The following is a 72,089-nucleotide window of genomic DNA, read 5'->3' as shown; positions in this document are numbered from 1 at the left end:
CTTTTAAAGGCATGATTCTTTTCCTACCAACTCATGCATGAATTCCATAAAAATCCTCATTCCAAGAATGTTAGAAAGTAATGACTCTTAAAGTTTTTGTGATGCTAAAGATGAATAATTTTTTTTATGATAACCATGATGATAATTATGAGGGATTTATTTATCAAAGCTCCAAGGCATACGGATTTCATGATATTATGAGATGATTTTATTCATAGAGATTTCCAAGTACATGAGCTTTATATTATTATGAGGTGATTGAACTTACTTTGCAATTTCTTAATTTCCTTCATTGTTGGTAATCTCACCTTATGACCCTTGTTCCTTCAAGGTGGGATAAATGATGATGATTGATCCATAATATAATCGGAGGCTACCGAACTTACGTCACTCCGATATAGTTGTGGATTTTGATTAGGCTCTCACACATGCTTTATATATATGTATGTATTTTCTCACACCGCGACGCGTTATAGTCGGTCGGGCATGGTACGTAGATGTGCACACCACTGCAGTGGGCATGTTATGATATTGCCCCAGACGCGGGCTAATGATGATAACACCGAGCTTTAATGGCCTGGCATGGTACTATATATATGTATAAAAATATTTTTTTTAAAAAAGGCTAAGCATGCATGACACCGCCTTATGAGGCATCCAGATGTGCAGGTTATCTCTCATATTCCACGTTACCTTTCATATCTATATTATGTTGTTATTCATGCTTTACATACTCAGTACATTATTCGTACTGACGTCACTTCTTGTGGACTCTGCGCTCATGCCCGTAGGTAGGCAGGGAGACGGATCAGACCCGTAGGTGTTCTATCAGCGAATTCTCAGGAGCACTCCACTTACTTCGGAGCTGCAGTCTATTTGGTATTGTCCTTATGATCATTTGTATTCTATGTAGAGGCTCGTAGACGTGTGTGTACAGTTAGATGTTTTATAGCTCCACCGGTTCATATTGTTGTATAATATATTGGTGGCCTTGTCGGCCTTATTTTGAGCTCTTAATACTTTACTATTAGCCTTGCAGGCTTTATGATATACGTTATGTTGTGGCGACCTTATCGGTCCGTATATGAACATATGTGTTGAATGATGGGATATTCCCATGTTGGGCTTTTTTTGCATGCAGTGTTCTTTGAGTTATGGTTTATAATGTTTAAAGTAACGGATAAGTTAAGTGGTTCCCGGCCTATGGGTCGGGGCCCGTCATACTCTTGGTAGGTGTGATAATAAGATAGGGGCCGTGGATAAGTACGGGGTAGAGTTTGTGACCTTCTAGTTCTTGGGTGATGCCAAGCTTTGGTGGAGGGATTATGTGGAGTGTAGGCCAGCTGGGTCTCCTCCGTTGACTTGGGTTCCGTTTTACTCTGTGTTTCTGGACAAGTACGTTCCGCGTACTCTGAGGGATCGAAAGAAGGATGATTTCTCTACTATCGATAAAGGGACTCGTAAGTTGCTGTGTATGAGTCTTGTTTCCACTCCCTCTACTGTTATGCTCTTCAGTTACTGTCCACTGAAGGAGAGAGGATACGACAGTTCGTGAAGGGGTTGAACACCGGACTGCAGTTATCGTCTCTTTAGCTTGCAGCCACTGGGGCTTCATTTCAAGGGATAGTGGAGCATGTTCGTATCATTGAGGGGATTAGGTAGTAGAGTTATACAAGGCGGGTTGAGAAGAAGGCCCGTAAGGCTGGGATATTCAGCAACTCCTTCTTGAGGGATCAGAGTTCGCTGGTATATTCAGGGCGTCCGGTTCAGTCCGCGATGCAGGTGTCAGTTGGGGGCCCATCAGGGGAAAATTATCAGGCTGTCGGTCAGCATGGAGGCTACACTGCTTCATCAGCTTCTGTTCAGTGGCCTAAGCTGGATCGTACTTGCTTCGAGTGTGGTGAGATAGGGCATATTAAGAGGTATTGCCCCAGACTTAGACAGAGTGGGTAGGGGACTCAGTATTAGACTCCCTGAGCTCCATTTGCCCCAGATCGAGGGGGTAAGGATCGCGCACCGGCAGGGCGGGGCAGCCACACTGCAAGTAGGAGTAGTGCCCAGCCTAACCGAGGCGGTCCTCAGGCAGGTAGAGGCGGATAGCAGCCCGGTAGGGGCGGGGCTCAGACTGGTAATGGTAATCGCGGTGGTGTACAGGTGACAGAGGGGCACGTTCATTTGTACGCTTTCCCAGGTAGACCCGAGGCTGAGGCCTCCGATGCAGTTATCACATGTACTATCTCCGTTTATGACCGTATGGCTTCTGTTTATTTGATCCGGGTTCTACTTTTTCCTATGTATCTACCTATTTTGTTGTGGTTCTGGATATGATATGTGATACCCCTAACACCCCTATTTATATATCTACTCCTGTTGGGGATTCTGTAGTAGTGGATAGCGTCTACCCTTCGTGTATAATTTCTTTTATGGGGTATAGTACTAGGGTAGATTTGATGATCTTAGACATGATAGACTTTGATGTTATTTTGGATATGAGTTGGTTGTCTCAGCATTATGCTATACTTGATTGCCATTCCTAGACTGTTACACTAGCCATGCCCGGAGCACCTAGACTCGAGTGGAAGGGTAACCTTAGTCCCCTCGCTAAGAAAGTAATATCCTTTGTTCGTCCTAGAAAGCTAGTAGAGAAGGGTTGTCTAGCTTATCTGGCACATATCCGTGACACCAGTGCAGATACTTCATCTCTTGATTAGGTTCCAGTGGTACGCGAGTTTGCGGATGTGTTTCCCGTGGACTTGCCTGGCATGCCACCGAATCGTGACGTTGACTTCAGGATTGATTTAGACCCAGGGACTCGTCCTATCTCTATTCCACCTTATAGGATGGCACCAGCAGAACTCAGGGAACTAAAAGAGCAGTTGCAAGATCATCTGAGTAAGGCATTTATTCGCCAAAGTGCCTCTCCGTAGGGTGCTCCTGTATTGTTTGTTAAGAAGAAGGATGGGTCGATGCGTATGTGCATTGATTACCATCAGCTGAATAAGGTAACTGTTTGAAATAAGTATCCCATTCCCCGTATTGATGACTTATTTGATCAGTTACAGGGAGCTTCTGTGTTCTCCAAAATCGATTTAAGATCAGGGTACCATTAGTTGAAGATTCGGGCAGTAGATGTTCCTAAAACTGCTTATCAAACTAGGTATGGGCACTATGAGTTCTTAGTTATGTCTTTCGGGCTTACAAACACCCCAGCTGCGTTCATGGATTTGATGAACTGTGTGTGTAAGCCCTATTTAGACTCGTTCGTAATAGCATTCATTGGGTCGTGACACTTATCATGTGCTATTAGGGTATTTTAGTTAGCTTAAAAGAGAGACCTATTTGTATGCTAGTATTGTTCTGGATTTAGTTGGTGTTGTATATTAGTGTAACTTAGTAGTTTCTTCTAGTTTAATTCAGTAGTTAAATAATATGAATGTGTGCCAGTTTAATTTGGTCTTCTAAAACATGTTGGCGATGTTATGTTTAGTTTAATTTGCATTAAGTACACTTAGGGGTGTTAGTCTTGGTTTGGTTGTTAAGCATGTTTCAAGTATCACACATATCTTAACATGTCTTGATTAAAATTGTGCCTATATCAGCAGGCTTAGTTTGTCCATCCTGCTTATAACAGTTTGGGTATACTTAGCTAAGAAGTTATTTAATTTTTGCTTAAACAAAGTATGTTCAGTCTAACTTAGTTCATTCTAATCTATTGATGTGGTCTGGATAAGCATATTGTGTTAGCTCAAGCATGGTGTTTGGTGTAAAGTCAATCATGTCTATATGAAAGTTTAGCTTGGTTTGTACAACATATTTGTGTTACCTTGATTTGTCTACTTTAAGCATGAAATTCAGCCTGTTTAATTGAACATATTTTGCCTAACTTGTTTCTTTGGTTTAAATTGCTTACAAGTTGGTCCTTACAAGTATGTCCATGTCAGATTAGATCAGTCAAACATGAAGGTTAGTTCATTTGAATGCCCTTAGGTGTTAATTAACTAAGTTAGATGTTTATCTAGTCTCTTTTGTGTTAAGCTAATCTATTCAGCTATGCATGTTTATGGGATAGATCAGTTTGTTAATGTGAACCTGTTTTTACATAAAGTCAAGGCATTTGAATTGGTAACAATGGCATGGTCAAGACACGGTTATGCTTGAAATCTTGTTGCCTTAACCCAGTCTCTGCTTCCTTGTTTATCTGAGTATGTAGTTTGATCTTGGATTGTGTTAGATGTAGTTCTTAGTTTGGTTAAAATGGGACAATGACCCTACAAATGATTTTTTTGAGTGCAATGGTATTAAAAGTCTAAGCCAGTTGAAATCATGTCCTTGTTTTGCTAAAGTTAAACCTTGATCAAAATGTGCAAACCTTTGCTTTTGTAATATTATTGGTTAATAAGATGCTGATTTGAAGTCATACTTTGACCTAGAAATCTGCTAAGTGTGTTGACCTGGTTAATTCCTATATGTATTTGATCACTTGATTAACTATTCTGCTTACTTATATGAGAGATTGGTTAGCTCTAATCTGAATGCACCTTAAGCATATATGCAAATCTTTGTGTTTTGACATCATGATTGACATATAAATTGATATGTATCCTTGAAACCTTTCCTGTACTTGTCTAATGTTTATTTTTGGGAACCTGTCTAGGTATCTTGATCATTTTGAGTTTAGTTCTATGTTTCTTAAAATGTATGTGTGGTCTGATACATACTCATGCTTAGAACAATTGATGATTATTTGTCTCTATGTTTGTCCATGCCTACATAGTTGTTAGGTAAGTCTGTTGTTTATTTGCCTACGGATGTATGGTGAGTATTCCGCTAACCTATCAATCACAGTTTAATATACAAGCACATTTTGAATTAGTTCAAAGATCAGATGTGTTTTAAAGGGGTATGAGATGAAAGTAGCTTAGACCCAACATGATATCCTTTAAGATACCTGTTGTATGCCTATTAGAGTGATGAAGTTCAAATGGTTACATGAATGTGTTAAGCTCAATTTCATAAACTATGTACATGAAACTTGGTGTGCCTGCCTCAAACTATGCCAAATGTGCAATGATTAATAAGTTACTTATGTTTAGGTGTGATTAGTCCTTTTCTGCATCTGTTGGGAGGTCCCTATTTGCTTAAAGAGTATTTTCAGTCAATATCACTACTTTGTTTGGTCCTGCTTTAGTCTGTAGGATTTGTTCTCTATAAAATAGCATCATCTTATAGTATGATGACCCTGAATGTGAAAAGTAGTCTAAACTTGCATATAGGGATTAGATTTTGAAATTTTCCTATTTGTCCTTTAAAGTAAATTGATGATATATGGTATTTGTACCATTGCATAACTATTAAACCTCTTTTATGTGTGCTTACTTAAAAAATGTCTTCCTGAAAGTTGGTCAAGTATTGATGTTATGTATAGAGTGTGTATACTGGTTCTGTGTCTGTGTAACTATGGATTATTTCTTACCTTGTATTGGCTGTGTGATAAATTTATTCAACTTGATATAGCCAAATTTGTTGGATATATACATAGATAGCTTGCTAGGGATTTTTTGTCATCACCATTGGATATACACCTCTTCTCCTGTATACCGTGATCTTAAAACATAAATGGAGAGGCAAAATAACACTTAGGGATTAAGCTTAAGCCCTCCCTGGTGTCTGCCATGCCTGGGGTTCCTGGAAACCCCTTGGATGTTGTGCAACATCAGGAACAAGAGGGTGAAAGCTTTCCTTTTTATGTTGTTTTAATGTCTCCATGGGTGTGTATATCCATGGTATATTGGCTGATAATTGTGTATATTTACTTGTGTGGCATTGCTTATTTTGTTTGAGAGAATGATTCTGTGGGCCTGTTTTTCCGTATTTCAATTTTGGGTTTGCTTCTGTGTTGTTTCAATTTTTGTGGGCTTTAAGATTATAAGCTGACAATTATTCATTTTGGGCCTTCTTCTTTGTTGTTTTCAATCCATGTGGGTGTGTATGTTTAGTTGAGTTTCTATTTCATCAATTGTAGTGTATTGTTAGAATTATATGGCCTATAGGTATTTATTACATCAAATTTCCATTAAGTCTTAGTTTCTTTTTTTTTTAGATGTTGTCTAATCCATAATCCCCTTTTTTTCTTTGTTGCATGAAACAACCTTGTTTGGGTCGTATCCTTGCATGAAACTTGTTGGGCCAGAGGCACAACTACCCCCTTTTTTATTCGAGTCCGATTGAGAGAAATGGAAGCTAATATGTTGAAGGCTCATTCATGGGTGAAAATGACATTGATGGGCTTGGATAGGCCCATCAGTCGAAATTTGCCTTACACCACTCCTACATATTGGAACGGGAGAATAACCTATATATACATAAGAATAGAGTATATTTACAAGACATGACAATACTTTTCAGTTTACAAAATATACCAATAGATTTCTTATAAAACATGTACGAAAATTTGTATATGAAAACTGTATAAAATGTGTGTATCTCGCTCAAATCTTAAAATTTTCGCTCAGAATTTTGTGTATGAAATATGTATATCTCGTTTGAGGCTTAAAAATTTCTCTCAATTTTGTGTATGATTATTGTATGAAATATATATATCTCGCTCAAGGTTTAGAATTCTCATATTTTGCGCGTATGAAAACTGTATAGAAACCATATGAAATATGTATATAACTACATAAAATTTGTAAAAAGTTCGTGTTAGGTTTTTTGAAATTTAATACAACTACAACAATATTGTATACAACTTTCATACAATATTCATATGCAAATTTATTTGCTAAATCAACTATTTTAATCATGGTCAACAATTTACACCTATCTTCCTTCTGTCTTTGCCAGACACCAACCCACCCCTTTCCCTTCCATCGATAAAATAATAGAAGATTGAATTTTTTTAACACCAAGTCAGAACTCAAATCAGAAGTAGAGGGTTCCTCTGATGGTATATTCGGCGAAGATTTTGAAGTGTATGGAGAAATTTCATGCTAAAGATGCTTCCATGGCAGACCCATATGTATTGAAGAAGGAAACTTGATGGCTTCGTTCTCTCAATATTTTTTCTAAATTTACATTTTTTCATATCTACGCTTTTTCAAATCGTGTTTGTTTAGATCTGTCATCAGAGTTTTGTTTAGATCTGCCATCGGAGCGTGGCCTGAACTCGCCATAAAAAAACATCGGAGAAGGGGAGAAGGGGAAGAGAAAGGTGGGGCGGTGGAGTTCTCGGAGGAAACGGAGAATGGGGAGAAGGGGAAAGGAATGGTAGGGTGGCTCTGTTGCGGATGAAACAGAGAATGGGGAAAAAGAAAAGGAAATGGTGGATTTTTTTGTTTTTAGATCTGTTATGTTTTATAATTAAGTTGGTATATTTTGTAAATAAAAAAAAATATTCGTATGTTTTGTAATATAGAGTCTTAAATAGTATTATTAGGTCATTTCCCCTATTGGAACCCCTTATGGATGTTAAAACTTAGGACAATATTTAGAGTTTTAGGAAAGTCGCCTAGACACTTTTTCCAAAATGCGAATGACTTGAATCTTTTGCATGAAATGGAGCCTAACTCAATTTTAGTTAAGTTTAAAACTGGGCTGATGTTTGAATAAGGGCAAAAAATAATTTTAAAATGGATTCAAGCGGTAAAGGGATTTGGCCCTTCCGCCCCTTGTTGTGAAAATTATTGTCTTGAAGTAGTTGGAATGTTTTTGGGCCTTAAGCTCACTAGCGAAACTGGACTGCTTACAAAAAAATAAAATCTAGGAGGTAGCCTAATATTGTCTAAAATGGTGGAATTGTTTCATTTTGTAAAAAATGTTCTGAACACTTTGAGAAAATCTGGGTTTTGGTAAGCTCAAAGTCTTGGTCCTATTTGGGATAAAAACGTACCGTGTTTACTTTGACTTAAAAGGATTTGGAGATTGTTTGGATCAAGGTTTGTGAATTGAGGATAAAAGAAACATTTGGGCCTGGAAGCCCAACACTAAGTCTAGATCGCTTGAATTTCTTACTTGGATATATTTTCTGAAAAAAGACTTTGGGCCTGGAAGCCCAATATTACATGGATTGATAAGTGGAAATATTTTGGACCAAAATTGAGATGATGGAATCTGGACGTGGAACACGGTTTGACCTTATGGGCTTTAAGAAAAATGATAAAATTTGGACTTTTCCTTTATATATATATATAGGAGAATACTCCATATTTTCTTATAAAAAATAAAACTCATAAGAACTAAACTCATTTTATTAGGACTAGAATAGTAGCGACTCTATTCGGGAGAAATCCCGAATGTGTCTTAGTCTGGCAATAAAGTGATTTGAACACTTACGTGGATTTTCAAACCCAAAAACCCTTTTATAAGGGGACTTTTTGCCGAGTTTTTTTTTAAATTATGATATGAACAAGAATGACATTTTGCGAAAGCTAAACACTATTATACAAATAAATATGGTTAAATACACATTGAAGCTCGTAGGTCAACCGTATTCTACGGATCTTTAATACTAGGGTGAGTAAAACATTTCCTAGGAAGATCACGAGAACCCTTACCTTACCTCAAACTTTGGTCCAAAGGATTTTTAATTATTTTGAAAAAATCTTTAAACCCGGTTTTCCTAGTTTTCCATAATAAATTAGGTGGTGACTCTAAAAAAAATACTAGAATCCAATTAGAGCACCAACAACCTCGTAGTAACTTTTATGCCTTACCCGCGTAAAAACGAACCGTAATACTCCATGCATGAGTTCAATCAAGAAACTAGAAAGAACAAGAAACGAAGAAAGTAGGAGGAAGAAGAAGAAGAAGTTAAGGAAGATGAGAGAGTATTATTCAATCAATGTAAATATTGTAATTAAGCTTACAAATGATATGAGATACACTCATATATATACACACACGGATTAGCTTCCATCAACCAATAAGAGAGGAAGTTAACCAACTACCTTACTTAACTTCACTAACTAACTTTTAACTAATAAATGGAAAGTGCATATTTACAGAATTTCCCTTAAGCTTCTAACTACTATTTTCTTCAACAATGTTTAACAGTGATGCTATTTCCTTTGGGTAGTATGTTAGGATTTTTTCATGTAATGCTCAACCCATTCATGATATTTAAGTATGTGAAAGTGAATGTCACCTCACGTCTAAAAACATTAAGGGAAGTTAAATCTTTGTCATTGCTGAAGACACGAGAGAGCATGAGACAATGAGCAATCTTCATGGAACACTAGTAATTTTCCATCGCAACAATGTTCGCGAATGAACCTTTCTTCAACATCTCTATTTGTTTAGGAGCCGAGAATTTATTAATCAGATCCTTGAGACGGTGATCCCCTTTTTCAGTACCAATTGACATTAAACGAATCTCCAAACTCATAATATCTCCTATTTTTGTAGGTGATTTTACTGGCATTGAAGGAGCTTGATTTTTTTTTAGGTGTTTTAGCTGATTTGGGTTCCATCTGTTTCAACAAAAATTACTTCCCAAATGAAAATCAAATTCTAAACAAAGATTCTAAAACTTCATAACTAAACTTTTGAACAAAACTTGAAATTAATATCTGAACTTTTAAAAATTTAGAAGCTAAATCAATTAAAACCTTAAATTTGGCCATAAGTGTCTGAAGTTGAAAAAAAATTGATCATGCATGTCTGAGATACGGAACAATGTGTTTTAAGAAATTACACGCCAAATAAAAGTAAAACATGATTTCAGGCATATGCGTTTGAAGTTTCAAAAACATAAACATCATCTTCAGACACGGGTGCTTGAAGTAGTAAAACAATGTGTTTCATAGATTTGCATATCACTTCAAAAATAAAACTTGACTATAGGCATAAACATCTAATGCTCCACAAAATATAAAGCTCAATTTTGAATACGAGGTTTGAAATATTAAACAATTTGAAAATGCATCAATAATTACATTTGAACCTCAAAAAATCAATGCGCAAACTCTATATGATGTACCTTTTCATTTCAAAATACTTGTACATCATCAAAAACTTAACAGTGAGGTAAAGAGGTTACAAATTATTTCACTGTTAATCAACAAAAAATGATTTTGAACTAAACCTATATACAATAATAAATTAATAGAAATAATTTTAAAAAAATAATCACCAATGAAAATTTCATGATCACATACATGTTTTATATTAGAAGAAACAAAACATAACCTATTCCTTCAAACACGATACTGACTTTGTAGGAGAAGAAGCAGTAAACTAACAATTCTCAGAAAATTGATTGAAAAACAAACAAAATTTGACTGCAAAAATCTTTAGTAATTAAGAACGAAAACCTCAACGCAAAAGCATGAACAATGAATTAGATTTCAAGTGAAAACACATATTTTGAAGAGTAAAAAGCAAAAAAAAAAAAAAAAAACATCTTTTTAAACGCTATTAGGTTTACGACTAAACCTAGAAATCGATCACTGATCCAATTTGAGTACCTCTACAGGATAGACCTCAACAGAAAACTGAAAAGTAGCGGCACCAAGTGATTGAGTTCAGTAGCTCCTAATATAAAGGGAGGTAGACTACTCAAGAATTTTCTATTTTATTTGTTGAAATTGAATTTGAATCTTCTATTAATAGAAGAAGGAATCACTGAAATCTTGTTTCGTCTTCACTGGAAACTTGAGTAAGGAGTGTGAAACGGATATTTTTACAAATTTTCAGTGGTATCAGTTAAATGGAGTAGGGTGCTCCATGAAATTTTTACATCAATATTATGTATGTGTTATTTAGTGTAAGTCTCGGAAGGTGGGTCTTGGCTGTTAGGATTGGAAAAGTCTTCTATTCATAACCGGAACAGAATTATAATAGGAGGAGCAACACTCACACTCAACTATTACAAAAAACCAATCCTAAACTGAATACCTATATCTCACTCAAGTGTTTTCTTTACTGTTTTTCTCTCTTGCTCTTGGTGATGCTACAAATGATAGAAGGCTTCCCTATTTATAGGGATAAAATGAACCTATTGATGTCATTTGTGACTCAAGCAAGCACTTGACAATTTGCCAAATACAAGGAAGATGTTTTCTTCCTTAAAACAAGGAATATGTTTTCTTCCTCAAAACAAGGGAAATTTTTTCTTCCTTGTTTTCTTCCTTAAAATGAGGGAGATGTTTCCTTCCTCAAATTATGGGATGGACCCAACAAATCTCCCCCTCCAGTCTCAAACACCTGAAGGAGAGTACACTGGCTTTTAGTTTGAGTGTATGCCGATAAGTTCTTTGCACAATTCAAACTTGTCTCTCGGTACCACCTTGGTCAGCATGTCTGCAGGGTTGTCGTTTGTGTTGATCTTAGAGAGCTTCAGTTCATGTTGCTCGACTGCTTCTCTGAGCCAGTGGTATCGAACGTCAATATGTTTTGTGCGTGAGTGGTACCTCGAGTTTTTGCTGAGATTCATAGCGCTTTGACTATCACAATGAATTGTGTATTCTTCTTGTCGGAAACCCAGTTCTTGAAGGAAACGTTTCAGCCACATAAGCTCCTTCCCAGCTTCAACTGCGGTAATGTATTCGACTTCTGTGGTTGATAGTGCTACACACTTTTGTAACTTGGATTGCCATGACACAGCTCCCCCTGCAAATGTGAATATATAACTCGAAGTTGATTTCCTGCTATCATAATCTCCTGCCATATCAGCATCAGTGTAACCTTCCAAAATCGGCTTAGCTCCCCCATAGCACAAACATAGTCTGGATGTACCCTTCAGGTACTGTAGTATCCACTTGACAGCTTCCCAATGTTTTCTTCCTGGATTTGATAAGTATTTTCTCACAACACCGACAACATGAGCAATGTCTGGCCTTGTGCACACCATTGCATACATCAAACTTCCAAATGCTGAAGAGTAGGGCACTGCTTTCATCTTCTTCTTTTCTTCTTCGGAAGAAGGACAACTTTCTTTGCTCAACTTGAAGTTATTTGCTAGTGGAGTACCAACAGGCTTGGTATTTTTCGTGTTGAACCTTTTGATCACGCGTTCAACGTATTCCTCTTGTGACAAGAACAACTTCTTTGCCTTTCGATCACGAATGATTTTCATGCCCAAGATATGTTGTGCAGGGCCTAAGTCTTTCATATCAAAGAACTTAGACAAATATTTCTTCAAGTTGTTGATCATAGTTGCATCCTGTCCTACTATTAGCATATCATCCACATAGAGCAGAAGGATGATAAATTTTCCATCGGGGAACTTCTTCAAGTACACACAATGATCTGCAGTTGTTCTTTTGTATTGATGTTTCAGCATGAATGAGTCGAACTTTTTGTACCATTGCCTTGGGGCTTGTTTGAGACCGTAGAAACTCTTCCTTAACTTGCAAACGAGATGCTCTTTCTTTGGGATTCGGAAACCATCGGGCTGCTCCATGTATATTTCTTCCTCCAAATCACCATGTAGAAAAACTGTTTTCACGTCCATCTGCTCAAGTTCAAGATCCATACTTGCCACCAATCCGAGAACCACTCGGATAGACATCATCTTCACAACCGGCGAAAAAATCTCATCAAAGTCGATTCCTTCCTTCTGTTGGAAACCTTTGACTACGAGCCTTGCCTTGTACTTCACGATATTTCCGCTAGCATCTTTCTTGAGCTTGAAGACCCATTTGTTCTTCAAGGCCTTCTTTCCCGGAGGAAGTTTCACCAACTCATATGTTTGATTCTTTTGTCAAGAATTCATTTCTTCCTCCATGGCCTGTCGCCAATTGGATTTTTCACGATGAGATTGAGCTTCTTGAAAGCTCTCTGGCTCCCTCTCGCTGGTAAGAAGGATCCATTCTGTTGGCGAGTATGACCTTTGAGGGATTAACCCTCGTGCAGAACGTCGAACTTGATTCTTTCCAGTTGCGTCTTGGGGTGAATGCTCCCCCTGCTCAAGAATTTCTTCGTTTTGATCATCATCAACATCTGCCGGATCAATGTTTTCTTGTTCATCATGGACATTATCATGAAGTTCCTCGTTGTTGAGAGGAATGTGTGGTGATTTAGGGACATCATCTGGAGCATGATAACTTCGTTGCTTGTTGACTGTTGGAGCACACTCATGAAACTGGTTTTCATGGAACACGACGTCTCTACTTCGAATCACTTTCTTCATTTCGGGATCCCACAGCCTGTATCCGAACTCTTGATCTCCATAGCCGATAAAGATACACGGAGTTGATCTGAGATCAAGCTTCTGCCTCAACTCCTTGGATACATGCACAAATGCCTTGCACCCGAACACTTTCAAGTGAGAATATGAAATATCTTTCCCAGACCATATCTTTTCTGGAACTTCAAAGTTCAATGGGACTGAAGGTGACCTGTTTATAAGATAACAAGCTGTCAGAACAGCTTCGCCCCAAAATGGCTTTGGCAGTTTAGCCATACTGAGCATGCATCGGACTTTCTCAACAATAGTGCGGTTCATTCTTTTAGCTACACCGTTATGTTGTGGTGTTCGTGGCACCGTTTTCTCATGTCTGATCCCATGTTCAGCACAATATGCAAAAAACTCCCGGGAAGTGTACTCGCCTCCATTGTCGGATCGGAGGCATTTCAGCTTCTTTCCAGTCTCCCTTTCTACCATAGCATGGAATGTCTTGAAACGACCGAATACTTGATCCTTCGATTTGAGACAATAAGCCCAAACCTTCCGTGATGCGTCGTCGATGAATGTCACGAAGTATTTGCTACCACCAAGAGATTCTTCTTCAATGGGTCCACACACGTCAGAGTGGACAAGGCTCAGCAACTCAGAACGATTCTTTCTGGTGGAACTGAAAGAAACTTTATGTTGTTTCCCGAATAAACAGTGATCACAGGGATCCAAATTTACGTCTTTATCTATTGAGATGGCTTCTTTCTTTGCAAGAGTCGTCAATCCCTTCAGACTCATGTGGCCCAATCGTCTATGCCACAAGTTTGGCGATGTCTCTTCTTTAACTGCATTGAGACTCGGTCGATACAACTTTACATTGGTTTTGTAAAGAGTACCACAAATATGTCCTCTAGCAATAACCATAGAGCCTTTGGACAGCTTCCACGTACCATCCTTGAACAGATTTCCATACCCCTGTCGATCCAGAGCTACTCCTGAGATCAGATTCAATCTCAGATCCGGAACATGACGAACCTCTTTCAACACAAGTGAGCTTCCATTGCTGGTTTTTATGTGCACATCACCAATGCCAACAATGCTCGAGAAACTGGTGTTTCCCATCTTCACAACGCCGTGGTCTCCAGATTTATAAGTACTGAACAAATTCCGGTGTGGAGTGGCATGGAATGATGCAGCAGTATCAATCACCCACTCAATATCATTTGTGCCCACGTGTAGGCATGCTTCCTCTCCGCATGTAACAAGTGCAATGTCTGGTGACACGGTGACCATGGTCTCACCATCTTCCTTGCTCGAACTCTGGTTAGTTTGAGGCTGCTCCCGTTTAAGCTTTCGACACTCCACCTTCTTGTGGCCATAATTGTCACAATAGTTACAATAGCCCTCGAACCAAGTGTTGGTATCGACGGACTTTCCCCGATCTCGTGATCTCCCTCGAACTTGAGATCTTCCTCTACTTTGACCTCGATCTTTACCTTTGCCTTGGCCTCTTCCTCTACCTCCGCTTCTACCCCCGTTGCATCCACTATTTTCAGAAACAATGGCATATGATTGATCTACCCCGGCTTCTTTTCTTCGCGATTCCTCGTTTATTAAGGCGTCCGTGACCATCTGCATGGTCACCTTACCATTGGGGGCGGAATTACTGAGAGTGACGACAAGAGTCTCCCAGCTATCAGGTAGAGAACTAAGGAGCAAGATTGCTTGCTCCTCATCTTTGAGAACCCATTCGGCTGCACTTAGCTGGTTCACGAGATCTTGGAACTGACTTGTGTGTTCTGTGACAGAGGTACCGCTACGTAGCTTGGGATTTACCAATCGCCTCATCAACAATGTTTTATTTCGAGCCGTTTTTGCTTGGTACATGCTCCCATGCTTTTCCCAAAGTTTGTAAGCACTTGTTTCCTGCGCGACATGATGGAATACACTATGGTCAATCCACTGTCGAATTTGTGCGACCGTTTTCCTATTCATTCTTGCCCATTCTTCGTCTGTCTTCTTGTCAGGTTTGGCACCTTTAGTTTCGAGTGGCTCGGCTAAATCCTTCAAATTTAACAAGTCCTCCATACGAGGTTTCCACATGTTATAATTTGAGGATTTTAGCGGAATCATGGTATCCGATGATGATTTCTCCATGATAAAGTGCACCTAATCTGCTTGTACTGGACTGTCGAAGCAGAATTAGGCAAAACGGGACTCACGGTTGAATCCAGAATGGTCGAAAACTTAGGGAACCGGTCTGACCAATCTGAAAACCGGACAAAAACAGAGTGAACCGGGCTGCACTAATTCAAACCGAACCGGGCCGGTTTAATCACTGGCTGGTTGAAAGAGTCAACAAAAGGATGATGTGGCAATTGGACTTTGACCAGATCTGGTTCTGGTCAAACGGGTTGGTCTGGACAAAACGGGTTGGTCGGATCGGGTTTCTCCGGTCGTCTTCTCCGGCGAGCTGGTGGCCGGAAGGTGGCGGAGCAGCGGCGACGATGGTGGACAAGGAAACTTTGACTGGTCTTTTGGAGGTCTTCCGGTGGTCGAAAAATTCCGAAAAATATATATTCGGAATCCTCGGAACGAGATCTTTCTAATGGTATACTCAGAGCACAATTTTGGGACAAAACATTTTTGACTGAAAATTTTACGAAACTTTAAAAGATTGGCCTGCAAGATTAACCAAGCTCTTGATACCACTTGTTAGGATTAGAAAAGTCTTCTATTCATAACCGGAACAGAATTACAATAGGAGAAGCAACTCTCACACTCAACTATTACAAAAAACCAATCCTAAACTGAATACCTATATCTCACTCAAGTGTTTTCCTTACTGTTTTTCTCTCTTGCTCTTGGTGATGCTACAAATGATAGAAGGCTTCCCTATTTATAGGGATGAAATGAACCTATTGATGTCATTTGTGACTCAAGCAAGCACTTGACAATTTGCCAAATACAAGGAAGATGTTTTCTTCCTTAAAACAAGGAATATGTTTTCTTCCTCAAAACAAGGGAAATGTTTTCTTCCTTAAAATGAGGGAGATGTTTCTTTCCTCAAATTATGGGATGGACCCAACATTGGCCAACTATTACCTTCTATTTAATATATGTGTTATATCATCAAAATCACTATAAGCAATTGCATAAAATAAGATTTAATGAGTATTGATGTGTTCTCGCTTTTAAATTTAAACAAGACTCAACGTATTTCCCTCAAATAATCATCAGATTCTAAGGAGTACTAGAATTGTTCGGGCTTTACAGAGTTGTAACAATAGAATATCTTACTTTTCTTCCAAAATAATATTTTTCTATTTTGAATTATATTCTATAGTAAGTGAACAATTTACTTTAAGAAAAAAAAGGGATTTTTATTTATATGTACCAGCGAAACAAAAAATATAATTTACATTTATATAATTTAATCTTTTGTTTCATGGTCCCTTTTTATTTCACTGCCCTTATATCAGCTAAATCCAAAGAATGTTCCCCTAACTTTATTTTGGGTTCTCTAAACAACGATATTTTAGGGGTAGTATCGTTAAGATCTACCTCAATACAAGTACTAAATTAGAGGATGCATCGTTAAGATTTTCCTCCTCCTGTATTGCATTTCCTTTCAGTCTTTTCTTTTATAAAATCCGTGGTTTCAGCAAAAAGAAAAAAGAAAAAAAAAACTAAATCCAAAGAAAAATCAAAATCTTTCAACTTTAATTCTCTCTCATCCATAGCAATTTCAGAACCCAAGACTCCTATCACTTGTTCTTGTACTCTAATCTTGTTCCTTGTGTCCTAAATTTTTTTCATTCCCAATTCTTATAACTATTATGATGGCTCAATAATATAGAGTAGGAGAATAAATATGTAACAACAACAATAAAAGAAAACTCAAATCCGAAATAAAAAGAGAGAATTTCTAACCATCAAAAAACAAAACAAAAAGGAAATTAGATCCCATTAGAGATGAAGAAACAATAATTAATTTCTTTACAGATTCAATGTATAAATAGTGTATAAGTAGAGTATAATAGTGTATAAATGTGCGTATACATCTTTTATACATAAATATATAATGTATATACACTACGTATATGTGCATTCACAGTGTATATATATCCCTAAATCATGCAAGTTTTAGTAAGTAAAACAATAATGCACAAATTTACTATGAAAACAATCTAATAGCCAAGATATTACAATTCAAACTATAGTGTTATGAAGTCAGAGTTCTAATCTTAAAAAAAACTCTTGATCAATATAATTTAGTTGGATTCCTCTTCATTTGTTATATATGTATGTGTGTATATACACACATTTGTGTCCCCTTGCTTCTTACCCTATCTAAATAGTTAAAATTCATAAATACCTTCTCAACAATCATATATAACAAGCCATATCAAAAGTTGATTAAGCTATACGAATAAACTCATAACATTATTTATGTTCATTATTTTAATAAATTATAATAAAATTTTCAATAAGTTAAAATTTGAACATAAGTTTCATATGTCATAAATAAACTCAAATCATCAATTTGCCAAAACAATAACAATTTTAACACATCCATTTTGCAAAAATAATGGTGGTATGTCATTGTTTTCAAGCTTCTCCATTAACAACACCTAATTATTTTCATGCTTTTCAACCATCATGAATATATTGTCTCATGTAACGCAAAACAAAACCAATTCAAATTTGGTATCAATGGATAAAAATATCTTATAATCTCAGAGAAGAAGAAGAAGAAGAAGAAGAAGAAGAAGAAGAAGAAGAAGAAGCAGAAGGACTAGAAGAAAAAGGAGGAGAAGGAGCAGAAGGGGGAGAAGAAAGAGCAGAAGAAGGGGGAGAAGAAGGAGGAGAAGGAAAAGAAAAAGCAGAAGAAGAAGGAGGAGGAGAAGGAGAAGGATGAGGAGGAGAAGAAGGAGGAGAAGGATGAGGAGGAGAAGAAGGAGAACACCTAATTATTTTCATGTTTTTCACCCATCATGAATATATTGTCTCATGTAAAGAGAAACAAAACCAATTCAAATTTGGTATCAATAGATAAAAATATCTGATAATCTCAAATCTCAGAGGAGGAGAAGAAGAAGCAGAAGAAGAAGAAGAAGAAGAAGAAGAAGAAGAAGAAGAAGAAGAAGAAGAAGAAGAAGAAGAAGAAGCAGAAGCAGAAGAAGCAGAAGGAGGAGAAGGAGCAGAAGGGGGAGAAGAAAGAGGAGAAGAAGGGGGAGAAGAAGGAGGAGAAGGAAAAGAAAAAGCAGAAGAAGAAGGATGAGGAGGAGAAGAAGGAGGAGAAGGATTAGGAGGAGAAGAAGGAGAACACCAAATTATTTTCATGTTTTTCACCCATCATGAATATATTGTCTCATGTAAAGAGAAACAAAACCAATTCAAATTTGGTATCAATAGATAAAAATATCTGATAATCTCAAATCTCAGAGGAGGAGAAGAAGAAGAAGAAGAAGAAGAAGAAGAAGAAGAAGAAGAAGAAGAAGAAGAAGAAGAAGAAGAAGAAGAAGAAGCAGAAGCAGAGAGCAGAAGGAGGAGAAGGAGCAGAGGGGGAAAAGAAAGAGGAGAAGAAGGAGGGGAAGAAGGAGGAGAAGGAAAAGAAAAAGCAGAAGAAGAAGGAGGAGGAGAAGGAGAAGGAGAAGAAGGAGAAAGAGGAGGAGAAGAAGCAGATGGAGAAGCAGGAGCAAAAGGAGGAGGAGGAGAAGAAGAAGAAGAAGAAGAAGAAGGGAGGCGAGGAGGAGGAGGAGGAGGAGAAGAAGGAGGAGGAGGAGGAGGAGGAGGAGGAGAAGGAGGAGGAGAATGAGAAGAAGGAAGAGGAGGAGAAGGAGCAGAGGGAGGAGAAGAAAAAAAAGAAGAATGGGGGGAGAAAAGGAGGAGGCGAAGAGAAGAGGAGGAGGAGGAGGAGAAGAAGAGAGAAGAAGAAGAAAGAAGAAGAAGAAGGAAGAAGAAGAAGAAGAAGAAAGAAGAAGAAGAAGAAGAGGAAGAAGGAAAAAGAAGAAGAAAGGAAAGAAGAAAGAAGAAGAAGAAAGAGAAGAATGGGGGAGAAGGAAGAGGAGAAGAGGAGGGAGGATGAGAAGAAAGAGAAAGGAAGAAGGAAGAGAAGAAGAGAAGAAGAAGAAGAAGAAGAAGAATGGGGGAGAAGGAAGAGGAGAAGAGGAGGAGGAGGAGAAGAAGAAGACGAAGAAGAAGAATGGGGGAAAAGAGAAGAAATGGGAGGAGAAGAGAAAAGGAGGAGGAGGAGGGAGGGAAGAGGGGGAGGAGGAGAGAGAAGAGAGAGAGAAGGAGAAGAGGAAGGAGGAAGAACGAAGGAGGGAGGAGGGGGATGAAATAAGAGCAAGGGGAGGAAGAAAGAAAGCAAGAGAAAGGAGGAGAAGGGGGAGGAGGAATAAGGAAGCAAAGAAGGAAAAAAGAAAGAAAAGGAAGAAGCAAGCAAGCAGCAGCAGCAGCAGCAAAGCAGATGGAAGAAGGAGGAAGATAAGGAAGAAGAGAAGAAAAGAAGGAGGAAGAGGAAGGAAGGAGGAAGGAGGAAGAAGAAGAAGGAGAAGAAGAGAAGAGGGAACAGGAAGAGAAGAAGAATGGGTAGATAAAGAAGAAAGAAGAAGGAGGAAGAAGAGGAGAAGAAGAGAAGAAGAGCAGCAAGCAGAGCAGCAGCAGAGCAAAGGAGGAGGGAGGAGCAGAAGCAGGAGGAGAAGAAGAAGGAGAATGAGAAGAAGAAGACAAGAAGGGAAGGAGGAGAAGAAGGAGAAAGAGAAGGAGAAGGAGAAGAAGAAGGAGAAGGTGAAGAAGAAGCAGAAGGAGGAGAAGCAGAAGAAGCAGAAGAAGAAGCAGCAGAAGAAGGAGGAGTAGAAGCAGAAGGAGGAGGAGGAGGAGAAGGAGAAGGAGGAGGAGGAGGAGAAGAAGAAGAAGAAGAAGAAGAAGAAGAAGAAGAAGAAGAAGAAGAAGAAGAAGAAGAAGAAGAAGAAGAAGAAGAAGAAGAAGAAGAAGAAGAAGAAGAAGAAGAGCATCCTTTTATCTAAAGTTTATTAATAGTGAGCACAAATTAAATAGTATATTAAAAATAGATACAAGTTAAATGACAGTGTCCAAATAAACATACTGTGAAGTTTTTACATTTTTTTGCATGGATTTCCCTTCAAAGGCGCGGTTCTTTAATTTTTGCCCTTTGCTTAAAAAAGTGGCTGAAAATATCCCAAGGTTCTGGGTTCGAACTCCCGCACGGTAAAAAAGAAAATCGCAATGCAAGGTTTTCATGAAAATTTTACCTTACAAGGCATAATTTGCCTTCAAAGTCTACCATAAGGCAGAGTTTGCCTAGTTATGAATTTTTTTTTACTCTGTAGAAATTCTATAAAAGTTCTGCCTTAAGGCCTAACTTTTGCTCGAATACACCTAATTTTACTACTAAATCTTCCTTGCAAAATCATTTTTTTTACTGAGCTGGGGTTCGAACCCAGAGCCTTTGAATATTTTAGGTGAAGGACAAAATTAAAGACCACCCCGAATAAGGGAAATCGTGCAAATTTCCCAAGTTTTTACAAGAAGAAAGTCACATATCACTGCCCAAAAAAACACATTTGATTATCACTTCATTCCTCACTTTACAAAAAGGAGCCAATTAATACTAATTATATCGGAAACTTAAGCAAAATATTGGGAAATTTTCAGTGTGTATTGCATCAAAACTGTACATGTATATATACAAGGAAAAAGAAGCATAAGGAACCTTTTATTCTCCTACACCTGTCCTATATCCTTTTGTCTATAGTGTAACTGAAAATATTCCTATACAATGTAGCAAGGCTATAAAAGGAAAGAAACTAAAAAATAGTATACTAGGTATTTTCTATTTTGGTATTTGCATTGTATCTTGGCTTTGGATCTTCAGTATATTCAGTTTGGGCTTGTGAGCAGTGTTGTTCCGCACTGGCCCATTTCTGTTCTTCAATGTTAACCCATTATCATTTAACAGCCCAAATGGAATAAAAACATTCCTTTCTTTTGTCGATACAAATGAAGCAAAGTTAACCATATTCTTCTTCATCATTGTTGAATCATTTCACTCAGATGTACTCGCATCAACACCCCCCTCCCCCAAAGTTGGAAAGGAGGGAACGAACACCCAACTTGCTAACTTGTGATTTATGAGAAGATCCTGGCAAAGGTTTCGTGAAAACATGTGCCAATTGAGAACGGCTAGGAATAAAATGGAGAGAGATCAAACCAGCCATGAATTGTTGTCGAACCAAATGGCAATCAAGATCGACATATTTGGTACGTTCGTGGAAGACGGGGTTTTTGGCGATGTGAATTGCAGCCTGACTGTTGGAGTGCAGAGGAATTGGGAATGATAGAGATATGGTGAGGTCGGACAGCAAACGAATAAGCCACATTAGCTCTGCAATAACTGGACTCATTGATCGATACTCTGCTTCTGCAGAGGAGAGGGAAATCAAAGACTGTTTCTTTGATTTCCATGAAATGGGAGACCCACCAAGACTGATAAAGAAACCACTAACTGGTCTACGGGAGTCGGGACATCCTCCCCAATCTGAATCGCAGAAAGCAAGGAGTTGGAAAGAAGAATTAGACTAGAAATGAAGACCAAAATTTAGTGTACCTGCTAAATATTGAAGAACATGAATGGCGGCTTAAAAATGGGGAACCCTAGGATTTTGCATGTACTGGCTTAATTGTTGAACAGAAAAGCTCAAGTCGGGTCGTGTATGAGTGAGGAAGTTCAATTTGCCGACAAACCTTCGATAATTAGTGGGACTTGGAAGCAACTCACCTTGATCAACATAGAGTTTAGTGGAAGGCTCAAAGGGTGATGGAGCTGGTTTCTTATGACGACAATCAAATTCATCTAACAATTCCAAGGTAAATTTCCTTTGAGTGATGATGAGTCCTTGTGATTCTCTTATAAATTCCATGCCTAGGAAAAAATTTATAAGACCTAAATCTTTGATGTGAAATTCTGAGTTGAGGAGCAATTTGAGTGAGGCAATCTCTGTGAGATCATTTCCAGTTAGCAAAATATCATCCCCGTATACTGCAACAAACCCCTGTACTAGACTTCTTGTAAAATAATGAATAGTCATTTAGGGAATTACAGTAACCTTTGAACTTGAGAGCCCCAATCAACCTCTCATACGACTGGTGTGAAGCTTGTTTGAGTCCATAGAGTGACCTCTTCGGTTTACATACTTGATTAGGCCTAGAAATAACCATTCCAGATGGAATTTTCATATATACTTCCTCTTGTAAAGAACCATGAAGAAAGGCATTGTCCACATCCAATTGGAAAAGTGACCAATCTTTTTTTATTGCGATAGCCAAAAGACACCTCACAGTGGTCATCTTGACCACTAGTGAGATGTCTCAGTGTAATCTATACCCTCTCTTTGTATATCACTTCGTATGACCAATCGTACCTTATATCTCTCAATAGTAGGCAAAACTACTTGGTTATCTTGGTTAGGATTATCAGGATTAGAATTGATAGGCATACGATCAGTAGATGGAGCAAGTGACTGCAAGTTGGTTGAAGGCTCTATAGGTGGAAATGACGTGTCTGTTGGCACAGGTCAGATAGGATTAGGGTCCTGGGTGCTAGGATCAGAGGAGTTATTTGTGGGATAGATTTGGGAGTCAGAGTCATTGTCACAAGTGTCATCATAAACTGGGAAATGTCCAACTGCGGAATCATTATATAGGGGTTCAATAAACTTAGTATGTGATTCTGTAGGAAAGGTGAAATCAAAAGGTGCGTCTGTTGGACAAGTAGGAACTGGAGTTGATGGACTGTGAAAAGGGAAAACATTTTCAAAGAACTTGACATTTCTAGAAACAAACACTTTATGAGTAAACAAATCCAAAAGCTTGTATCCCTGTTGGTGGAAAGGATAACCTATGAAGACACATTTTATGGCCCTGGGATCAAGTTTTGTTCTAAATTAGGATAGTGTAGCAGCATAACAAAGGCACCCAAAATTCCTTAATGAACTATAGGGTGGTGGCTTTGAGAACAGAACTTGGTAAGGTGACTGATGGTGAAGGACTCTTAAAGGTGTGATGTTGATTAAATGAGTAGCAGTCAGTAGACATTCACCCCAAAAAATCAGAGGGAGGTTAGATTGAAATAAAAGTGTTCTACATGTTTCTAATAGGTGTTTATGCTTCCTCTCAACAACTCCATTTTGTTGAGGGGTGGCTACACAACAAGTTTGATGTAGGATTCAATGGGATGAAAGAAAATCTAAGGTAGACAAACTGGTCCCTAATTCTTTAGCATTATCTGATCTAATGATTTTGACTTTTGTTTCAAATTGTCTTTCAACCATTGCTAAGAACTGTTTCAAAACATGAAAAGCATTGCTTTTAGTCTTAAGTAAATAGGTCCAGGTTGCCCTGCTAAAATCATCCATTATGGTTAGGAGATACTTGTGTCCACCATATGTAGTGACTTTATATGTACCCCAAGTGTCTATGTGAATGAGTTCAAATATGGAATTGGTTGTGATACTGCTATTAGGAAAAGGCAATTTGACTTGTCTTGCTTTGGCCCAAACATCACAGGGAAGAATAGAAGATAATGGAAAATTTGGTAAATTTTTCATACTAGAAATGGGCAAATGACACAGTCTTTGATGCCATAGGCTTACATTAGTAGCTATATTGCTTGAAATAGAAACAGACTCAAAAGGACAATTGCTCAAAATAGAAACAGACTCAGTACTATCATTAGATGACCTAGGACAAACAGACTTGGAATGGAAACTAGTTGCTGAAACTGATTATTCTTGACTTGAAGACTGGTAGGCTTGACTTATGTGTTAGGCTTGATAGGACTGGACTTGAGAATGTATAGACCATCTTTAACCTCCCCAGGGATTATTGGCCTCTTCATAGAAGGCCCCTGAAAAATTGCAGCAGTAGAACAAAAAATTAAGAAGCATGAAAATTGAATAGTGCACTTATGGATAGAAAGTAAATTGAATTTGAAATCAGGAACATAGAGCACATTGTGTAATGTTAAATCTAGGAAAATAGCTACATGACCTCTGTGAGTGACTTTGAGTTTATGTGAATTAGTTAGGTTTATATACACAACAGTAGTTACTTTGAGTTTATGTGAATTAGGTAGGTTTATATACACAACAGTAGTTAAAGATGTCAAGTTAGACAATAGAGGCAGGTCAGAGGTCATGTGCTCTGAAGCACCTCAGTCAAGTATCCAAGAATTAGGATCAGTGTGAGACAAGAAAGAGTGAGCAATAGGATTAAAATTAGGCTTAATTATACCAGTACAATTGGCAGACACAGTGGCCTCAGAACTGTCACGCCCCGAACACTGGCCTGAACGTAACATGGAACTCGGTGCCTGACTGCATGTGACTGAGCGAACCACATGGCTTGCTGAATCATCATGATACATAACATAAGCGGAATATAACGTGAATGCATGATGAGCCTTTATAAAACGTAGTAAACCATAATACTTAATGAAAATACTTGTTTAAACATGAGTGCGGAAATAACATGAATGAGCCAAAATGGATATACGACTCCGAATGTCTGACATGACATAACTGACTTGTCTAGTCTATGAAACCTCTATCATGAGTCTGACTGGAAAACATACTTGCTGGGACAAGGCCCCTAGCATACCTTAGATGCATAACTAAGCACAAAACAAAAGTTGACTAAACCCCGAATGAAATGGGGCTCACCAATAAGCTGATACGAATGATGTCTTACTGAGCAGATGTGTCGTCCTGTATATCAGTACCTGCATCGTGAAATGCAGGCCCCCGAACAATAAAAGGGGACGTCAGCACATTGAATGTACTGGTATGTAAAGCAACTGAAAGAAATAACATGGGACAAGGAATAGCATGATAAGAACTGAAACTGAAAACCTGGACATGAACATGAGCACATATATACATAACATAAGTAAAACATGATAAGTAGGGAGAGCATTTCATAAACCGACAACATGATATCACCACGTGGGTACGTGGAGTCTGGTACCTCGCCGGACCAGTAGAGCCCCTATACTTTGCCAGGGTATAAGGTGGTAACGTGCTTGATGGATCCATTCAGTGTAAAATTAAGGTATCGTCCTAACTGGGCAGAGCGATCCTTGTCATATGGTGGCTACATAGTTTCAGGCTATCTGATCCTTCTCGGTAATTCGTGCAACTCCCAAAAACATGAACATAATATAGTTGGCTAAGAAGCCCATGATTTTCGTGAATTAACTTGTACTTGTCTTGTAATCATGATTTCACGAAATAACTTGTAAACATGGTTTCATGAAATAACTTGTAGACATGGTTTCATGAAATAACTTGTAAATATGGTTTCATGAAATAACTTGTAAATATGGTTTCATGAAATAACTTGTATTTAGTATGTATGTATCTTGTATCATAGCATGAAAGTAATTATATAATATAGTTGCATGAAAACTTGTAGACATGTAGGATATTCATGAAACAATCATTCTTAGTCAAAAACATGCATGCAAGAACCCGTGGAATACAAGGTATGGGTTTTCATAGATTACAGACGGATTCTCAATAATCATAAAAAAATATTAAGAATTCAATGATGGAATTATAACAATTCATACATAATATAATCATGGACATGAACCTAGGGTTATCATGAGCATGGTATAGAAACCCTAGTTTTTAGTAGAGAATCATAATTTTATGGATTATGAGGCGTGGGGAAAAACAATGATGTTCCCACACGTAGATAGTAACTCTACATACCTGGTAATGCTCCAAACTTGAATTAAAGATTTGAACTTGAAGAAGATTTCCAAAATCTTGGTTCTTGAACCTTGAGATGGGTTTTCTTGAAAACCCTAGTTTTATGAACAATAATTTCTTGCTTAGATTATAAGGATATATTTTAGAATTGACTTGGAATGATTAGAATAGGCTTACCTTAATGTTCTTGATGATGGGAGAGAATATAAGGTCGTTCTAGGGCTTGGGCGTGTGAAGAATGAAGTGAAAAAGCCTTAGAACGAAGTTTTAAAACTACTTTCGGACCTATTTTACGCCCCATTTTACGTCCCGTATAATTTGTACGGACCGTATATCATACCGTAAAACCATTCCAGTGATTTGGACTTTCTGGACCAATTTTACGACTGGAATATACGGCCCGTATAATTTTTACGGTCCGTATGTTCCATCGTATAATTTTTACGGTCCGTATGTTTCCACCGTAAATCGACAGAACACTGTTTAGTAAAACGGGCATAACTCTTTGTACATAGCTTTGTTCAAGACCCATAATATACCGTTGGAAATCTATTTCAAAGGGCTACAACTTTAATCTAGGAAGTTTTCCCAAATTCCAAATTAATAAAGGGGTTATGGTCGCTGGAAGTAAGACCTTCTATAAACTCACTTGAAAACATACCCCGTAGAGTGGCTTTCAACTTTGCTTTGCCCAAAGACTCTTCTCATGTCTTGATTGGGTTTCAAACACCATTTATACACTACTCAAATTGGGTTCATTATACCCCCCGTCTTATGAGTCAAATCTTAACCCGAATGCACAAGGTGTTACAATATCTCCCCCTTGGGATCAGTCGTCCTCGAATGATGGGTCATGGTTAAGGATATGGCTGGACATAACTTGAATATATGAACGTGAAGAAACATGACATGGAACCTGGAAAACTGACATGACATAAAACATAAGAACTTGACATGGTTACGTGGGAACATGGTCATGGATCATGAGAACTGAATGCGTGATTACGTGGAAACATGGTACTGAAGCATGAGACATGAAACATAAGCGTTGGATACATGACATGAGTGCGAAACATGACATGAATAGAGAATACATGAACTTGAACGTGAAACGTGAGGTATGAATACATAAGGGACATGACATGAATACTAAAGGTATTTACCTTGAAGTCTATCTGCTTGCTCTTCAAACAAGTGAGGATATCTAGATTTCATGTCTTCTTCGGCTTCCCATGTAGCCTCTTCAACTTTCTGGCTCCTCCATAAGACCTTTACCGAGGCTACTTCCTTAGTTCTCAACTTGCGAACTTGACGATCAAGAATGGCTATGGGGATCTCCTCATAAGTCAACCCTTCCTTAACTGTTATAGTATCAGCAGGAACAACCAACGATGGGTCTCCTACACACTTCCTCAACATGGACACATGAAACACGGGATGTACGACCGCCAAATCTTGTGGCAACTCAAGTTCATAAGCCACTAGACCGACCTTTCATAGAATTCTGTAAGGTCCAATATATCTGGGACTTATCTTCCCTTTCTTCCCAAATCTCATAACACCCTTCATGGGTGAGACTTTAAGGAATACCCAATCATTAACTTGAAACTCTAAGTCCCTTCGCCTCACATCTGTGTAAGACTTCTGGAGACTCTGAGCCGTTTTCAAACGCTCCTGTATTAACTTGACTTTCTCCATAGCCTGATAAACCAAATCTGGTCCTAACAATTCTGCTTCACCAACTTCGAACCAACCAATTGGTGATCTGCACCTTCGCCCATACAGAGCTTCAAATGGTGCCATCCCAATACTAGCATGATAACTGTTATTATAAGAAAACTCAATGAGAGGCAAGTGATCATCCCAATTACCTTTGAAATCCAAGACGAATGCTCTCAACATATCCTCCAGAGTCTGAATAGTACGCTCTGCCTGGCCATCCGTTTGTGGATGAAAAGCTGTGTTGAGGTTCACTTTGGTACCCAATCCTTTCTGAAAGGATTTCCAGAAGTTCGCTGTGAACTGAGCACCACGATCTAAAATAATGGACACTGGTGTCCCATGCAATATGACAATCTCATTAACATACATCTTGGAATAATCTTCTGCTGAATCTGTGGTCTTGACTGGCAAAAAGGGCGCCGACTTGGTAAGTCTGCCAACGATCACCCAAATAGAGTCATGTTTCCTGGCTGAATGAGGTAGACCTGATACAAAATCCATATTGATCATTTCCCATTTCCAGACAGGAATATCAATATTCTGAGCCAAGCCACCAGGCCTCTGGTGTTCGGCTTTCACTTGCTGACAATTCGGACACTCAGCTATGAACTCTGCTACATTCTTTTTCATATCATTCCACCAATAAATCTCCTTAAGATCATGGTACATCTTAGTGGAACCTGGGTGAATGGAATACCTAGATTTGTGAGCTTCTGACATGATTCGTTCTCTGAGCCCATCTACATCTGGAACGCATAATCTGCCTCGATATCTCAAGGTATCATTATCTCCCCCTTGTTCAAAAGCTAAGGCCTTATGTTCGTGAATCCCCTCTTTCATCTGCAGCAAGTAGGAATCACCAAACCGCTTCTCTCTAACTTCGATGACTAAGGAGGAATAAGCCATGTTCTGGGCAACAACTCCACATACTTCGAAGCCTGAAAGTCGAATTCCTAGCTTGGATAAGCGGTGAACTTCTTTCACCATAGTTCTCTTGTTTTCCTAAATCATGAGTTGTACTTCCCATACTTGTTTTTTTTTTTTTTTGAGATACTTCCTATAATACGCATAGTACGGTTGTGCGCTAAGTCTTTCACTAGCACCTTAAAGGTTAGAGTCTTGTGCAATGGCACTACCCTTGTGACACATAACTGGGCATGATCTTATAGCTTTTCTGTGATCGCCTAATCGATAGTAATTGAACTTGACACGATTCGTTCGATGGTCATTCTACTCATTTCGGGTTAGGCATATTCCCTATGGAGACTATCTCATTATGCCAACTTAACTGAAATGAGGTTCTTCATATCTCATACTAACCCTTTCGGTCTTTAATTTTCTCACTGGACTTACTGGCAATTTATGCATCTCCCTCTTAGACCAAGGCTAGCATCTTATACTTGCAATTTCTTCTCTTTTGATGGGATCTAATTAACGTTCCTTATCTTCTGTAATTCCCTTGTACTCTACAAAACTGACGACTCTCATCTGAGCAATTTCTCATGGGGAAAAACTAAATTTACTTACATGAACGGGTTGCTACTATATTCATAACTGGCATACTCCATCTTAATGACTTTACTCTGCTCATTGTAAATTATCTTAGGTCAACCCCTTTTGACAACTCTTAAAGGATATTCTTCTGTAGTTTGCTCTCTTACGGCTTAGCTGATTTCTTCTTCCACTAATCACTCTACTCTGAACTTAACTTAAGCACTTGGTTTCTAACACACATTCGGATGTATCCGAACTGTCACCCACTTAAGGTGTTCATCTGAATAGGAAATCAAATCATATTTCTCAAAGTCTGCCGTACTCGTAACTTAGTCAAATCTTATCATTACTGTTGACATGGCTTTTCCAGACATATTACGAACTTATATCTCATTCTCCTTCTATTTCTAGGAAAATTTTGGCAGAGTTTCCCCTGTATTTCTTACTATCCCAAAACCTACACGCAGGAAATACCAACAATGCCTCACAAGGCCAGCATATATACATATATATCATATCATATCATAGCCACATAGGGCTCCCAATTTCAACAACAGTATAAAAATGATGAACTTACCTCATATGTCCAAATCAAACTATACCTGTTACACTTTCCTGTTTATTTTCCCTTTCAATCTTTAACTGCAGATGGAGTGGGTCCTGATGAGCAACTGTAGAATACTGTCTGCCTCCACCTTCCTGAGATCCTCCATGATTTACGTTTCCGGTAGACTTAGCACCTTTTCTAATTTCTCTTTTATCCTCTTCCTGCTGTCTCTCATTCTCCTTTCTTAGGAACATCATTATCATTCATCTTACCATTCATTCTACTACACCCCTTCTCGGGCAACTTACATTGTATTCAACTTTGAATAGCACTTGGAGTCTCATTCGTTACCAGTAAGCACTGCACAATTGTACCCCCTATGGGTAAACATCCTTACCTGGACCTTGAATTACCTGTTCATCTCCTGCACATTCGAAAAGTACGTAATTCGATTGGAAGAGAAGGTTACTTATTACTCTAAGACATGGCACGATCTAGAGTAGAAAGAGATGAGACAATCCTGAATGTCTTGGTGGTCAACTGTTTATATGTGTGGGGCCCTCACACATATAAAAGAGACCCCACTGGACACGGTTTCATAGACTCCCTAAAGATCCTTGAACCAAGGCTCTGATACCAAGCTTTGTCACGCCCCGAACCATGGCCTGGACGTAACATGGAACTCGGTGCCTGACTGCATGTGACCGAGCGAACCACATGGCTTGCTGAATCATCATGATACATAACATAAGCGGAATATAACGTGAATGCATGATGAGCCTTTATAAAATGTAGTAAATCATAATACTTAATGAAAATACTTGTTTAAACATGAGTACGGAAATAACATGAATGAGCCAAAATGGATATACGACTCCGAATGTCTGACATGACATAACTGACTTGTCTAGTCTATGAAACCTCTATCATGAGTCTGACTGGAAAACATACTTGCTGGGACAAGGCCCCTAGCATACCTTAGATGCATAACTAAGCACAAAACAAAAGTTGACTAAACCCCGAATGAGATGGGGCTCACCAATATGCTGATACGAATGATGTCTTACTGAGCAGATGTGTCGTCCTGTATATCAGTACCTGCATCGTGAAATGCAGGCCCCCGGGCAATTAAAGGGGACGTCAGCATATTGAATGTACTGGTATGTAAAGCAACTGAAAGAAATAACATGGGACAAGGAATAACATGATAAGAACTGAAACTGAAAACCTGGACATGAACATGAGCACATATATACATAACATAAGTAAAACATGATAAGTAGGGAGAGCATTTCATAAACCGACAACATGATATCACCACGTGGGTACGTGGAGTATGGTACCTCGCCGGACCAGCAGAGCCCCTATACCTTGCCAGGGTATAAGGTGGTAACGTGCCTGATGGATCCATTCAGTGTAAAATTAAGGTATCGTCCTAACTGGGCGGAGTGATCCTTGTCCTATGGTGGCTACATAGTTTCAGGCTATCTGAGTCTTCTCGGTAATTCGTGCAACTCCCAAAAACATGAACATAATATAGTTGGCTAAGAAGCCCATGATTTTCGTGAATTAACTTGTACTTGTCTTGTAATCATGATTTCACGAAATAACTTGTAAACATGGTTTCATGAAATAACTTGTAGACATGGTTTCATGAAATAACTTGTAAATATGGTTTCATGAAATAACTTGTAAATATGGTTTCATGAAATAACTTGTATTTAGTATGTATGTATCTTGTATCATAGCATGAAAGTAATTATATAATATAGTTGCATGAAAACTTGTAGACATGTAGGATATTCATGAAACAATCATTCTTAGTCAAAAACATGCATGCAAGAACCCATGGAATACAAGGTATGGGTTTTCATAGATTACAGACGGATTCTCAATAATCATAAAGAAATGTTAAGAACTCAATGATGGAATTATAACAATTCATACATAATATAATCATGGACATGAACCTAGGGTTATCATGAGCATGGTATAGAAACCCTAGTTTTTAGTAGAGAATCATAATTTTATGGATTATGAGGCGTGAGGAAGAACAATGATGTTCCCACACGTAGATAGTAACTCTACATACCTGGTAATGCTCCAAACTTGACTTAAAGATTTGAACTTGAAGAAGATTTCCAAAATCTTGGTTCTTGAACCTTGAGATGGGTTTTCTTGAAAACCCTAGTTTTATGAACAATGATTTCTTGCTTAGATTACAAGGATATATTTTAGAATTGACTTGGAATGATTAGAATAGGCTTACCTTAATGTTCTTGATGATGGGAGAGAATATAAGGTCGTTCTAGGGCTTGGGGGTGTGAAGAATGAAGTGAAAAAGCCTTAGAACGAAGTTTTAAAATTACTTTCGGACCCATTTTACGTCCCGTATAATTTGTACGGACCGTATATCATACCGTAAAACCATTCCAGTGATTTGGACTTTCTGGACCAATTTTACGACTGGAATATACGGCCCGTATAATTTTTACGGTTCGTATGTTCCACCGTATAATTTTTATGGTCCGTATGTTTCCACCGTAAATCGACAGAACACTGTTTAGTAAAACGAGCATAACTCTTTGTACATAGCTCTGTTCAAGACCCATAATATACCGTTGGAAATCTATTTCAAAGGGCTACAACTTTCATCTAGGAAGTTTTCCCAAATTCCAAATTAATAAAGGGGTTATGGTCGTTGGAAGTAAAACCTTATATAAACTCACTTGCAAACATACCCCGTAGAGTGGCTTTCAACTTTGCTTTGCCCAAAGACTCTTCTCATGTCTTGATTGGGTTTCAAACACCATTTATACACTACTCAAATTGGGTTCATTATACCCCCGTCTTATGAGTCAAATCTTAACCCGAATGCACAAGGTGTTACAAGAACCTTGATCACTTTGTTGTCCTCCATTCATTTCATGAAACATTTGACAAAGCTGGTGGTACTGATCAGGTGTAAACATCTTGCCCCCATTAAACACCTCCATAGCACTAAAACCTGAAGGATTAGCATTACCATAACCTCCACTGCTTGTAGTTCCACTCACTGATTTTCCATTATTGTTTGTATTGTGCTGATCATTATTGGTAAAATTGTGCTGAAACTTCTTAGATTTGGTGAATTAAAAATCTGGTGGATATCCTATTATCCTGTAACACTTCTCAACATTGTGAGTAGTCAATTTGCAGTTTGTGCAAAATAGTCCAGTTTTTGGTTTCTCAAAATTCGTTTCAAAGTAGGCCTAAACCTTCCTTGTGAAAACCTTTGATTTTGTGTAGATTTGTTAGACTTATGATTTGTATTTAAGAATGCTACCTCACTCATATGTGCAGAGATATGAACTTCTCTCTGCTTTTCATCTTGTATAAGCAGAGAGTAAGCATGTCCCACTGTGGGAAGAGGATCCTGCATCAAAATACTGCTTTTGACACCTGAGTAAATGTCATTGAGCCCCATCAAGAATTTTATGAGTCTACTGTCTTGGTGAGACTTGATAGTCTTCACCTTACCTCCACAGCTACAATTACAAGAGCAATGATCAAAGGTGTTAATGGCATCTAGCTCATCCCATAATTTCTTCACCTTAGTGAAGTAACCAGCTATGTCATCATTACCTTGCACTGCATCACTCAATTCCTTTTGTGACTGATAGAGTTGTGCAATCCCATTGCACTGACCAAATCTGGCTGCTAACTCCTTCCAAATTTCTTGTGCAGTCTTTGAGTAAAGAACTGATTCAGCTATGCTCTTGGAGAGCGAGTTGAGTATCCAAGAAATGACCATGTCATTGGCCCTACTCCATGCCTTGTACTAGGGTGAGCTTGGATTTGGAACTATGGTGTTAGCATCAATGAAAGTGAGCTTGTTCTTGGCTGAGAGGGATATCACAATGGCTCAGCTCCAACCAGCATAGCCTTTTACATCAAATACTGAGTTAACTAACTACATCCCTGGATAATCAGATGGGTGCAGATAGTGAGGATTGGAAGTGTCCACAGATGTGGTGTTCACAGTCTGCTGAGTTGTGTTTTCATCAGTTGGAGGCATGACGAATGAAGGATTGTGATTTGTGATGGATTAAGGAGTTTAGAAAGTTTGAAGATTGAAGTAGCAGATCAATGAGCACCTGGCTGCTTTGATACCATATCGCAAACTTAAGCAAAATATTGGGAAATTTTTTGTGTGTATTGCATCAAAACTGTACATGTATATATACAAGGAAAAAAGAAGCATAAGGAACCTTCTATTCTCCTACACCTGTCCTATATCCTTTTGTCTATAGTGTAACAGAAAATATTCCTATACAATGTAGCAAGGCTATAAAAGGAAAGAAACTAAAAAATAGTATACTAGGTATTTTCTATTTTGGTATTTGCATTGTATCTTGGCTTTGGATCTTCAGTATATTTCAGTTTGGGCTTGCACTATTATTCCGCACTGGCCCATTTTCATTGTGACCCATTACCATTTAACAACCCAAATGGAATAAAAACATTCCCTCCTTTTGTCGATACAAACAAAGCAAAGTCAACCATCTTCTTCGTCATCGTTGTTGAATCATTTTGCTTAGATGTACTCACATCAACAAATTACTAGTATAATTTTTCTTCACAAATTTACGCACACCTACTTAATTTTTGGTTTTCTTAACAAAAGTTTTAACAAATTTAGATTCTCATTAGGAATTTCCTCCTTCTTCTTCTTTCTTCGTCTCATTGCTTATTGTAATTGTATGGATATTGTTCCATTGAGTTTATATATATATTCTTAATAATTTGAATTAATTTGGCTGGATTTTTTTAAGAACACTACTGTTGAATCTATTAGCTTGAAAATCTCGTTGAAAAAGATAAAATTGATCTATTAATTGAAGGCTTAGGCTGAACCTAGGAATTGAAAATTAATGGGATGATATGAGAATTCAGGTTGTATATCAAATTTAAAATTATTTGGTGTTGATTTAGATGTTGGACCAATTTTGCAACAAAAATGTATTTGGCAATTTTTGTTACACAACTTGTAATGGTGACCCGTTAGGGTTTTATGATCAATTTTGGCGATTTGTCAGGATTTTCAGCTATAAATACTGAACATTTCTTGGCAATCCGTCTTGATGAATCACCATAACTTGTGGCGAATTTTTTTTAGCGATTCGTCAAAAGTTTGTGATCAAAATTCTGACGATCATCATAGCTTGTTGTTAAGGCAAATCTTGCCCAATATTAAAAAAAATCCTGACTCCCCGTCAGGAGTTTGCTCAAGATTCAAAATTAATCTGTCTATAGCAATTCTGAGGTAAAAAAAAAACACTTAAAAATATACTATATTTGTTTTCTTTTACTTGCCCAATTTATTAAAAATATATTTTTTCTTTATTTTTCCACTTTAACAAATCAGAAAAAAAAAATTATCATTAAGTAGCTATTTAACAAATTAAGTGAAGTACTGCAATCAAATTTAGATTTTTAAAATATCATTAATAAGTATAATTTAATATTTTAATTAAACAAACGCTTAATTTATAAAATGCACATTGAACAAGTAAAAGAAAAGGGAGGGAGTAGTTAAAATTTTGTGAAGAACATATACTACATCAAATTAAACAAAAAAAAGAACAAGAAAAATAGCAATTGGTGCTTCGTGACCCCTTTAGGTCCTAATTCCAGGCCCCTCTTTCAAACAGAAACAAAATGGTATAAGAAATTTTTCTCCGAGTTGAATTGCGCGTACACTTCTGTCAGAATTCGAACGGATTGATTTGGACAACTTGTTTTAAAGGAGTAGCTCTGAGGGAGAATTTTCATAATTGTTTTCATGTGAATGAAAATCGAAAATCAAAAATCATGCGAGATCAAGGTCTAAATATTAGTAAAAATAAAAATAATGCAAGGTAATTTCTTTTCATTTCCATATTAATAGTGGTGGGCAAAAGTAATTCCATATCTATTCTGAAACAAGATAACAGAAAATGTGAACAAATAATTGAGATACGTATAAACTAATGAGGGCATCTTCATTATAAAAGTAATGTTAAAAAGTGAGTAAGAAAAGTTACATCAATCATATTCATACCTTAGACAAACATTTAGGATATTATACATCTGTACCTTTCTCACATATTTTAATATTTCCGATTTCATTTTATGCCTAAAATCATACCTAACTGAATGAGACTTTTGGAAAGTTTCTGATCGCCAATTATTGAGTATCTAATCTAATAAGAAAATATGTAATGTTATTGAAATGTTTATTAAGTAGTTATACAGTATTTAATCAACTAATACACCTACAGAGTAAATTCTTTTTATTTGTTGTGGTTCCTCCAAGTGAATGTGATTCCTCTAAGTGATGATTAGTTACCTTAGTTACGTTAAAGTAAATACTTGAAATAATTTAAAATTTTGTTTACCTTGTTTACTTATTCACTTATTTTTATTTCTTATAAACCACTATAGAAATAATTTAAAATTTTGTTTGCCTCTCTTTTCCCTTCCGTGCATATCCTTTTTGGAGCAAACTGAAGAACTTATGCGAAATGTTAGATCACTGCTTATATATCGTATACGTTAGATGATAGTCTAATGTTATATCAGTTTCAAGGACTAATAGTCTGTTTGGCCAAGCTTATTTTTCAGCAAAAGTGCTTATTTTTTCAATAAGTGCTTATTTTTAAAAAGTAAGGTGTTTGACTAAGCTTTTGGGAGAAATTAAGTGCTTCTGGAGAGTAGCAAAAATAGTTTTTCAAAAGCTAAAAAAATAGTTTTTACCCAAAAACACTTTTTTGAAAAACACTTTTGAGAAAAATAGAAGTACTTTTTAAAATATTGGTCAAACTCTAATTGCTGCTCAAAAGTGTTTTTTAAATTAATGGTCAAACACAAACTGCTTTTGAAAAAAATACTTTTTTTTAAAAGAACTTTTGAAAAAAACACTTTTCGAAATAAACTGATTTTAGAAGCTTGGCCAAACAGGCTATAAATTTGTACAATTTTTTAAACTAGAAAAAAAATCTAAATAATAACCTAAAGAAAAATATTTGCATAAATCAATCAAATCGTATACCAATTTTTTTATTTTTTTAAAAAGGCTTTTCAAGTCTACCAGGTTAATCCGCAAGGTCCAAGTCAGTGAAGATTGCGACGTTTCAAGACAAATATTCTAGAACACGTGCTCCACCTCATCCCACGTTTATTGACTTTTGGGATTTGGATTGATTTCTCAAATTTGAAATAATATTGCTTAAACCATACATTTAAAGGTTGGTTCTATTGGATATTTATTGCTTCAATCATGAATTGTACTGTTACAAATCGTGTGAAAATGAAACTTGAAATAGGCACAATAGTAGAAGGCTAAGTCACTATATTCTAGCTATATACTCCCTCTTGTCTCAAATTATTTATCGTAGTTATTAAAAATAATTATTTCAAATTATTTATCATTTTAGAAGTTCAAGACACAATTAATTATTTTTTTTCATTTTATCTTTAGTAGAATTATGTCATTAATAGAGATGACACATAAATAGAGTAAATATTTATAGAGAGAGATTATAACTTAGACATAAATAAAGGTAAAATTAGTTCAAATACCCCTCATAACTAGTAGTATTTCTTAATTAAGGGGCCTATAAAAAAAAAACGAGAAATAATTTGAAACGAAAGGATTGGTGACATAGCTATGCCCGTTGCATTTTGCACCCCTAAGGTATGTCCTTTTTTGCGATTCGCACCCTGTCTTAATTTTTTTTATGATTCGCACCCTAATCTCTTTATGCTTTTGCAAAATAATGAAAACACTTTTTTTTTTAAATTTCCACAAGGGTAAAATTGAAAATATAAATAATAATAAAATAAATGGCACAAAACTAAGAAAAAGCTAAATAAGAAAATGAAGGCGCCTTGCTCTCAGCTTACACAGACATTGACACTTCATTTTCTTCTTCACCGTATGGTAAAGTTCAACTCACCTAAACATATTGGCATTAGTCCAGTGAGGCTGTTATGGGAAAGGTAAAGATCTGGGATTTCTCCTCTAAATTTCCCAAATGGTTTTGGGATTTGTTTAGTGAGTTTGTTGCGGTCTAAATGAACTGCTAATAAATTAGGGAGTTGATAAAGTGATGGCTAGATCATTTAAAAAAATGGTGGGATTGTTCCGGTCAATTGGATCTGAACCATAATCAGAGATCATCATTTTTATCTTTCTTAATTTTGTGTCATATATTTTTTTATTATTTGTATTTCCAATTTTGCCCTTGTGAAAATTTAAAAAAGAATGTTTTGCAAAAGCATAAAGAAGTTAGGGTGCGGATCATAAAAAAAAAAAAAAAAATATAATGCGAATCGCAAAAGAGGACATGGGATGTAAAATGCGGCGGACTCTGCTTCACTCACCACGTATTAACAAACTTTAAGAACATTTTGTAGATATCACCATATATGTCTTTGTCAAATTTAACTTTCATTTACTTGCAAATCTCCCCCTCTCGACACCATTATTAATTCAACTATCTTTCTATTGAAGATTGAGACCCTTTTGATAAATTTTCCATCTCTTTTAAAATATATTCATACTTAGTTTGATAATAACATGTTTCGTCAAATTTTTGGGAAGTCAAAAGTGGTTATCTTTTTAATTTTTTTTAAAAAAAACTTATTTTAGAGAGTTGAAGTGTTTGGCCAAGCTATTAAGAAAAATTTAGTGCTTTTAGATAGTACAAGTTGTTTTTCAGATAGATTCACCCTAAAAGCACACACAAATTGTTGCTCTAATATTAGCAAAAACACACTTCAAATTAACTAATCAAATACAAATTGCTACTCTCCAAAAAGACTTATGATGAAGATACTTTTCAAAATAAGCAAATCTTGAAAGTTTGTAGTTTGAACAAACAAGCTATAGAACCCGTTTGGATTGACTTATAAGTTGCTTATAAACTGTTTTCAGTTTTTTTGAGTGTTTGGCTGGCCAGCTTAAAGTCATTTTGTGCTTAAAATAAGCTCAAAAAAATAATTGGACCCATTTGACTTAGCTTATCTAAAGCAGCTTATAAGCCAAAAAAAAATAAGTTAGACTACCCCAACTTATTTTTTTTAGCTTATAAACTGTTTGCAGCTTATAGGCATAAACCCATCCAAACAGGCTCATAGGCTCATAGTCATCAATATGTGCAAATAGTAATGGTTTAGCCATTAGTTTTTGAAGATACCGAGATTCAGTATTATAGCACCGGTGAAATATTGAAAAACTTGTTTCAAGAGTATTTCAAATGAATAATGACTTCACTTTAAATTTTCATCAATTTTTTTCTAAGTAAAAATGATCTTAAAACAATTATGTAAATTTGAAAATACTTTTTCTCAATTCTGCAAATACTCGATTTTTTTATTTACCTTGAAGGAAATACTCTCCAAACGCTTGCTGGAGACACTTCATGAGACTTCATTTTTAATTTAGCATTGAAATTTGAGTGAAAATATTTTCACCCCTCAATTTTGCTTTAAAAATCAAACTGCCCTTCAACTTTAAACATTAGACATTCTCCCCCTTTATCCTATTGACTTTTTTAAATGCCTATTTTACCCTTACATTATCAGCTTTTGTCTACTTTATTTACTTCTTTCAAATCATGATATTTTCCTTCTTTTTAATCTATATAACAAATTTCCTATAAAAAATAAATATTGTCTTCTGGGCAAAAAAAAAAAAAGCGAGAATACTAATTGAGTATATAAGTTAATAATGTTCTATAATAAAATAAATTAGCAAATAAGAAAATTAATTTTTTTTAATAATTATCAAAACTCGAATAACTATTTATACAAGTGAAAACAACATGTAATAATAACTTTATACATATATTTCAATGGAGGTAATACAAAAAAGATTATCAAAAATAGAAACAAATTTTTAAAAAATATTTATTTATATTGTAAATGAATTTTAAATTATAATTTAAGAAATATTTCATTAATGACAACCAAAACTTGTTTATTTATATAGACAATAAAGAATAAGAGAAAAGTGAAACTTAAATATACACACACATTCATGTACATACATATATACATACTTAATGCATCTCATATTGATATAACAATCTTAAAAAATAGCATTAGATTTGTGAGAAATTCCTAAAAGTATTATTATATACTTATAATGTATGAACTTAAATAAGAATCTTTAAATACATATGTTAAAAAAATATATTATATATATTATAAAAATATATTACATAAATGGAGTGTTGAAAATAACAAGGGCAAAATAGATATTGCATAGGATAAAGGGGGAGAATGTCTATTGTTCAAAGTTTGAGGGGGGGTTTAATTTTTAAAGCAAAGCTGGGTGAAAATGATTTTAACCCATTCAAATTTTGCCACTAGGGCGTAGCAGATGTCCATATAGTAGTACTATTTTACACCAAACTTTGGCCAAGGTGTATTTGATTTTTCTAGAGTTGAACTTATTAGATTATTTTATGCATAATTAGGATTGGGGAGACCTTCCTTGTCCATTAACTTAGCCATTTTTAAAGAACCTAAAAGAATTAAAAAGGTCTAGAATTGGATTAAGTCAAGAGATAAATTAGTGAAAATCTTGAAAAAATGTTAGACATACGTATCCATCTTTATCCATCTCTCTCGAGTCCTTATCCAATGCACCCTTATTTATAAATCTCATCTGTTACAAGAACATTAGTCTCTTAAGAGTATTGATTGACACAAACTAAGCACCAACATATACGTGGGAAGATCTGTTTATGATATAGTTCAAGAAAGGATCATCTCATTTACTGATTCTGAACGCTGTGTAACATCATTTGCAACCAACCTCCACCATAGTTGAACTCAAAGCCTTATATAGATGGAAATTTCATCCCTTCAATTCCCAAATTCCGATTTCTTACTTGACCAATTTCGAATATGGGAAATTGAATCCGAGCTGAATGATCATAGTCATCAGATACCACGAAGTTCATCATCCTCAGAGACTATTAATTCCTCAAAAGGAAGTAACGACGAAGAGGTGACATCATATTCCATCAAGAGAAAAGACGCAAACCACAAAGAAGAAAAAGATGAAGAAAAGCATTATATAGGAGTTAGAAAGAGGCCATGGGGGAAATATGCAGCAGAAATAAGGGATTCAACAAGAAATGGAATTAGGGTATGGCTGGGGACATTTGATACTGCTGAAGAAGCTGCTTTAGCTTATGATCAAGCTGCATTTTCAATGCGTGGTCCTTTAGCACTTCTCAATTTTCCAATGGAAAAAGTCCAAAAATCACTAGAAAATATTAAAATTTTTAGCCACGATGGCTTGTCTCCAGCAGCTGCTTTGAAGGAAACACATAAACTGAGAATGAAAAATGTGAAGAGATGGAGAAATAAGAAGAAGAAGAAAACAGTTCTGGTTTTTGAAGACTTGGGTACTGACTTGTTAGAAGAACTTTTAATAAATTCTGAAAATATTGCTTCTACTTAATAGTTAATAGTAGAAGTAAATTTGCTTTCTCTGTTTTTTTCCCCACTTTTTGTGGTGCAGAACATGCGTTGTAATTATATACTTACAAGCAGTGACGGAGCAAGAATTTTAATAAAAGGGGTTCAAAAATATAAAGAAGCAGACAAACGAAGAAGCCAAGAAAGTTCAACGTCTACGCTATATACATAAAAAAAAAAAAATTACCTTATATATACAGTGATGACCAGTGTAATATTTTGCCGAAGGGGATTCGAATGAACCCCCTTAGCCCTTAGCTGGCTCCGCCCCGCTAACAAGTTACATAAAGTATAAACCAAAAAAATTCACAATAGCCTGCATGCCTTATTTTTGTAGATATTATTTCTAAATTTCAATGAGTGGAGTATCTTTTTTTTCACTGTACGTAGTTTATTGTTTGTGCCCATAATTCTCGACATGATGCACTTTTCTGTCTTTCCTACTCTGCGTCCAATAAGGAATTAATTGAGGATGAGTGCCCTATTTTTCCTATTTATCCCTTCTATAGTGAATAGAGCTGTTAAAAAACTAATCTTTTATTATGATATTGTTTTCACTGGAAGAGCTAAAAATATTTCGTATTTTACTATGATTTTCTCGTTAAATTTCTATATATTTTAAAAAATTATAGTTTCTAGTGTTATTATGTATCGTTCTTAAATATATTAATTATAGTTTTTTAAAAATAGAGCAATATAATGTACAAATAAAAATAAATCATACTACTTCTTTTTCATTTTTTATGATAGGTATTTGATTAAGCTGCATAAAACTAAATACTCGTGAAAAATTGTGAATATTTTAAACATGATATTTATGTGATTATAAGAGCTGTTTAGTAAAGGTGATATGAACAACATAAAGTTAAAAGAGTTTTCAGGTTCCTACTTGATGTAAGGAGCATTTTTAAAATACGCCACATCTAGAAAGGCAAACAAATATAGTAGCGGTGAACTAGCTCACAAACTAAGGGAGGAATTTGGTGTATTCCACTTAGTGGTGGGCATAAATACCGAAAACCGAAAAATCGGATCTAACCGAACCGAACTTCAACGAACCGAACCGAGCTGAACCGAATTAGTTTGGTTCAGTGTTTGGTGTCCACCTTCAAAAAATCGAAACCGAAATAACCGAATCGAAGTTTGATAAAACTGAACCGAAGAACCGAACGCCTACCGAAATTTAATACATTACCCAAAATATTAAAATAGTCCAGGCCATTAAGTTTAAGCCCAAAAAAAACCCAATTGTAACAAGCCCTCTTTTGCTTTTGTATCCCTAATTTTCCATTTCAATTGAGAAAATCAAATATCCTTAACAAAGAAAGGTGACTAGGATGTGTCTTTAGGATTAATATATATCCTTTATGTGTTTTCTTAATTATTCTTACGATATGTGTATAACACCTAGTAATCCTATATCATGATTATGGTTTTCTGTTCTTGTGTATCCTGTTTGTTTGATTTTGATTTCAATTTATCAGTTTTATATTTTATTGCTTTTGAGAATATGAAATAGTGTAAATTGAATCGCTTCTAATATCATATAAAAAAACGAATTGAAAAAGTCGAAACCGAACCGAACCGAACTTCAAAAAACCGAGATCGAAAGAACCGAATCGAACTAGTTTAGTTCGGTGTTCGGTGTCCACCTTCAAAAAACCGAAATAGCCGAACCGAAGTTTGATAAAACCGAACCGAAGAACCGAACGTCCACCCCTAATTCCACTTAGTTTGAGGGGGATAATACAATATTTGGGAAACAGCTGCCTCATTTGCTTTATTTACTTTTCACAAAGACTTTTAATGCTGATTCCTTGAAATCAGTTAGGGCCTGTTTGGAAAGTCACCTAGGTAATTGGAATTGAGTATAATTACACAGTTTGGCCTGTTTATTTGACTAAGTAATTACACTGTTAGGTGGGAATTGAGTGTAATTGAGAGGGTGTAATTACACTCTCCAATTCTCAAGGGAGGGTTGAGAATTGGGTGTAATTACACCATGTAATTACATAGTTACTTTTTAGTTTGTTTCTTTTTTGTTTATTTTAATTTCTTTTGATTTTTAATTTATTTTATTTTTACTTTTTAATTATTTTTATTTTTTAAAATGTATTTTTATTTTTATATTATTTATTTTTCATTTCCTTTCTTCTCATTCCCAACCTTTACTTCTTGTGGTTCCATGTAATTGCTCTTTTTTTTTTAATTCATTTAGCATAACCGTGTTATTATTCTAATTTTTGAAACTACACCTCTTAATATTGGAAAGAATGAGTCATTAACAAACTTGGCATATAACGAGTGTCGTTATTAAAGTAGAATTTCATTCTAAATGAGGTTATAGACTTATATTTTCTCTTTCCTTTGAATTACTTATTTAAGTTACGTTGGAACTTACTTATGTAATGTTAGAATTTGACCTAAGAGTATTATGTTAAACTTTTTCTTTTGGATTTTGAATTTAGGTTATATTTTCAATTTTAAGTTATTTGCTTTCACATTGCATGTTGTTTATTTTTCACTTATATTTGATGGATTTTTTGTATCAAACATTTGAATAATGTCATGGCATTATATTTATAAATATTATTTTTTTGTCAAACATCCAATCCATGACGTTCTCACAAAAAAAGTCTTCTTTTAAGTTTTATAATTAATTAAAATTAAATATTATTAATTTAAAATATATATATATATCAATTATTTTTTACAATATTACTTACAAATATATGATTATTAATTAATATATTTTCAAGAAACAATTTGTTATTAAATAACAAATTTAACATCATTTATAAAGGAAAATATTTTTTAAATATTAATTTTAATTTTTTATAATTAAATTTTATTTTTAAATTAAACTAACTATGTAATTACACTTGTGCAACCAAACAACACACTTGTAATTACATTGTAATTACGTTATGACAAACAAACATGTCGTTGTAATTACACTACTGTGTAATTACTAGGCTGTGTAATTACTACCCTAGTAATTACACCTATTCCAATTACCAGGTGGCTTTCCTAAAAGGCCCTTAATGTTTTGTAATATTCAACTTTAATTTTGTGTAATTGTGAAACTCTTTCATTTCTCGGAGAAAAATAAAAATATAAAAATGTTCAATCAATTTAATCAACTAAGAAAATAATTTGAATGATTGGTATAGGAGGTTTTAAGCTTGACGGTGTTTTTTTTTTTTTTTTTAAGATAATGGCGTGAAAAAGAACTAAACGAAGAAAATGTTTTCATAAATTTTTCGCTAGTGTAGGTCCTAATACTAAATGGGCCACACTTGCTATAGCTTTTATAAGAGGGACAACATATAAACAACGACTCAAAAGCGGGTTATTTCTGAAATTAAGCCCCCAAAAAAAGTGTCATAACAAGTTACAGAAAGTAATTTAGGTGGTAACAATTTATTCAAAAAGTAGCAAAGAAACATGTTTGATCGATTGAAGTGTTGCAACTAGCAAGTTCTCCTATAGTCAGGACCATTTTCTTCTCAGTTTGGGCACACCAAACAGAAGTGAGAAACAACAGAGAGAGTGAGAGTAGTTCACAGATATTTTAAGAAAATAATTGGTGAAAAATATAAATTAAAGAGTGGAATATATTATGGCGAGGTGTGTAAGGAAAAGAGGGTTATTTTCTTTGTGTATGTACGTAGTAGGCTTTTCAAACTATCAAGTTGCAAGGTTTTTTACTATAGCGGTATTATCTTATTATTACTCCACTCGAGTATTTTTTTTTTTTTAGGTGAAAAGGTTTGATGTCCTTGTTACTCTTTTGTTATTGATATGGACAAATATAGTACAATATTTACCCTCTTTATCTTGATTTTTGGGTTTTCAGAAAGTAGCGATTTTTTTTTTTTGGCAAAATATATACTGATCTGGTCAAAACATACAATTTTTTGTTGTATAAAATCCAGTCAAAACATACAAATTTTTGTTTTATAAAATTCAGTTAAAAAATACAGCTTACATATAAAATGCATATAAATTTTTTGTTGTATACTAATTCGATCAAAACATACTCTAATTATATACGTGGAAAATTTATGTGGTGTAGAAAACATATAAGAGGTATTTATATTTAGTAACTACACTTTACTTTAATTACATCTGGTAGCTAAATGTTGTATTTCAATTACACAAGGTAACTAATACTTCTTAAAATACGGTTCCTTCCCCTGTATCAAAATTATTCCACTGTATCCAATCTTTTCCCTCAACTCCCTCTCTCTCTCTCTCTCTCTTCTCCCTCAACTCTCTCTGTCTCTCTCTCTCTCTCTCTCGCACTACAACTCCCGTCTCACTCGTTCCTTTTTCCTTAGAAAATGAGAAACAACCTCTGTTTCCTCCACGCCACCAGATCCATCACCACCGGGAAAGACCCAACCAATCCGTCACTTCATCCAAACAACCCAGAACCACTGTCGTTGTCGTCTTCCATCAATACCCAAAAAATGTTGGTTTCTTCTCATGCTGCTGTTGTCGCCACCGCCCAGATCTGAGTGTAAACTATGTTGTTTGTCTTTGTATTTGTGTTGAATACATAGAAAGAAATGGTTTCTAGTTGGATCCTTACAGGAAGACGGTGTCGTTCCCTGCAGTGAAAAAACCTCCTGCGGTGTATTTTAGATTGAGTGTTTTTTATTTCTTGTATCTCAAATCTGAGTGTATTTGTTTTCTTGTATCTCAGATCTGAGTTTTTTCAGTGTATTCGTTATTTTTTTAGTGTAAAATATAGTGTTTCTTTATGTATATTCGCCTGTATTTCGAAGGAGATTTTTTATATACAAATAAATATGGTGAATTTGAATACAGATGAATATCCCTATATTTTTTTTGCACTTATGTTGTTTGAATACAACCGAATTTGAATACAATAAGTTGAATACACTGTAAAAGTAGCTACGAATGAATACATCCGAATTGAATACAACGAAATACAGCCAAATTTGAATACATGTTACTGTAGCTACAAAATGTAAATAGCAAAAGTGTAGCTATGCTTAAAAAAAACCCAAAGTATAGTCATTTGTGAATATTGCCCTATATACAGTGTTTTAAAAGGCGGGGGCGTAAGGCGAGGCATTTTACATACGTCTCGACGAGGCGTAAGCCTCGAGGCACGGGGCGTAAGCCTCATGGGTATTTAATTTTTAGTATTTCTTAAAATAATATAATTACAATAAATATTTTTAAATAGGTAAAATTACATAAAAAAAAAATAAAAGAAAACTGTAAATAAATGAAATATATATATATATATATATATATATATATATATGTATGTATGTATGTATGTATGTGTGTGTGTGTGAGAGAGAGCGCGCGCGCGCTTGATCCTCACAAAAAAATGATCAAAGCAATCCATTATACACCGCTCATAACTTGTAATTATATATAACATAATTTTACAAGTATAAACAATACAATGAAATAAAAGCTATTATGAAATGCAAAACAATTCTAACATTTTAACTTTCAAACACGGAAAAAAACACAGTTTCTTAAAACACTATTACTATCATACTATTCATTTTATCTCCCTATAAGCAAATAATCAATAAAATTTATCAATATTACAATTAAAACATAACTTCTTCATGAACAAAAAATTAAATTATATGATAATTCTGATACATAGGACTTATGACCAATGACAAGTGAAAATGTACAATTTCGCTATGTGTTTTTTTTTTTAAATTAAGTGATATTCACTCTCACGACGTTCTCAAATAGTAAATATCCACTACTACGACTTGTTATATGAGTTACACCCAATCTTCTATTTCTATAGATGAAAAACTTTTAAGTATCATTATTTTGTTAAACAATTATGAGGGTGAATGATTTTAATTAAGGAATTTAAAATATAATTTGTGTAAGAACTGTTAGGCGAGCCCTGAGCGTTGGGCGTTAGGCGTGTTTAGGGCGTACGGTTGGGCGCTTAGGGCGTAAGCCTCATAGGAACTAAGCCCCGCACGTTAGCCTCAGGGCGTTTTGCCACTGTCCTGCCCCGAGGCGAGCCCCGGGGCGAGTCCTGACACTGCCTTTTAAAACAATGCCTATATATATTGCATATAACTCGCATACAATTATGTTATTGTATGTTAGTGTGTATGTCACTGTATGCAACTTATTTATGTCTTCCTTTTTAGAGTTTCAATGTGAAATTCGAAGCAAAACTAACTGTAATCTTCATCAAGCTCTCCCTCAAACTTGAGATATAAACTCCAAAGATATTCCCAATCGTTTGCAACAACACCCAATTCAAACAAGTAACAATTTGGCAAACCCCGATTTTCGAATCAAAGCTTCAATGTTTTAATGGCTGTCAATGGAGCTTCTTAGTAATAATTTTAAAAAAAAATTATACCTCCACTGTTTTGAGTTTGAGTTCCTTGTTTCGGTTCATTTGACTTGCACTCGAGAATCTTTTGGTTGATTGGAACAAACAAACAAGGCCAAGTAGCTAAACATTACAAGCAAGTCAAGTACATACAGGATCGCCTAAGCATGGTTTCAGTTTTAAGATTCATTTTAGTCTATTAGGTGATTATGTTAAGTAAGAGGGATTAAGCAAACTATAAGCAATATCGGTATTAGGAAGGTACAAGACACAAATGGCAAGTTATATGGACACGGTAAACAAATAACAAGCAGGACAGGTACAAGACACAAATGGCAATCTTTCCCATTGCTCCAATAACTTGGTTGATTCGGTTCATTTGACTTGCACTCGAGAATCGTGTTTTGAAATTGTGTGGTTGAAAACTATTTTGAACTTGAATTTGTTCGAGACCTAGCTGCTAGGCCATTGAGAATTGAAATCAGCACTTTAAAGCTCAAGTTATTGGAGCAATGGGAAAGATTTGAGCCTAATCCCTTACTTTGTATGCAATTGGTAATTATTGTTATGTTTGGTAATTAAATGAAAACCCCCCTAATTAATAATAGTAACTAAGTTTATAATTTTATATATAGAGGTACAAATTCCTTATTATTTTCCCAACAATTATGACAATAAAAGAAACATGTTCACAAAGAATTGTAACATTAAATTTACTAATGTGACATGTTATCAGAGCTGAAAACATATAATTTATTTAATAAAAATAGCTTATAGCTAGGAATGGGAATGGGAATGCAATGGAGTTGAGGCTTTGACACATTTTGATGTAATATCCATGTATTTTGTGAAAGAAAAGAAAAAGACCATGTAGAGGGCTGCCAAAAAGATGGATACTATTTGGAAATGAATCTCACTGCCTAGTTTCAATGAAGAGATGAATGTGGATCTTGTATAAAAAATGAAGTGACAAGGTAATATATGGAAACAAGAAAATTGTAGAAGTATAGGATTGGAGGGAATTAAAGTGAAGATAAAGGAATAGAAATTAAGAAAAAAGAAAAGAACTTGAACTTCATTGAGAAGTAGAACACTCAGATAAGAGCTCATCTAATAGATCTGGTCCTAAGTCTTCAAGAACAAGCACGCTTTCTTCCTGAGCTTGTGTTCTTTTACCTCTTATATGTCTCTTCTTGTGTTTCTCCTTTATAGCTATAACTGGGGATGAACCGCCTTTGCCACTACACTTGAATTCTCGTAGCGATTCTTGAACTCTTTCTACTGGGAAATTAAGACAAGCAAATTCACCTCGCATTGAGAGTGCAGCTTGGTCATAAGCCAATGCGGCTTCTTCAGCAGTGTCAAAAGTTCCAAGCCAAACCCTAATTCCATTTCTCGTCGAATCCCTAATTTCAGCTGCATATTTTCCCCATGGCCGTTTTCTAACTCCAATGTACTGTTTTTCCTTTTGTATATTTTCTTGTGGATTCTTGAAGGTAGTCTCTTCTGGATCTTCACCTTTCACTTTGATTTCCTCAAAAGAGATTTGATTCTCACTTTCTATCTCCGAGAATGGAAAAGAACTAGTACCAAAAGGGATATTAACATCTCTAAAAGAATCCATCTTTTGGATGAAAATATCGATCTCTCCCTCTCTGTCTTTATATTTCTCACCTTTAGAGATTATTGATAACAAATAAAGTGTTGAAACAACAAGACCTTGTGATTAGCTTTAATGGATATTTTATGACGAAGAAGGGGAAAATGCAAGTTAGGGACATTTCTGGATTATAAAAATTTGAACAGGGGATAAAAAACAGGTTGCTAGATTCTTTGACAACTAAGATGCTTTAGAATTAGTTTTTAGTTAATGTGATTTGGGTGTAATTACACGGCTATGTTAGATTTACTCGTCCAAGTTCTGAGAAAGATTTACATAACTCCACACAACTAGGGGTGTCAATGGTTTTCAAAAAGTCGACTTAACCACCCAATCGTACCCTACCGAACCAATTTTTAGGTTTTTTGTTTAATAAACCGATGGTTTTTATAAAGATTAATAACCGTACCAAATAATTAGGTTGGTTTTTAATTTTATAAAAATAAACCGAAAAAATACCGAACCGTACCGAATAAGTTTATATGTGTAAAATATATTCTATATATTAAATTTAAAAATAATAAAATATTAAAATTTTCGCCTTGGGTTCGGGATGATGAAAAAGACTACAAGCCAGCAACATATTAACGCCTTTGAAAGGCATTCACACGTGCCTTCTAGCATTTCTTCGCGTGCTGCAGGAGATGTTGTTGGGGTCTCATTCCCTCGCCTAGTTTCGGGCTAGTTTCTTGTTGCTTTAGTTCTCTTTCAAAAAAAAAAAAAAAAAAAAGAGTTCCAACTCTGAAACCTATTATACTACTCCTATTGAAATTAAATTAGTTCTAGCATCTCGAGTAGTAGCTAGCTTGTAAGCTAGAAGGTATTTCAACGATCTTGGATAGAACACTTCAAAGTATTATATATATTTCCTCTCATATGATTTTAATTTTCTCTTATTAGATACTTAATCTTAGAAGACTCAATTCTTGAGTTCCATCTTAATTGATTTTTGCCCCCTCGTGTGATATATATTATACTTTTTGTCTTCGCTTAAAATTATCTATACTACCGTAAAATTGTGGGATCAATCTTTATTTTTGTCATCTTTCATGTTTTCGTGATTCATCACCTTTTAAAAAAGTAAAAATGTCTAGAGAGTTTTTGCCAAAATCCTATAGAAGTATGCATGATATCGTGTCTATAACTTTTGCTAGGGACTATGACATGAAGTTTTAAAAAAAAAAAATGAAAATTAACCGAACCGTACCGATAATGAAGAGAAACCGAGATGATGGGACAGTTTTGAAAAGTCTAATTTTAGTTCTACAAAATGAAATAACCAAAAAATTGATATGGTATAAATTTTATAAAATAACTATCTGAACCGTACCACTGACACCCTACACACAACCACAAAAAGTTTAAAGTTAAATAGGTTTTCCAAAAATATAGAGAATTGACTCTTCCTCTTTTCAAAGGGTTTCCTCTATCCTCCCAAACTTAATCTAGGGTTTTGGTCTAGAATTATATACTCTCTCCGTCCCAATTTATGTGGCACCTTACGCTTTTCGAAAGCGCTTTTCGAGAGCCAATTTGACCAAACTTTGAAGCTAAATTGGATTAGATTAACTCAATATTTTAAGATTAAAATTTATATATTTGAAAACTACATGAAAAGTATTATAAGTTGTAACTTTTCTCAAAGCAATTTGGTGAAAAAATACATCTTAAATATTGGTCAAAGTTCATACAGTTTGAATCTCAGAAAGCGAAAAGTGTCACGTAAATTGAGATAGAGAAAGTAATACTCAAACTACAAAAGCTCGAACTTAATTTGGAAACAATCAGAGGCGGAGACCTTTTTTTTTTTTTTTTTTTTTTCAATCTCTCCCATCTCAATGGATGGCAACATATCTATATATATCATCGAAGTAAAAGACACAACAGAGAAGTTAAACACCATGTACCTACTTAGAATGGAACAAGCTCCATTCTTTCAATAGGCGGGGACCTAGTGCGTGGTTCGTTTGATTTCAATAGCTTTAGTTCAAGTGCATGTATTTAGAAAATCATTAAATTGATACTAGCAAAAAATAGATTGCGAACTTATAAATCAAATGAACTATATTGTTGTAAAATTTCGAATTCGAAGCCGTAAAATTAAGTCCTAAATCCATCCAAATTAAAACAAACAGCTTACATACGAGGTGTGAGATAACCAAGTAAATTCTTCAATGAACCTTTATCTTACATACAAGGTGTGTGATATCTTTTTCTTTTTTTTTTTGTGCACATTATGAAGCTCAGGGCTACTCAAGCATAGCTTGCAGATTTTGATTGTGTAGTTGCGATCTATCCAATTTGAGGAAATGGAGCAACTTATATATATATATATAATATATATATAATATAATGCTTATCGTCCTCCCCATTTCCAACTAAGTAGTATTAACTATTATTATGACTCTTCATCATTAAAGAAAATTCAGAGAGTATAAACAGTTCATTTGTAAACCTATCAAGCGTGGATATTCGATGTTTTTTTATTCGTCCTCCCCATTTCCAACTAAGTAGTATTAACTATTATTATGACTCTTCATCATTAAAGAAAATTCAAAGAGTATAAACAGTTCATTTGTAAACCTATCAAGCGTGGATATTCGATGTTTTTTTATTCATATCCTTCTTAGTGCCTATGTCCTTCTAGGGCTTCACCCCTAGGATTTGTCGTATACGTCGGCTGAGATCTTCTAAAATTATTATTACTTCTTCCCTTTAAATTAAAAAATATTCGAAGTTGGTTAGATACGAGAATTGAAGATAATTTGTATTGTATTTAAAGGTCCAAAAATTTAGGGGAATTCCCACATTTTGAAAATTTAAAGTTTATTAATTAATGAAGAAGTAAGTCCAATGACATTTTCCGAAGCAAGAAATTTAAGACACAATTGAAGTGGAATATTACTCATCCCTATCATCTTCTATACAGTATACGATACGATTTCCTTATTAGTCATGGTTAAAAAAGAATGTCACTTTTTTATATTTAAAAAAAAATATAAATTTTCAGTTTTACCTTAAAGACGTGCTTTTATAGCCAAAAAAAAATTTCATATCATATTTAAGATCACAAGCACTCAAAGAAACACAAAAATTTTACAGATAAAAGAAGTACAAATTACTTAAAGCCGGTTGTTCCTGTATAAATAGTCATGTTCAAAGAATGAAGCTCACCTCCGACAATTAAGTTGGAATTATTCGATCCATCATATATAATTAGAGAAACAACTACGTTTAATACAAACGTTGTAAACGCACATGCTGGTCTTTTGTTTTCTTTTTTGTTTAATTACAATCATTTCCATTGATCAATAATGAGCAAAATACAATTTGAGTCTGGTTAGAAAACTAGCACATGATCATATGAGGAGTGACTATTTCTAGATGTCCTAACCAAAAAAATCCTAGGGCCATAGAGACCATAGGTATTGATCAGTCCTAGACAGAATCTAAGGGAACTGATATTTGAGGGTTTTGTTTGTCTGTTTCTAATGGAGGGGAAGTCCCAATTTGTCCATATTTACAAGACCTTTGACAGATCTAGGTAGCTATTCAATTTGCACATGTTGGTCTTTAGTGCTGTTGCTCTACTAAAAGTTCCATAAAGAATGGACGATGCCAAGATATTAAAATGACACCATTTTGGAAAACATTGATTCCGGGGTTACAGCTTGTTAAATTCAGTTAGGTTCTTTGTAATGACTAATTTTCATACTAGCAATCTGAAAGAACAATAAAAGCTCCATGGGAAAGGTAGGCAAACAATTAAAGAAAATTGCATACCTCTGTGACCAAAACTCTTGTGTGATGATATATAGATAAATTCTCTTCCTTGAACATTTTTATCTGCCTTATCATTGTTAACTCTATTGGTAGTTGGTACAAGATTTCTCTCTTTTTTTTAACCAGCAATCCGTTGACCCTACTAATCCGGATTCTCGCACGCCGTAGGGATTTTACCCTGATTCTCGCGCGCCATAAGGATTTTACCGTCTCTGCCAAGAATACTCTATTCATATGACTCAAGCTCGAGACCTTAATGTGGTTAAGGATGGAAGAACATTTTAACATTTCACCGTACCCGAGCGATTATAGTATATAGTACAATTTTTTATTGTCAAGGGTTACCAACGTATCAGGATAATAGGGGATAGAAACATAGTAAATGGAAGAGGTTTTCATGATAGCTGCATCTTATTAGCTTTCTTACAAAACTCAATTTTGCCAAGGACAAAGCCTAGGGCCTTTGTGAGTTTATTGGATTTTAAAGAAGTTGCATTCAACTAGTCAAAGTGGTCAAAATTTTGTGCTTTCCATATATGGTGTGATAAAGACTCAAAAATGCATCCCCTTTTGCCAGTGAAATATGCACCCTATAGTTAGCTTATTAGGAACCCACTTTAGTGGCGGCTTTTTTACCATTCAACTTTTAATAGTCTGCTGGCTGCTATTTCATTCTACACGCTTATGGATTGTTTAAGGACTTTTCAATGAGTTCAAGAGTTATACAAGTCGGAAGTCATTATAATTTCAACTTGTTTGGTAGGGTTTTTTCACCAAGGACAATTTGTTGAATTCCGTCAGAAATCTGAGATTTTTTCAACGTAAAATCATCAGAAATAATTTCTGAGGAACACATTTTCGAGGATTTAGTCGAAAATGCGCATATTTTCAGTTGTAAAAATAATAATTAAAAGTCCGTTATTCGGGGATATATTGAAATAAAGCAACTGTACAAGGAGGTGGACCAAACCAAACTTATGCCAAAAGGTTAAAAAGGGAGTGCTTTGTGCCCCCACGAAAACCCCTAACCTATTTGCTAGGCAGATGTGTTCACTTTTCACCATTGGGTCATTTTGAATAGTGTTTCTTTTTTTGAGTTAAACTGACGATGAAGAGAATTTTATACTTGCTGGAATTCACTTAAAATTAAGTCAATTAAAAGTAATTCTTTATAGCATACATAAATTTGTAACCAATAAAAAATGACACACGACATGTTAGTAGTCAGTAAAAATATGTTGAAAATATATAAAATATTTTATCTACTAGTAATATTTATATTATAAGTTGCCGGTATTAGTTTAAAAATTAATATGATCTTTCACAAATACTGTTCCTTTGCATTGAATTGTAAGTTTTACATGAAAATTCATTGTCCGGAACATTTAGAAGTTAATCAGATTTGTAAGCCGCCAACATGAGTTTCATTTTAGCTTAAAAAGGATATTTTTCAATTTCATTCTCAAATCTACAACTATCAACAAGGATCAACATCTTGTATTGGGGTAAAATCCGTACCCGGGTTAGTTTCCGCAATCGGGAGCTCGGAGAGACCGGGGGATCTCCACAGCTGGCACCCACTTCCACCTACTTGGGTCATATCAACAAATCTCGATCAGTGCGATGTGGCAGAGAAGCACGTGGGGGTACAGTTAGGTCACATCAGCCGACCGTTAGGGTTGAAAAGTCTTGTTTTGATTTCTATATAGATAGCTTATCATGTAAGCTAAGGCACTTCCATCTGATCTCTTGTAACATAGCCCTTACTTTTTCTCTCAAGAACAATAAATCTGGGCACATCGATTACTCTTGTGGACATATCTATCTTGTTTGACTTATTATTTTTTATGCTTGGTTCTTTCGATCTAACTCTTGTAATCACGAAAACCTACTCGAAAGGAGAGTTTTCGGGATTGGATATGACCCATTTGTCTTCAAACCCTTGAAATACAAATCACTAACTGATTATCCGTTTTCACCGAAAAACAGTTTGGCGCCGTATGTGGGGATAGACGGTTGTGGAGTAGTCCTGAATTACAACAGAGACTCTCGGAGAAACACACGCTCATTCTGAAGTTTTTAGCAACAACTTTACACTCAGTCATGCCTGAGTCAGGAAGTAGCTCGTCAAGAAGCTGTATTCTCGACGAAAGGAAAGATCCATGGGGCTCGCGACCAAGGGAATGGCAAAATCCGAACAGGGAACGTGACCCTGCGTTTAAGCGAGCTGGAAGAAAGAGAGGAGATGAGACCACCCTTGGCAAAAGACCGCGACAAAGCCCCTATCGAGGAGGGCCATCTCGACCACTTAGCGGAAAGCAGGGAGATACTCCCTAGAGGGCGTTACTCCAGCAAAAAAAAAAAAAAAGACGCCTTCATCCTGTGGTAGAAGGGATGTACGGGGGAGAGGCACCCCTCTTAGAGGCCACCCTGGCCGCGTTCCTAGTAACAAATAGTGCGAGGATGGAGCGTATGGACAAACTCTTAAACTCTTTATCTGGCATGGCACTGGCAGAACGCTCTTTAAACGACCCAGAGATCGTCAAAACACCAAAGACCTCTGCGGAAGACGTGGAGCAAGCGGGGATGGGGTTAGCCGAGCAAAATGTTGGCCTGGCCAGGCTTTCCAAGCTGGAAAAAGAACTCTATGATCGGATGAGCCAAATACCGGGGACTCTCCCTATCCTGAAGGGAGCGGGAGCGAGGAAGTATGGAAAAATACCTTACAAATCAAGCGGGCCCCCGCACTCATCCCTAGAAAGTTCAAAATGCCAGAAATACCCAAATACGACGGAACCACGGATCCGGAAGAACACATGACGACCTTCGAAGCAACAATCACCGGTCAAGATCTCAAACAGCACAAGATCGAATCAGTCATGCTGAAAAAATTTAATCAAATGCTCATAAAGGGAGCATCTTCCTGGTATACTCTGAAAATTCTATTGACTCTTTTACTGCTCTTGCAAATGCCTTTGTGAAAGCTCATGCGGGGGCACGAAAAGTCAAAACACACAAAGAGGACGTCTTCACTATTAAGCAGAGGAAGGATGAGTCGCTCTGCAGTTATCTGGAGAGGTTTCAACGGGAAAGGATGACCTTACCTGCCATTCCGAAAGACTGGGCGGTCGCGGCATTCCTCAAATGGTTTAAACACCGGCAGCTCACATGCATCGCAGAAACTGAAGGAAAGTTTAAGGGAATTCCCGGCCAAATCCTAGAATGAAGTAAACAATCGATACACGGCTAAGATGGGAATTGAGGATGATCTCAAAACAGAAGCCCGGATCAAAATAAGAGAAAGGCCTTAGGACAAACCCAAGGCCAACGTCCCATTCAAACAGCGGGGCCCAAGAGATTGGTATGAGCTGTGTGCAGCTCGCCCTCCTTCGAGGAACGAGGCGCGAAACAATAGGCCACATTATGATTAGGGCCAGCCCAGGAGAGATAGGGAGACACACAAAGAGGACGTCTTCACTCTTAAGCAGAGGAAGGATGAATCGCTCTGCAGTTACGTGGAGAGGTTCCAACGGGAAAGGATGACCTTACCTACCATTCCAGAGGACTGGGAGGCCGCGGCATTCCGTAGATGGTTTAAACACCGGCAGCTCAGATGCATCACAGAAACTGAAGGAAAGTTTGAGGGAATTCCTGGCCAAATCCTGGAATGAAGTAAATAATCGGTACACGGCTAAGATAGGTATTGAGGATGATATCAAAACACAAGCCCAGATCAAAATAAGAGAAAGGCCTTAGGACAAACCCAAGGCTACCCTCTCATTTAAACAGCGAGGCCTAAAAGATTGGTATGAGCCGTATTCAGCTCGCCCCCATTCGAGGAACGAGGCGCGAAACAATAGGCCACAGTATGATTAGGGCTAACCCAGAATGGATAGAGAGACACCGCATTATAGGTCGCCCGGAGATTCGGGTCCGCCAAGCGTGGCATCCTATAACTTCAACATGGAAGTAGGAGAATTGGTCAGGGCAATGAAAGATATGGCAGAGGCCAGGTTCTCGATGGTTATAAAATCTAACCCTAACCGACGGGACGTGGATTTATGGTGTGAGTATCACGCTATTTAGGGGCATTCGACTGAGGATTCCAAGCAACTCCGTTACGAGGTCGCAAACTTGCTCCGGAGGGGGCATCTAAAAAGGTTCTTTGACAACTGTAACAAGCGTGATCAGGAAAAAAGGGCTGAGACTTCACGCATCAGGGAAGGATTAACGTGATATTCAAAGGAGAGGTAGTAGGAGCGGTATCCCAGGATTCGCAACAATGGGATCCCTCCCCCACCAGGAAGGGGGGGGGGAGAGATCATCCGGAAGACTTCATCAGATTCGATGAAACAGAGGAAAAAGTCGTCGGCGCACTGGTAATATCTTTACAAATTATGAATTTTAACGTTAAATGTGTGCTTATAGATCCAGGTAGCTCCGTAAATATAATACTGCTTCGAGTTCTCAAAAAGATGCAGATGGCAGAGTAGGTGATCCCGGTAATAAAAATTCTGACCGGATTCAACTTATCAAGCGAAACCACCCGATGGCAGATCAAGCTAGTCACTTATGTGGAAGGGATCCCCTCGAAACCTCTATCATGCTCTACTCGAAGGAGAAATACCCTAAAACTTGGTCCTAGGCAGGCCATGGTTGTATGGCCATGAAGGCGGTCCCCTCGACTTACCATCAGGTCCTGAAATTTCCCACCCCTTGGGGGATTATAGAGGTCCAGGGTGATCCAAAGCCTAGCCAAGGGGATATGGCCCTGGTAGCCATCGAAGGAGAACCGAAAGAATATGGCCGCTAGCAATTACAGAACCCTTCAGCGAACCACATGTAAAAACTTTGCCCCCAAAAGACGCATTAGACAGAATACCAAGAGGGTTTGTTGCACCAAAAGAAACGGATGTAGGGAAAACCATAGCGGAAGAGCTTGAATTGATTACTTGCCATCTGTTACACCTCGGAAATTCCCCGTGAACGTACAACGAATAGACTATCGAAGAATACGGGTATACGATGCTTTAATAAGAAGGGGATGATGTTTGACGACCCTAAGTAAGATTTCAAGGGCAATTGCAATAAGAGATAGGCTATGCCCCACAATGATTAATCATAGGTTAAAATGTGAAAAGTTACAGATTTGTATTTTGGCCCAGTCGGTCATAAAATGAAATACGGACCATAAAGTGGTATACGACCCGAAAACTACCATGTCGTATTTCAACTTACAAAACTTCAACTTTCTGCCAAATTTTCAAATGGTTAAATACGACTTGGAATACGGACCGTAAATCGAAATACGGCCCGTAAACCGTGATCATAAATCACCATGACTTCAGCATACCTTTCTGGTTTTGATATGCTTAAATACGACCACGAAATACGGCCCGTAAACTAGAATACGGACCGTAAACTGGGTTTACGACCACTGTGCACTTCAGCTACTGTTCATTCCGGATTATATTTTAAGTCATTAAAAGGAGACCCAAGCTCATTAAATTCATTTCATCTCCACGATATTTCTCTCTAGAAACCTCTAGAATGCTCACGACTCTTCATCTACAAGAAAACAAAGGAAATCAAGGATCAATATCAAGAACCCAAGTGAATCAAGTGTATGAAACTCATCAAAGCTTATGCAAGTTAAGGAATTTCAAGAGAAGTAAACTAGGGTTTTGGGTGCAAGAAGAACAATACCACTCAAGGCTTGTTCCTACAACATCTAAGGTAAGTTTTATGGTATTTACATGTTATTTAGAGTATGGAAGAGTTGAAACACTTGAATTATAGAAGGATGTAAGAAATGGGTCATGAAAGTGTGAATAGTAGCATTGTTGAGTAAAGGGTTGAATTGGGCCATGATCATTGACAAGTTGTGATTATAAAAATGTTATGAATGACATTTAGAACATGAAATAAGTATTGTACACGAGGAAACGCGATACTAAGTTATAACCATAAATGGGGAGAAATGGAAGAGAAATGGTGGATTGTGGTCAATGTATATAAATGATGATTGTTGATTGCAGTATTGTGGATATTATTGTGAGCGTTTGGAAGTTGATATAGAATATGGGAAAAGTAGTATAAATAAAGGAAGAACTGCCCAATTTTCCCTAGAATTAGTAACGCGTTCTTATAGTCGATTAACTAACGATAGTGCGAATTCTCTCTTGAAGGTAGAAACGTGATGTCGAAGGAGAACAAGCAAGCGCTAGCTTAGTTAAATGTCAAAGGTATGTGAGGCTAGTCCTTTCTTTCTAATGGCATGAATCTTCTAGCATGATTTCCTTTCCTCTTCGTAAGTTCCTATATTCCGGAAAGCTAAAAGCTTATACCCATAAATGGCTATATAAGATAAGAGATATGATATGATGATGCCATAATGATAATGATGTTATTTATTGCTTACACTCACCTTATGTGTTAATTCCTTCAAGGTGAGGCAGAGTGTCAATGATTGCTCCATAATGAAATCGGGGGATCACGACCTTACGTCACCCCGATAAAGTATAGTCGATCTTGAGCCTTATGCATGCACTATGATAAGATAAGCATACTATGATAAGCATGTTATGATGATGATGATATTAACACCGCGCCTAGTTAGCCGGGCAGTCACCGCTAAGGCGGGCAGCTATACACCATAGCCAGATGGCATGGGCAGACACCACTATTGGGCGGCATAAGATGATACCCGGGATGCGGGAGGCCTGGACGCAGGCTAATACTATTGATCATTACACCGATCCGATATGGACAGGCAGTTTATACACTATGTACATGTGATATGATGATGAGTATGAGTAAGATAGCATGACTTATTTTCTTTATACTTGACAGTCAGATTCAGATGTTCCATATTGATATCCTTCTTATTATCATGGTCTTATTTTATTGTTTATGCCTCTCATACTCCGTACAATGTTCGTACTGACGTCCGTTTTCTTTGGACGCTGTGTTCATGCCCATAGGTAGGCAGGGGCTTGAGCTTGACCCAGATCCGTAGTAGCTGTCAGCTGATTTAAAAAGCACTCCATTGTCCCGGCGGTGCTTGGTTATTCTTTAGTGTATATTCACGTGCATATGTATTTTTTTGGGCATGACAGGGTCTTGTCCCGTCCTTATGTTTAGTACTCTAGTAGAGGCTCGTAGATACGCAGTGTGGGTTAGATGGTCTCACGAGATACTTTTATGTATATGTATTTATTATTTTGATGGCCGAGAGGCTTATGCATATAAAAGTATTTTTATGTTCTCAAATGAAAAGATGATTTTCTTATGTCCTAAGCATAAATTGATAAAAGAGCATTAAATGAGTAAGAATAGTAATAGAACGAGCGGTGCTCGGTGGTTAGCCCCGGGTACCCGTCGCGGCCCCTAGCTGGGTCGTGACACCATCGAATACTCCCGAGGAGCAGGTATACCTGGGCTCGGGCCTAAACCCTGAGTCCCGTAGAAAGATAATTAACTTATTAACAGATAGTTCGAGTAGCTTCACTTGGTCGGGGGTGGATACTGCAGGTGTCCCGGCGGAGCTGGCCATCCACAAATTAATCATACATCTGGACAGTCAGCCTATTAAGAAAGAAAGGCACTCGGTAACAGCAAAATGTATCCAGTTCGTTAAGGAGGAAGTGGCCCGGTTTATTAAGCTAGGAGCGGCTCGCGAGGTGAACTACCCCGACTGGCTGACCAACGTGGTGGTACTTCCTAAAAATCCTAGTGATTTCAAATGTACTTAGATTTAAAAGTTCTGAATAAAGCATGTGAGAAACTCGTACCCTATGCCCCATATTGACAGAATTGTCGACTCGATAGTCGGGTACGAATATCTTAGTTTTTTAGACATTTTCTCAAGGTTAGACTAGATCCAGTTAGACCCGGTGGACAGAGAAAAGACTTCGTTCATCACGTAGCATGGTACCTATTTCAATACCGTCATGCCCTTTGGCTTGAAAAATGCAGGGTCCACCTTCCATCAATTGACCAACCGGATGTTTGAACACCAGCTGGGTCAAAATGTGGAAGTTTATTTGGATGAAACAATTGTTAAATCCATCGGAACAGAGGAACATATAAAACATTTGCAGGAAGTATTTGTTATCCTTCGCAACCATAATCTAAAGCTGAACCCATAGAAGTGTGCTTTCAGGGTAAACTCCGACAAATTTTTGGGGTTCAAAGTGTCCAGTAGGGGCATAGAATCTAATACAAATCACATCTGAGCAATCGAACAAATCCCGTACACACTCACTAATGCCCGAGAGGTGCAGCAACTGATCGGGAGAGTAGCAGTGTTAGGGAGGTTCATATCTCAGTCGTTTGAGTGCTGCTAGAAGTTTTTTGGTGTATTAAAAAAGAAGAAAGATTTCAAATGGACCCCGGAATGTCAGTAGGCGTTGAGAGATTTGAAAAGGTACCTGTCGCACCCACCATTACTCGTGAGCCCAGGAGAAGGTGAGCCCTTACTAGTCTGCCTGGCGATCTCTGAAACCATAGTAAGTGTCGTGCTGGTCCATGAAGTGAAAGGTATGAAATCGCCTGGCTATTATATTAGCAAGGCCTTAACCGAGGCTGAAGCTCGTTACCCGCATTTTGAAAAGCTATCCCTGGCTCTCGTAGTCATGACCTGAAAGCTGAAACCTTACTTTTAATGTCATCCCATCTGCGTAGTAATGACGTTTGCTTTAAGAAACGTCTTGCACAAGCCCGAGCTTTCGGGAAGGCTTGCGAGTTGGTCGATCGAGAAATGTGGTTATGATATCACCTATCGGCCCTGGACTGCTATCAAATCGCAAGCCCTAGCGGACCTCATTGATGATTATAGTCCGGGTTTGATGCCCTGTGCTAAAAAAGAAGCGGTCCGGGAATTTGAGGCCGCATTCAGAGAGTGGATCATGTATACGGACGGGGCAGCTAATGTAAAGGGTACGGGATTGGGAATCGTCCTGATAACCCCATTAGGGGTCGTGATCAGACAGACCATAAAATGCTTGCCTTCGACTAATAATGAGGTCGTAATTGCAGGTTTGGAACTAGTCCGAAGACTCGGAGTTGAAGTAATAGAGCTGAAATGTAATTCTCAACTAATCGTGAACCAAATCCCCTAGAAGTACGACGACAAGGACGATCGAATGCGAGAGTACCTAGGGAAAGTCAAAATGTTACTATCACGCTTCCAATGGTGGAAAGCCACCCAAATCCCTTGAGAGATAAACACTGAAGTCGATGCCTTGGAAAACCTCAATTCTTGGGCCGGCATAACGGAAGCAGAATCGGACTTCGTGGTGCACCTCTTACATTCCGTCCTGAGTCCTGTCGTACATTAAGTAAATGCCACTGGCCAGACATAGGACTGGCGGAGCAAAATAATGAATTATCTGCATATGGGACTCTCCCGGAAGACGCCAAAGCGGCAAGAGCTCTGAGAGTCAAGGTAGCACGATATTGCATGCATAAAGGGGAACTATACCGCAGGTCATACCTGGGCCCCCTGGCCAAATTTCTGGGGCCCGCAGAAGTGGAGTTAGTTATGAGAGAAATACATGATTGCAGTTGCAGGAACCATGCTGGTTACGAGTTGCTGGTCAGAAAAATAATGAGGGTCGAATATTATTAGTCCCGGATGAATGGAGATCCTAAAGCCTTCGTAAAAAATGTGACAAATGCCAGCGGCACTCTCCAATGATTCATCAACCCGTCGAACTACTTCATTCGGTGGAGGCCCCATGGCCCTTCTTAAAATGAGAGATGGACATCGTAGGCCAGTTACCAAAGGCTGTAGGAAATGTAAGGTTCTTGCTAGTACTGACAGATTATTTCACGAAGTGGGTAGAGGCAAGGGCTTTAGCAAAAATCCGGGAGAAAGAAGTGATCGACTACATCTGAGATCACATCATATGCAGGTTTGGGGTGCCGAAAGAAATAGCTTATGACATCGGTCCTGAATTTGTGGGGGCAAAGGTCACTGAATTCCTGGAAGGGTTGAAAATCAAACGAATAGCGTCTTCTCCATACCATCCATGTGCAAACGGGCAGGAAAAATCAACCAACAAGATCCTGATTCAGAATATAAAGAAAAAAATGGCAGAGGCTAAAGGGAGATGGCCGGAAGAATTACCTGGGGTGTTGTGGGCATACAGAACTACTCCTAGAACAAGCACGGGAGAAACCCCATTCTCCCTAGTGTACGGGGCCGAGGCCCTGGTGTACGGGGCCGAGGCCCTGATACCTATAGAGATCGGGGAATTAAGCGTCCAATATACTCAAACCACAGAAGAATCTAACAATGAGGCGATGGCCGTTGGGTTGGAACTACTCGAAGAACAAAGGGAAATAACTTTTGTACGTAAGGTGGCACAGAAGCAGAGGGTGGAAAGATATTTCAACAGAAAAACGAACTTGAGGCATTTCAAAACTGGGGATTACGTCCTCCGGAAGGTCACCCTTGCAAGGCGAGATGTCAATGCGGGCAAACTAGGGCCTAATTGGGAGGGCCCATACCAAATCCTGGGGATTGCGGGCAAAGGGTCTTACCGGATCCAGGATGAGCATAGAAAGGAGTTAAAGAATAGCTGGAACGTCAGTGTTGACACCTAAGTTTTTGACTTCCCATAATTTACTTTAATTAGCCAGAGTCCTTGAATATTAAGCAGAGTGAAATACATATTTTTTTTAAAAGTCAAAATAATTTTCGAAAATTATTTAGATAATATTTTACCAATTTTTTGTTGGGTGAAATAATTTCTATAATATTATTTTAAGTATTTTTATAATTATAATACTTTTGCTAAATTAACCAGAAAAGAGGATAATTTGCCATAATTATTCACTTAATTGTCCAAATTGTTAAAATGTCAATTTGCAAGGTATTTTACTCTGTTTAATATAGGGAATATGTTTAATTAAGTAAATTAGCCATTTTTACCCCTCAATTCTTATTTAATCAAACTATTGGATTTTTATCATAACTAATTAAGTTTTAATTGCAATTGATTTTGAAAATTGCCATTAAGTAGCTGTAATTAAAATAATTAGTTATTAGTCAATTATGGAAATAATTTGAACTAGCCAAATTTAATTAAGGTCTTTTGACAAAAACTTATTTATTTTTATTATTATTATTTCTTTTAAATTTGACCAATTAGTTTAAATGGGGTCTTATTTTGAAAATATCCAATTAATGGACATTAATTCAATTTGGCCACTTATTAAAATTTGCATGAAATGTCTTCACCATATATATATGTATACACGACTATACACACATGTATACATATACATGTGTGTATATCATGTATACGTATTGTAAAAACCAGGCCCCTATTATTTATTTCAAAATTCGGCCGGGCCCAACCCATTTAGGGATTGACCCAGCCCACCTCAGTTTCAGAGGCATAAAGCCTTTAACAGGCCTGGTATGGACAATTTGACGCAAGCATTAATTGCTTGTCCTCCTCTCTCCTCCATTGCAACCAAACAAGGTATTATCTTTGTTTGTTTTTTATTTCTTTCTTTGCTTTCATGTATTCAAACGGTCAAAGAATGATTTTCTTTAATTACACTTGTTTGTTTTCGCTTTTGAATGTCGTAATATGATTGGTTCTTGAAGAACTTTTGGGATTGAGTTTTAATGGTCAAAATTGGACCTTTGATGTTCTGTTTGACTTGATCTTACTCTTACGATGTTGAATTGTGAGGAAGAAATCCCAAATTTGGGATTTGTCCCACATCGGCTACATTTGGGTTTTAAGGACTTGGGGATTCTATGAAATAAGACCCCAATTTTCATTATTCAGAGGGCATGATTATTGATTTTCACTTGCAAAAAAAAAATTGAATACTTAGGGTTTCTAGTATTATTTGCTTAAAACCCTTAACTTTCGGTTAAGTTCAAAATTTAAAGGTTTAATCCTGTGTTTTGTGTGGTCTTTGTGTGATCTTGAGCACTTGGGGGAAAACAACAAATTCCCAAGTCCAAATCTCTTCCAAGCTGCGCATCAAAGAGGTAATCCTTTTCCCTTTTAGTTTAATTTTAGTCTAATTTAGTATGTGTGTTCATAGTTTAGCTTCTCTCGTTAATCTCTGTTTGGGTTAATTGTTTGTTCATGCCTATAGTGTTTAATATGTTGTTAAAGCATGTGCATATGTTGGTCTAGCTTTCTTATATGTTTTCTTATTTAGTCTTAGTTTAGCTTAGTTTAGTTTATCTGTTGGTCCTTGCTATTTAGTTAATACCTATGTATTGGTCATTTGTTGTTTGTTGTTTAAGTATGATGATTTTTTAGTCCTGCCTTTAGTTAGTTTAAGGATATTCCTACTTGTTAGGTTCATGATTAGTCATGTATGTGTGGTCTAATATTTGTTTAAGAGGATTATGATGTTTAAATGCTTTATGATGTTCGCAACTGCATGGCTTATGATTAGTGATAATTGAACAATTACTTGCTAACCTGTTTAGTTGGTGATTAACACTTGAATATGTAGTTTAAGTCCATACCTGATATCATGAGGTGTATACTATTTGGTATTTATTTAGTAAAAATCATTATGTGAAGGATCAACATGGTGTTTGTTTCGTCCATATGTTTTCAAATCATATTAATAGTAATAACAGAGTTCCAGTTCCCCTTGTGAGTTTAGGCATGTATTTGTGACTTGATTACATATTTTGTGTAACTAAATGGGTAGTGTTGGATAGGATTGGCTTTAAACCCCTCCTTGTTTGTTAATAAACTCATATGAATGAGCCTGAGATAACCAAAAATGTGATAGATAAGAGGAATCATTGTGCTCTCTATGTGGTTTGGATTTCAGTTGATCAGTTGTAGGTTTAAAAATACTGAAACTTGCTTACCTTGTTAAGTTCCTTTCATTGGTTCACCCTCCTAATAGTTTGGTCAATTTGTTAATTGTGGCATACTAGTTAATCAATTTGTCAACTTGATTGAGGATTATTCTGACCATATGAGACCTTGTTTTGTAGTGTCATCCCCTTTACCATGTTTTAATGAATGAATATTGCCCTATGTGTTCAGCTTAGCCTAATTGACTCTGTATAGTTGAATTTTGTCCTTGAGTAGGTTGTCTGGTTGCCTTTATGTGTCTCATATGTCTATTTGATTAACCACACCTGCATGGCCTGCTTAAAATGTTAAAAGTACATTCATGTTAATCTGTGGAACCTCTCAAGTTATTTTGTGTCCTGCACTAATTGTTGAGTTTGTTTAAATAGTCCTCACATTAACATTTTCACATTTACTGAACTAGCATACTTCATGTTTGGTCATAACTTAGTTGCATTCTATGCTTAGTTTATAATCCTGCCTCAAGTAGTAAGCGTGTGCAGAATATGACTGGATATTGAAAGTACTGAAATGGATGAAGGACCCAATAATGATTTTAGTATGTTTCACTAAAAAAAAGGCAGTGCATTTGCCTCTGATGAGTTGCTTACACATCTTCAAAACTGTTCATTTAAGAGTATGAGTTTGGTCTTTTGGTCTGTGAAATGGTTCATGTGAATATGCCTATCATGTAAGTATGTATATGTGGGAAAGGATTATGGTCTTAGTATGTTGCTATATCAATGTCTTAGATCAATCTCCCCTTCCATCTGTCCAAATGAGAAGTTTGTTGTGTGCTTTATGATAACTTGAGAAGACTGCTCTAAATTGTTTGGATTATTTTTAACCATATGTTCAACATGATTAGGAAGGTTATCCAAGAGCATGTAACTGTATTTTAGACCTGTTAGGAGGTTGTTTGCTGTCACCATTAGATATACACTCTCTCTCCTATATACTATGAACCTAACACATAAATGGAGAGACAAAATAGCACTTAGGGATTAAGATTAAGCCTTCCCTGGTGTCTGCCATGTCTGGGTTCCTGAAAACCCTTTGAATCTTGTGCAGCATCAGGAATAAGTGGGTGAAAGCTTTCCTTTTGGGGCTGTTTTAGTATCTCCATGGGTGTGTATATCAATGGTATGTTGGCTGATAATTGTGTATATCTATCTGTGTGGCATTACTCATTTCTATTTCTAAGAAAATAACACTATGGGCCTGTTTTACTTTATTTTAGTTTTGGGCTCTGAGTCTATTATTGCCAACCCACATAAGATTTTGAATAAATAAAAACCCTCAGCATGTTTTCCTATAACTCTTCTCTCAATATGAACCAACATTATGCCAGTTTGGTCCTCTGGGCCGAATGCTTTTACCTAATTGTTGGGTCTCTTCTTGCATACTAACTATGTTTTGTACTTGGGCTGGATTTTTTTGTTGATCTTGTTAAGTGGCCCATGTGGTCTTTGGATTTTTCTTTTGTTATGTTGAGCTTTAGCTGTTTCTCGTAAATATCATGTTGTCACTTAATGACTTATTTGCTCAGCTTGTGTGCTTGTTTAATTCGAATGAAATTGTTTATGCCTTAGCACCAATACTTAGACGTATACTAATCCTCTTTTTGTTATGTGCTCCATGTGAACCAGTTCTGGGCCACTCTGGCCGTCTCTTGCAAGACCTGTTGGGCCTGAGGCCCAACCTTTCTTTCTTTGATCGAGCCCATTAAAGAATGGAAAGGGAAGCAAATATTCGTGTTAGAAGGCCCATCCAATGTGTGAAAATGACACTGATGGGCTTAGGTAGGCCCATCTGTTTATTGCAAATATTTTTCACTCTCTCCTTTTTCTATTTCGATATATCTGACATGTATATTGTATACATTGAATATGATAATTATTGAAAATCATGTGAATGTTAGAACTTAGGGAATTAGAACTTAGGGAACGCATAGTGTTTTAGGGAAGTCACCTCAAACACCTTTAACTTAATCCTTCCTTTTTCTTATGAGACTTGAATCACTTAATTTAAAAACAATTAAGTTTTAAACCGATTTAATGACAAGGTTGAATGATCTTCAAAAAATGACTGAGTAGTAATTTTTTGGCCTTTCGCCTTTCGCCTTTTTCGTTGAAATTTGATAAATGTTCTGTTTTGGGCATTAAGCCCGTGATTAAGCGGAATTGCCTAAATGGGTCTTAAAAAACTGAATCTTAGTTAGCTCAAAAAAATGATTTCAAAATATGTTGCAAAACCGATAAGAGATGGCTTTAAAATCTGGGTTAATCAATAAAAGAGGTACCAAATTTGGATATTTTCAGAAATTTAAAGAAAAATTTTTGGGCCTGAAATGAATTTTTGGACGAGCAGAGAATCGGACTTGGATATGATTCTGGAAAAAGGAAAGATCTTTGGGCTTGGAAGCCCAACACTGAACTTGGATAAAAAAACTGACTTATTGGACCAAATTTGAGAACAAAATGGATTTGGGCCTGGAATATTATTGACCTGGTGGGATTCAATATTAAAAATCGGAATTAAACTAGCAACTCGTGGTTTTCTTTATATATAAGTACAAAACGGAGATATACTCCATATTTTCATATATATACGTATAAAAACCCGTAAGTACTAAACTCATTTTGTTAGGACTAGAATAGTAGTGACTCTACTTGGTAGAAATCCCGAGTGTGTCCTAGTCGGGCAACAAAGCGAGTTGAACAATTGCGCAGATTTTCTAAACCAAAATCCCTTTTTTTAAGGGACTTTTTGCCGAATTTTTTTTGAAACTATGATATGAATAAAAATGACATTTTTGCGGAAAATTGAACACTTTTAAATAAATAAGTACATTAATCACACATTGAAGCTCGTAGGTCAACCGTATTCTACGGATCTTGAATACTAGGGCGCATAAAACCTTCCCTAGGGGATCACTAGAACCCTTATCTCGAACTTTGTTCCAAAAATATTTTTACTTATTATTGAAAAATCTTTAAACCCAGTTTTCCTAGTTTTCCATAATAAATTAGGTGGCAACTCTAAAAATTCTAAAATTCAATTAGAGCACCAACAACCTCGTAGTAACTTTTATGCCTTAACCCGTGTAAAAACGAATCGTAGCAGTCAGCCATCTCAAGAGATTCTACCTTTGATAAGGGTAACAGGTATGATTGTATAAATACATTATACATTACTTATTCCACCCTAACTTGCTTCCTCTCCACGACAGAAATCACTCTGGGAAGAACCACCTACTTCCTCTCCCTCCTGACTGCCAGAAGGAGGACCGAAGACACGTGATGCACTCTTTCCTTGGCCTAGGATTTGTCCCAAATAGGTTTTACTGGCAAGGTTTTTAACGAGGAACCGACACAGAAATGTGTTGCATTCGATCAGAAGTCGAAAAACTTGGAGAGAGCTTGACCAAATGTTTTTAAATTCGATACTCGAATCCTCGGTACCTCACAAATGAGTATCGGGGGGAGAGAAAGGGTATCAAACAAGCCGAACAGACGCAAAAGGACTGCCAGGAGAAAAGAGACACTAGTCCTTGCCTAGCTCTCCTCGCCCTTGTACATATTTCTAAGATTTTGTATAAGAAAGGTTATGCTTCGATCGAGCAGTTTATTCATGTAATCTTCAGGGAAAGCGAAATAAGAATCTTCACTTATTTTTTCAGAGCACTCACTAATAAGGTATCTCTTGAAATACTAAAGACGTTCGGCGCAAAACGAAACTCAAAAGCCACACGGCCCCGTAAAAACGGCTTCAAACATATGACATAGCCTTTAAAGCCTCCGAGCGTGCAGGTTCCATGAACCATTGTGCCATTGAATGAGATCAAGACGTCTTCCTCATCAGCACTAAAATCTCGGGAGGCCCTCTCTTATTGCGAATCAGCTGTGTAATTCCTGACGCAAAAAGTGTTTCCGGAAGTGACATGCCCGAATTGAGTTAAAGATGATGACCTCAAACACAAAACGCTAGAGTAAAAAAACACGTGCACCGGCCATCGATTTTTAAACCTAAACACCAACACTTGAATATAAACATAGTTCCGGTAGACGGGCATAGCAGTCACGCCCCGACGGTTAAGTGTTAAAAATAAAAGCCAACAAGATAACTTGTAATCACTACTGTTGCCAGCAAAGCGCATGTCAAAGCGTAAAAAAGGAATAGATGCGGAATCAAGAATCAAGTAAACACAATCACATACATATATATAAACACCACGGGAACATTTTTCTTTGAGCACTCGGGCTCAGACAAACATATTAAGGGCACACATACCTGATATCCGGCAAGAAGAACAAAACAAAATAACTATGAGCACGCAGGCTAAGACAAAAAAAGCAGATTCAAGGTACACCGACCAATTCTTCAAAAAACATAAAAAAACAATCAAAGGCACAGCGATCGGAGCAGTTTTAACAGGGCACGAAGGCCGTAGAATATCAAACATAAGCTAAGCGGGGGGAGCGGCATCTTCATCGTCCGAAGAACTAGAGGAAGCATCAGAGAAGGAAGAGATCTGGTCACGGAGGTTGTCCATAGCGATATCGGTGGCCTCCACATCCACCTCTATATCCGTCGGAGCAAAGTCAATGTATCGAATGCGCCCTCTTTGATATCCAGGAGAATACCGACCCGGGTCTTCAACACGGCATAATCCTTTAGAAGATTAGAGAAGTGTCGATCGTCAGCCCGGCGCTGCTGCAGCCGGGCATTGCGGGCCTTGAGCCGTGTCCTGGAAGCCACTAGCGTTTGCACTCACCCTTGGGCAGCCAACCTCTCTGTCTCTGCCCAAGCCGTCCTCTCCTGAAGTTCCTGGTGGGCAGCTATCAGGTACCGAAGGGCTCCTTCTCAGGCAGATAAAGCCTCCATAGCTTCTCTCCATTTAGAGTCTAGAAAAGACATACGAGTCACCAGCTTGGACAGATCAGCCCTTAGGCAGGAGTTCTCGGATTGCATCCTTCTCACCTCTCTAGATGAAGAAGGCGAGCTCTTGACCTTCTCAAGCACAGAAGTGATGGAAGCCTGGCCCTGCGAGGAAAAACAGATGGAAGAGTGAGGAATTTTGAAGGAACATAGTGACAAAATTAATTAAATACCATACTTGGAGGAGTAGTCCCACCAGGTAGGAGAGAGGAGCTTTTAAATCGGACTCGTCTTTCTCCGTAGAAGGAGGCAAGGTGAAAGGACCAATGCCTTCATCACTTACGGCCCCTCCGGGGTTATCAGCACAAGGCTCGGGAGGCACTTCTTCTTCTCTCTCAGCAGCTCTGCCTTCCTCGCCCTCTTCTAAGTTCACCACTTCTTACATAGTTTCATTCTAGTGCTGTAACAATCAGCAGCGAGATAGCACCCGGGAACCAATTCCTCCGGTAGAAGATGCGTTAGCATCCCTGAAAAGCCTTCGTTTTTGGCTAGCAGCTGCCGCAACCAGCGCAAAGTTGGTTTGGGCTTCTTCTCGTGAGGGGGTCCTTCGGGACAATTATCCTCGAGCAGGAAGGCCTGTGAAAAGTATATATGAGAAGCAGTCCCGAATATCAGGATAAGCAAGGAATGACGACGGAAAGAGAAAGTTTTTCTAAAAGCTCACCATGACTCTTATCCCGCCAGCGGTCAGCAGATATGCTCTTCCATGTCCTCTCAATCCCAATAGAGGAGCGTAGGAGTCTCATCACCCAAATGAAAGGACCGGGCATATGATCTAGCTCTACGAGGACCGCTGTGAAGAAAGCAAAGCACAAGTCAGGGAGGGGAAAAAGAAAGAGAAGGTTAAGATACCCACTGGCGTGGTTCCACAACTGCGGGAATGGTTCTGAAGATGCGTTATACAGAAGGTCAGCTGGTATCATGATAAACCTATCATGCCACCCACAGTCATAGTCGTCCTCGACATTGGTAATAAGACTCCGGACGCCTCGGGAAGCCAGGTGTACCATTCCTTCCCTCCCCCTCCCTCCCCCCCCCCCCCCCCCCCTCCCGGAATACACGAGGGGAGTACAGTTGGATCAGGCGGTTAAAGGTAAAGGAAAGATTGGCCCGGTCGGCCAAGTATTGAATGAACTGCACAATCCTTCAGATTTGAGGGTCCAATTACCCTACGCAGAGTTAGTAGCGGTGGCAGAATGTTTCGATTACGTAGTGGATCGGGAGAGTAAAGCCAATTGTGAAAGGGTATGTATAGACGGTAGACATACCGGCAGAATGGTAGGATAT

General features: G+C 37.0%; 2 protein-coding genes across 2 annotated transcripts; one reads left to right on the top strand and one right to left on the bottom strand.

Annotated features, from left to right (window-relative positions):
* The first annotated feature begins 40,312 nt into the window (after positions 1-40,312).
* On the top strand, positions 40,313-41,513 carry LOC132605254 (ethylene-response factor C3-like). The gene has a single exon (XM_060318457.1). It carries the CDS (start codon positions 40,557-40,559, stop codon positions 41,175-41,177), a length of 621 nt encoding a protein of 206 aa, XP_060174440.1. The 5' UTR covers positions 40,313-40,556; the 3' UTR covers positions 41,178-41,513.
* Positions 41,514-48,636: 7,123 nt separating this feature from the next.
* On the bottom strand, positions 48,637-49,185 carry LOC132608106 (ethylene-response factor C3-like). Its single transcript, XM_060322179.1, has one exon. It carries the CDS (start codon positions 49,183-49,185, stop codon positions 48,637-48,639), a length of 549 nt encoding a protein of 182 aa, XP_060178162.1.
* Between the last annotated feature and the right edge of the window lie 22,904 nt (positions 49,186-72,089).

Source organism: Lycium barbarum, chromosome 8, assembly GCF_019175385.1.
Source record: "Lycium barbarum isolate Lr01 chromosome 8, ASM1917538v2, whole genome shotgun sequence".
In the NCBI taxonomy this organism is placed as follows: domain Eukaryota; kingdom Viridiplantae; phylum Streptophyta; class Magnoliopsida; order Solanales; family Solanaceae; genus Lycium; species Lycium barbarum.
The sequence above is the reverse complement of the archived record's forward strand: the minus strand, read 5'-3'. Positions and strand labels throughout refer to the sequence as shown.

Bases quoted from the DNA above. Each gene is read 5' to 3' on its own strand.
- LOC132605254 (XM_060318457.1), top strand. From the start codon at position 40,557: ATGGAAATTTCATCCCTTCAATTCCCAAATTCCGATTTCTTACTTGAC.
- LOC132608106 (XM_060322179.1), bottom strand. From the start codon at position 49,185: ATGGATTCTTTTAGAGATGTTAATATCCCTTTTGGTACTAGTTCTTTT.